This window comes from Salmo trutta, chromosome 28, assembly GCF_901001165.1.
Source record: "Salmo trutta chromosome 28, fSalTru1.1, whole genome shotgun sequence".
Lineage (NCBI taxonomy): Eukaryota > Metazoa > Chordata > Actinopteri > Salmoniformes > Salmonidae > Salmo > Salmo trutta.
In genome coordinates, this window is record NC_042984.1 from 15,579,458 (window position 1) to 15,641,970 (window position 62,513).

The 62,513-nt window shown below is 40.9% G+C and overlaps 2 protein-coding genes across 2 annotated transcripts; one reads left to right on the forward strand and one right to left on the reverse strand.

Moving 5' to 3' along the window:
- Positions 1 to 6,251: 6,251 nt before the first annotated feature.
- On the reverse strand, positions 6,252 to 49,537 carry LOC115165600 (protein diaphanous homolog 1). Its single transcript, XM_029718811.1, has 17 exons — positions 49,148 to 49,537; positions 47,079 to 47,204; positions 46,550 to 46,624; positions 45,471 to 45,644; positions 44,814 to 44,977; positions 43,859 to 44,050; positions 42,730 to 43,273; positions 42,260 to 42,425; positions 28,699 to 28,810; positions 27,096 to 27,186; positions 25,218 to 25,304; positions 18,731 to 18,883; positions 11,698 to 11,827; positions 11,558 to 11,590; positions 11,057 to 11,154; positions 10,632 to 10,715; positions 6,252 to 7,324 (listed from the first exon to the last, which is right to left on the reverse strand). Exons 1-17 carry the CDS (start codon positions 49,220 to 49,222, stop codon positions 7,223 to 7,225), a joined length of 2,406 nt encoding a protein of 801 aa, XP_029574671.1. The 5' UTR covers positions 49,223 to 49,537; the 3' UTR covers positions 6,252 to 7,222.
- A 2,918-nt stretch (positions 49,538 to 52,455) lies between these two features.
- Positions 52,456 to 58,862, forward strand: LOC115165602 (tumor necrosis factor receptor superfamily member 5). The gene is made up of 9 exons (XM_029718812.1): positions 52,456 to 52,604; positions 53,135 to 53,213; positions 53,373 to 53,498; positions 53,598 to 53,744; positions 53,955 to 54,048; positions 57,324 to 57,382; positions 57,785 to 57,883; positions 57,968 to 57,999; positions 58,108 to 58,862. The coding sequence occupies exons 1-9, from the start codon at positions 52,545 to 52,547 to the stop codon at positions 58,474 to 58,476; spliced, it is 1,065 nt and encodes a 354-aa protein (XP_029574672.1). The 5' UTR covers positions 52,456 to 52,544; the 3' UTR covers positions 58,477 to 58,862.
- The last annotated feature ends 3,651 nt before the right edge of the window (positions 58,863 to 62,513 follow it).

Sequence of the window (62,513 nt, forward strand, 5' to 3'; positions counted from 1 at the left end):
GGAAAGTATTCAAACCCCTGGAATTTTTCCACATTTTGTTACATTACAGCCTTATTCTAAAATTGATTAAATGTTTTTTTCATCAGCAACCTACACACAATACCCCATAATGACAAAGCGAAAATAGGTTTTTAGAAATAACTTATTTACAAAAGAATTAAAATGCTTTGTTATGAGACTCGAAATTGAGCTCAGGTCCATCCTGTTTCCATTGATCATCCTTGAGATGTTTCTACAACTTAATTGGAGTCCACCTATGGTAAATTCAATTGATTGGACATGATTTGAAAAGGCACACACCTGCATAAGGTCCCACAGTTGACAGTGCATGTCAGAGCAAAAACCAAGCCATGAGGTCGAAGGAATTGTCCGTAGAGCTCCAAGACAGGATTATGTCGAGGCACAGAGCTCGGGAAGGGTACCAAAACATTTCTGCACCATTGAAGGTTCCCAAGAACACAATGGCCTTCATCATTCTTAAATGAAAGAAGTTAGAAACCACTAAGACTCCTAGAGCTGGCCACCTGGCCAAACTGAGCAATCGGGGGAGAAGGGCCTTGGTCAGGGAGGTGACCAAGAACGGTCACTCTGACAGAGCTCTTGAGTTCCTCTGTGGAGATGGGAGAACCTTCCAGAAGGACAATCATCTCTCCAGCACTCCAGCAATCAGGCCTGGATTGGTAGAGTGGCTAGGCGGAAGCCACTGCTCAGTAAAAGGAACATGACAGCCCGCTTGGAGTTTGCCAAAAGGCACCTAACGACTCTCAGCTCCAGAGCGCTCAGGACCTCAGACTGGGGCGAAGGTTCACCTTCCAACAGGACGACCGTAAGTACACAGCCAAGAAAACACAGGAGTGGCTTCGGGAAAAGTTTCTGAATGGCCCAGCCAGAGCCCGGACTTGAAAATAGCTGTGCAGCGACGCTCCCCATCCAACCTGACAGAGCTTGACAGGATCTCCATAGAGGAATGGGAGAAACTCCCCAAATACAGGTGTGCCAAGCTTGTAGCGCCATACCCAAAAAGACTAGAGGCTGTAATCGCTGCCAAAATTGCTTCAACAAAGTACTAAGTAAAGGGTCTAAATACTTATGTAAAAGTAATATTTCAGTTTTTTATGTTTTACAAATTTGCAAAAATGTCTAAATACCTGTTTTTGCTTTGTCATTATGGGGTATTATGTGTAGATTGATGAGGGAATTTATTTTTGTAATCAATTTTAGAATAAGGCTGTAGCGTAACAAAATGTGGACAAGGTCAAGGGGTCTGAATACTTTCCAAATGCATCAAGTATTCCAAAGTTTAGTATTTGGTTCCATCCCTTGCACACAATGACTACCTCAAGCTTGTGACTCAACAAACTGAAAATGCATCCAATGAGTTTGTATTGGTTGTATTTTGTGTTATGGTTTGCCCATCTTAATGCTCAAATCTGAAGTTCTGGAGCATAGAGCCAAATATTTTTGTTTATCTTCACTGTCCAAATGTAACAACGCCTCTCGAGGAGGGGGGTGTGTAGTAAATCAGGAGCAGGAGAGCAGTTAGGTTCCAGGGTAATCAATGTTTATTCAGGCGGTCCCGAAAACACAACACAATAGGAAAACCGCACTAACGTCGTTTCCACCCACAGGGAAGGAACTACGCACACGGAGGAGAAACCTCGACTCCGCAAACTACTGAGCAAAATGCCCACGGTAAACACATACCGTAATAAACAAACCAAATACCGTGGTGCAGGCACGCACCACTTACAAGCACAATACAGCAATAATCACGCACACAGCCTAACCAGCAGCGGAGAAATATAAACCCACCGAAATCAGCTAAACTAAACACAGGAGTGAAAACACAGACAGAACTAAACGAAAAGGAAAATGGGATCGGTGGCAGCTAGTAGGTCGGCGACGACGACCGCCGAGCACCGCCCGAACAGGGAGAGGAGCCACCTTCGGTGGAAGTCGTGACACCAAATACATATGGAGGGGAGTGTCGGTAATGAGCAAAAGTTATTATTGTCCTAATTCAAAGGATTCATAGTTTCCATAGGAAACGGAAATACTATTGATTGGGTGTTGCTCACAGGAGTGGAACCAGACTAGTCTGGAATACTAAAAAGTATAATTTCCTTGTCTAAATAAAAGTTATATTACTTTCCCATATTTATCTGAAAATAGTGATTGTTAACAGACTGTGGACTTGGTAGTTAAATCAGAGCACTACAGCTGTTTGCCAGATACACTCAAATCTAACATATACAGTTGAAGTCGGAAATTGACATACACTTAGGTTGGAGTCATTAAAACTCGTTTTTCAACCACTCCACAAATTACTTATTAACAAACTATAGTTTTGGCAAGTCGGTTAGGACATCTACTTTATGCATGACAAAATACATTTTTCCAACAATTGTTTACAGACAGATTATTTAACTTATAATTCACTGTATCACAATTCCAGGGGGTCAGAAGTTTAAATACACTAAGTTGACTGTGCCTTTAAACAGCTTGGAAAATGTTTGAAAATGTTATGGCTTTAGAAGCTTCTGATAGGCTAATTGACATAATTTGAGTCAATTGGAGGTGTACCTGTGGATGTATTTCAAGGCCTACCTTCAAACTCAGTGCCTCTTTGCTTGATATCATGGGAAAATCAAAAGAAATCAGCCAAGACCTCAGAAAAAAAATTGTAGAACTCCACAAGTCTGGTTCATCCTTGGGAGCAATTTCCAAACGCCTGAAGGTACCACGCTCATCTGTACAAACAATAGTACGCAAGTATAAACCACATGGGACGACGTAGCCGTCATACCGCTCAGGAAGGAGACGCATTCTGTCTCCTAGAGATGAACGTACTTTGGTGCGAAAAGTGATAATCAATCCCAGAACAACAGCAAAGGACCTTGTGAAGGTGCTGGAGGAAACAGGTACAAAATTATCTATATTCACAGTAAAACGAGTATATCGACATAACCTGAAAGGCCGCTCAGCAAGGAAGAAGCCACTACTCCAAAACCGCCATAAAAAAAAGCCAGACAATGGTTTGCAACTGCACATGGGCACAAATAATGTACTTTTTGGAGAAATGTCCTCTGGTCGGATGAAACAAAAATAGAACTGTTTGGCCATAATGACCATCGTTATGTTTGGAGGAAAAAGAGGGATGCTTGCCAGCCAAAGAACACCATCCCAACCATGAAGCACGGGGGTGGCAGCATCATGTTGTGGGGGTGCTTTGCTGCATGAGGGACTGGTGCACTTCACAAAATAGATGGCATCATGAGGTAGGAAAATTATGTGGATATATTGAAGCAACATCTCAAGACATCAGTCAGGAAGTTTTAGCTTGGTCGCAAATGGGTCTTTCAAATGGACAATGACCCCAAGCATACTTCCAAAGTTGTGGTGGCAAAATGGCTTAAGGACAACGAAGTCAAGGTATTGGAGTGGCCATCACAAAACTCTGACCTGAATCCCATAGAAAATTTGTCGGCAGAACTGAAAAAGCATGTGCGAGCAAGGAGGCCTACAAACCTGACTCAGTTACACCAGCTCTGTCAGGAGGAACGGGCCACAATTCACCCAACTTATTGTGGGAACCTTGTGGAAGGCTACCCAAAACATTTGGACCAAGTTAAACAATTTAAAGGCAATGCTACCAAATACTAATTGAGTGTATGTAAACTTCTGACCCACTGGGAGTGTGATGAAAGAAACAGAAGCTGAAATAAATAATTCTCTCTACTATTATTCTGACATTTCACATTCTTAAAATAAAGTGGTGATCCTAACTGACCTAAGACAGGGAATTTTTACTAGGATTAAATGTCAGGAATTGTGAAAAACTGAGTTTAAATGTATTTGACTAAGGTGGATGTTAACTTCCGACTTCAACTGTAGGTTAAACACATCACCTACTATAGCTGTTTATAACATGGAGTGATAGTGTGATCTGATTGTGATCAGATCTGTAAGGCGTCTAGGTGTAGCAAGTAAGGCGGAGTCAGGCGCTGGACACAGAGAGGAGTAATTCACGTAACTTTACTCAAAACAACAAATATTCCAAGAAGGATAATAATCAAGCTCACAAATACAGACCAACTTACAACGAACAAACACGCACAAAACCATGGGGGAAACAGAGCGTTAAATAAGGAACATATAATTAGGGAATGGAAACCAGGTGTGTACAATAAAGACAAAACAAATGGAAAATGAAAAGTGGATTGGTGGCAGCTAGAAAACCAGTGACGTCGACCGTCGACCGCCGCCCGAACAAGGAGAGGGACCAACTTCGGCGGAAGTCGTAACAAGATCTTCCTGACCACCTCCGGAGGTAGTCAGGCACGCATTGTGTCTGGATATCTTACAAGATCTGGACTGAGAAACCATCTAAATCATAAATATTTTGCCCTCTAAAATCATTGACTTATTACATCAATATAAGTGTCTTACAATGAATAAACATTATTTTGAAAGAATAGCTGTGAAATAATCTGTATGAAGGAAGGGACCAGGAAATCTGGCCACAATGCGGACACAGTGGACAGATAACAGACAAATTTTAATACCATGTGTAGACACATTTCTGGAAATGTGGGCTTAAATCAGAATATAGACAGGATCAGGACAAAGGACCAGGTATAAACGGGGCTTTACATAAAAACAATCTGCTTTGAAGTTGCACACTTGACATGGCTAAGTATTTGAAGTCATGGGTATTAAGTGAAAAGTATATATGCCTCAAGAATCAAGCATGTGACAGGAAAAGTGTAGTCAATTAAATAAAATTGTAGCATAGCAAGCACAGATGGGTAGGAGGAATATAGGGCATCATTTAAGAAAAACTATCACACAATATTTTCATTGACTGTAGGTTTCTAGGTCCTCACATGCTGAAACATGGTCAAGCTTTAGTTGCTGTGCATCAACCTCATTCATACTAAAAACATACTGAACAAAAATATAAAGACAATGTAAAGTGTTGGTCCCATTATTCATGAGCTGAAATAAAAGATCCCAGAAATGTTCCATAAGCATTGAAAGCTTATTTCTTTCAAATTCTGTGCACAACTTTGTTTACATCCCTGTTAGTGAGCATTTGTCCTTTGCCAAGATAATCCATCCACCTGACAGTCCACCAGATCTGTTTCCAGATAATGTTACGTTAATTTCTCTACCATAAACTGCCTCCAATGTCGTTTTAGAGAATTTGGCAGTACGTTCAACCGGTCTCACAACCGCAGACCACGTGTAACCATGCCAGCCCAGGACCTCCACATCTGGCCTCCTCACCTGTGGGATCATCTGAGACCAGCCACCGGGACAGCTGCTGAAAATTGAGTATATCTGTCTGTATTAAAGCCCTTTTGTGGGGAAAAACTCATTCCGATTGGCTGGGCCTGGCTCCCAAGTGGGTGGGCCTGGCTCCCATGTGGGTGGGCCTATGCCCTCCCAGGTCCACCTATGGCTGCACCCCTGTGAAATCCATAGATTAGGGCCTAATTTATTTATTTCAATTGACTGATTTCCTTATATGAACTGTAACTCAATAAAATCGTTGAAAATGTTGCATTTATAATTTTGTTTAGTATAGTTTGAATGGCCTTTTTTGGTTTATTTTGACACGGAAGAAATCAGAGGGGTTGCAGGCAGTTGTTAGAAACAGATTAAAGGGTTGGAGCGGGGATGGAACCCAATCATCCAGTGGGGAGAGGAGTATACATGTGTATAAGCCGGGAGCGTTACCGCTGGACAACGGCCTCTGCTCTTCTATCTTTTCTCTTAATCAAATCAGATCAAATTTGTTTCAGAAATGAGAAAAAATAACCCAGTCTTCGTAAATATGTAATATCATTGTCACGTCCTGACCATAGTAAGTTGTTATTTTCCATGGTAGAGTAGGTCAGGGCGTGACAGGGGGTGTTTGTCTATGTTTTGTATTTCTATGTTCAGTTTCTAGTTTTGTATTTCTATGTTGGTTTTGTTTGGTATGATCTCCAATTAGAGGCAGCTGGTTGTTGTTGTCTCTAATTGGAGGTCATATTTAAGCTGATGTTTGTCCCACCTGTTTTTGTGGGTGATTATCTTTTGAGTAGTGTTTATTTCTCTGCTTCACGGTTTGTTGTTTTTGTTATTCTAGTTATTTGTGTATTGCAACGTTTCACGGAATAAATAAATGTGTGGAACTACAACCATGCTGCATTTTGGTCCGATCCTTTTGACAGCCGTGACAATCATAAAAGTAATAAGTCATCTTCTGAAGGAAAGCCACATTTAATCAAATATTTTCTGTAAATTTTCAATCAATCTCGCTCTCTCATAAAATCAATGTAAAGTAGGGGAAAAAATATCAATTTCAGATGGCAAAAAGCACCAGATGCTGTCCAGAATCAGAGAAGGGTCCTGGATCCCTGACTGGAGTACTGAAATAGAAAATCTGTGTGTCCCCGACCAAGGCAAGAATGTCTGCACGTTCAGAGAGGCCACTGTGTGTGTGTTCTTTGTGATTCGGTTCCCTTGTCATCAGACAGACAGCTGTGGACAGAAAGTAGAGAGCTTGGGACTATAAGTTTCTATCAGAATTTTTGTCCAAATTGAGTTATTGACATAGCCTTGTTCCGTTCAATGTTCTCTACCTACAGTATATAGTACACAAAATATCCCAATTCATGTTGTTAAGTTCAAAATAATACAAGATCAACATTGCTGACACCATTCAAACCAGTAGGCATTCCCCCTACTGTCTCTTAGCTTCAATTCAATACATTTTTTCAATCGATTTCAGACAATTTGTCACAATGAATCCCGACCAACTATCAGTCTACCGTCTTCAAACAATAAACAGTACCTGTTATATATCCCATACAGATTTCTTTTAATTATAGCAAAGCATTATACACTCTAATATTTTCCCACTGAAATTGCAATCCCCAAGTCTAGCTGCCTGAACATAGTATTAAACCACAGCTTGTATGGCATCTCAGTGCACACAAATAACAATTATTTATATAGCGCTTTTCAAAGACCCTAATACGCTTTAAGGTTTCAAGGTTGTCATTAATGTATTACTTCACTGATCAGTGCAATTTCTAAGAAGTCTTGGCCTCTTTACAATTTGAAGTAAATAAACTTGTATTTGTATGTGCATAATTACAAAGTATGCAGCACTGAATTGTGTTTGGATTGGCTGAAGATTTATAGATAGTCACGCAAGGACAGCAAATTGTTATCTGATTTCAGCATGTGTCTCCTTGAAGTCGTTGACAAACTGGCACACCAAGCCAAACAGCTCCTGAGAATCTTGATCCATCGGCTCTCCGAATTTAACCTTCAAGAAAAAAGACATGACCCAAGGTATTATTTTTGACATCTCAAGTCCAAAGCACTACAGTTGCTTTCATTCTTTCAGAGGTTATAATGCATTTGTCTAATTCCTGGGGTTAACCGATGTCCCTGGTTCGATTGGGAAGCATAACGTAAGTCCAGTTCATTGCAAACTCCAATTATTATAATGAGCTGATAAACTGCGTGAGCATGGAAGCAATTATTGGACTTAAATATCTTCAATGAGACAGATGGGTGGCCATGGCATGAATCCATGGCTACACTTAACTCACTACAGGGTCAGCTAATACAAAGGGTGTGTCATTAAAAAAGTGGCTCAAGAGTAACATCTAATATCAGTCAAACACGGCTCAACTGCTACAGTATATGACCACACCACTAATCAGAAAACCTAAGCCAACAACACTGCAGCACATATGGAACTCTGAATTTAACCTATTAACTTTATAGTATTTTGATGCATTTCACCCTAAATAAACATGCCCATACAGTAACACTGGGAGAGCAATTTAACCATGCAGTATAGGCTACTACCATTGGTTCCGTGTCTGACTGCAGGAATTTTGTTCCCCTGGGGAGCAGAGAGAAGGTTCTGATAATGTCACAGATATAAGCTGTGTCAGGGTCAGTCTTCTCCCTCTCGCTCTCTCTCTCTCTCTCTCGCTTTCTCTGTCTCTCTCCTCTCTATGCTGCTGCTGGCTCAGGTTGTAGCACATCATTATTGGTGTGTGTGCGTGCGTCCGTGTGTGTGCGAGAGGGTGGGAAGGATAAAGTTTGGAGTGCGCAGGAATTTAATTGTGGAACCTACTATAGCACAATTTCCTGGCAAGGCTCACCCCTCACCCTGTCAAGGCTCACCCGTCACTCTGTCAAGGCTCACAACTCAAACCCAGAACACAACAGAGTCAGATGGACTCTTTGTGATGATGGATTGTCCTTCTGGAAATAGGGGAGGTTGGAAACTGGCCGTTACTTTCTTGAAAAATACATTGTTCTGTAAGAGTTTTACTTTGTTCTGACTGGGCAGAAACAGCACCTAGGCTGATGCCAAACTACACTAAAATAAAGAAGGTGTATTAAGTTGGTAAATATCCCTAAGCATCTTCTTATCTGTATCAATAAGTGACACTCCGTCATCTTGTCTATGTCTGAATCTGAGAGACAAACCACTTCCGTTAGATATCTACGGAGGGAAAAAAAATGTATGAAATGTATGCATTCACTACTGTAAGTCGCTCTGGAGAAGAGCGTCTGCTAAATGACTAAAATGTAAATGTAAATGTAATAACCTCCAGTGTATTATAGTATTAATAGGGATAGCCTCTAATACCCTCTTGTGTATTATATTATTAATAGGGACAGACTCTAATACCCTCCTGCTTATTATAGTATTAATAGGGACACTCTAATACCCTCGTGCATATTATGGTATTAATAGGCACAGACTAATATCCTCCTGCGTATTATAGTATTAATAGGGACAGACTCTAATACCCTCCTGTGTATTACAGTATTAATAGGGACAGACTCTAATACCCTCCTGTGTATTACAGTATTAATAGGGACAGACTCTAATACCCTCCTGTGTATTACAGTATTAATAGGGACAGACTCTAATACCCTCCCATGTATTACAGTATTAATAGGGACAGACTCTTTAACCCTCCCGTGTATTACAGTATTAATAGGGCTTCGTAGTAGCCTAGTGGTTAAGAGGTTGGGCCAGTAACCGAAAGGTTGCTGGTTTGAATCTCCGAGCTGACTAGGTGAAACCTGTTGATGTGCCCTTGAGCAAGGCACTTAAAACTAATTGCTCCTGTAAGTCGCTCTGGACAAGAGTGTCTGCTAAATGACTAAAATGTAAAATAGGGACAGACTCTAATACCCTCCTGTGTATTAATAGGGACAGACTCCAATACCCTCCTGTGTATTACAGTATCAATAGGGACAGTCTGTGGTCTATACTAACTATTATATATCAAGTTTAAACATCTGCTGCAGAAGTAACCTTGAAGATAAAACATTTTGAAATATACACTACCGTTCAAAGGTTTGGGGTCAGTTAGAAATGTCCTTGTTTTTGTCCATTAAAATAACATCAAATTGATCAGAAATACAGTGTATGTGTACTAAGCAAGAGGGCAAGTACATTAGAGTGTTTAGTTTGAGAAATAGACGCCTCACAAGTCCTCAACTGGCAGCTTAATTAAAAAGTACCGGCAAAGCACGAGTCTCAACGTCAACAGTGAAGAGGCAACTCCGGTATTCTGGCCTTCTAGGTAGAGATCCTCTGTCCATTGTCTGTGTTATTTTGCCCATCTTAATCTTTTATTTTTATTGGCCAGTCTGAGAAATGTCTTTTTGTTTGCAACTCTGCCTAGAAGGCCAGCATCCCGGAGTCGCCTCTTCACTGTTGACATTGAGACTGGTGCTTTGCTGGTACTATTTAATGAAGCTGCCAGTTGAGGACTTGTGAAGCGTCTGTTTCTCAAATTAGACACTCTAATGTACTTGTCCTCTTGCTCAGTTGTGCACCGGGGCCTCCCACTCCTCTTTCTATTCTGTTTAGAGCCAGTTTGCGCTGTTCTGTGAAGGGAGTAGTTCACAGCGTTGTACGAGATCTTCAGTTTCTTGGCAATTTCTTGCATGGAATAGCCTTCATTTCTCAGAACAAGAATATACTGACGAGTGTCAAAAGAAAGGACTTTGATTCTGACCATTTTGAGCCTGTAATTGAACACACAAATTCTGATGCTCCAGATACTCAACTAGTCGAAAGAAGGCCAGTTTTATTGCTTCTTTAATCAGAACAGCAGTTTTCAGCTGTGCTAACATAATTGCAAAAGGGGTTTCTAATGATCAATTAGCCTTTTAAAATGATAAACTTGGATTAGCTAATACAACGTGCCATTGGAACACAGGAGTGATGGTTGCTGATAATGAGCCTCTGTATGCCTATGTAGATAATCCATAAAAAAATCTGCCGTTTCCAGCTACAATAGTCATTTACAACATGAACAATGTCTACACTGTATTTCTGATCATTTTGATGTTATTTTAATGGACAAAAAATGAGCTTTTCTTTAAAAAACAAGGACATTTCTAAGTGACCGCAAACATTTGAACGGAAGTGTATATCCTCTTCAATCCCCATTCCACCCTCCACAGTGGAAAGATAGATAAGCTGAAACAATGGAAAAGGGCCATCTCGACATTTCAGGACTAGAGGAACCATTTATCTCTGGAGGGGCAGCACAACAGACATATTAAAATAATAACTCAGGGATTACCAATATGTCAGAGTAGAGTTTCTTCATCTCCTCAGACCTCTTTGTCAGTAGGGAGAGATCGGTGTTGTACTTCTCAATCGCCATCTGGGGTGAGAGGGAGAAAGGAGAACATTATGTGATGTATAATATCAGAATACCTTCTGTTTTTTTGTTGCACCACAAAACTACCACTGCAAACTGACAGCAGACAAAAATAATGCAATATGAAGCAACACTCAGTATACCAGGCAAATAGAAATTAACTTCCCTATGATGTGCTTATCTTGAGACAAGCACTGTGAATTAGTGATATAGTGTGATGGTGAAATGCAACAGACTGATGCTAATTCGGCATGTCAAAGTTTTTCTCGTGTTTCTCTTAATCTTATATCTGTTTGTCTGAATATGAACTGAAAAGAAAGAACAGGTCTATCAGAATAACTTACCTTCAGGTCTTTGGAAAACTTTGGGTGTTGATCGCCTTGGTTTCTTCTCTTGTACGTTTTCTTGTACTGAATGGTCTTCTGTAACTCATTCTTGAGAACTGGAGGGGATGACACATCATGTCCATCATCCATCATACCTGATCACTGAAGCAAATACTCTCTACTTTAAATCACTATTTTCTCCTTTCTGCTGCTGGATCAAGACAAGTGGCTGATCTGCACTCATGTCAACTATTCAACACAATTCTTCAGCCAAAAAGTAATCATAAATGTCTATACATGAAGCTGATATTAGGCCTACATGTCTTCACACTTTACATTTAATTGCGCCATCAAACCAGTCATCTCTTTGAACTAGCTAGATCATCCCATCTTAGATAATATCATTCATAGGTATTTTAAAAAATTCATTCACTATAATTAGATCTCAGCACTGTAAAGAGCAACACCTGTTTTTTACAGAGACATTATTGGACAGGATTGGAAACGTGGTAGACTCACCGTCCACTTCAGCAGTGAGGCCTTTAATGGAAGCTGATCAGAAACACAGAGAGAAATACCTAACTGTTTTACCTAAACTGCTCCAATTGAAACATAAAGTACAGGTTATCGGGGCTTTGAACAAAATCTTGATTACTTACCCCCAGGGACAGTTTCGAATTCCGTCAACTCTTGTGGAAAAGTGGCCAAGCCGGGTTCGTGCAACATGATCTGCTCCACAAGGGCATGCAGCAAGGTGAACTTCCTGTCTATCCCACGGAGCTGGGAGAGCTGTGGGGTTGAAGAGGGACATTGGAAGGTGGGGTGCGACACACACTCCATTATAAAAAGAGTTTACGATAAATCCAATATTAATTTTATTGGTCACATACACATAGTTAGCAGATGTTATTGCGAGCGTAGTGAAATGCTTGTGCTTCTAGTTCTGACAGTGCAGTAATATTTAACAAGTAATCTAACATTAACAACTACCTAATACACACAAATCTAAGTAAAGGGATGGAATAAGAATATATACATATAAATATATGGATGAGTGATGACCGAGCGGCAATAGGCAAGATGCAATAGATGGTATAAAAATACAGTATATACACATATGGGATGAGTAATGCAAGATATGTAAACATTATTAAAGAGGCATTATTAAAGTGACTAGTGATCCATTTATTAAAGTGGCCAATGAATTCAAGTCTGTATGTAGGCAGCAGCCTCTGTGTTAGTGACGGTTGTTTAACAGTCTGATGGCCTTGAGATAGAAGCTATTTTTCAGTCTCTCGGTCCCAGCTTTGATGCACCTGTACTGACCTCACCTTCTGCATGGTAGCGGGGGGATCAGGCAGTGGCTTGGGAGGTTGTTGTCCTTGATGATCTTTTTGACCTTCCTGTGACATCAGGTGCTGTAGGTGTCCTGGAGGGCAGGTAGTTTGCCCCCGGTGATGCATTGTGCAGACCGCACCACCTTCTGGAGAGCCTTGCGGTTGTGGGTGGTGCAGTTGCCATTCAAGGAGGTAATGCAGCCTGATAGGATGCTCTCAATTGTGCATCTGTAAAAGTTTGTGAGGGTTTTAGGTGACAAGCAACATTTTTTCAGCCTCTTGAGGTTGAAGAAGCATTGTTGCGCCTTCTTCACCACACTGTCTGTGTGTGTGGACATTTTCAGTTTGTCCGTGATGTGTATGCCGAGGAACTTAAAACTTTCCACCTTCTTTACTGCTGTCTTGTCGATGTGGATAGGGGGTACTTACTCTGCTATTTCCTGAAGTCCACGATCATCTCCTTTGTTTTGTTGACTTTGAGTGAGAGGGTGTTTTCCTGACACCACATTCCAAGTGCCCTCACCTCCTCCCTATAGACTGTCTCGTCATTGTTGGTGATCAAGCCTACTACTGTTGTGTCGTCTGGAAACTTGGGTGATTGAGTTGGAGGCATGCATGACCATGCAGTCATGGGTGAACAGGGAGTACAGGAGGGGGCTGAGCATGCACCCTTGTCGGGCCCCAGTGTTGAGGATCAGTGAAGTGGAGATGTTGTTTCCTAACTTCACCACCTGGGGGTGGCCCGTCAGGAAGTCCAGGACCGAATGGGGGCCTCAAGCTTAATGATGAGCTTGGAGGGTACTATGGTGTTGAATGCTGAGCTGTAGTAAATTAACAGCATTTCTACATAGGTATTTCTCTAGTCCAGATGGGATAGGGGAGTATGCAGTGTAATGGCGATTGCATTGTATGTGGACCTATTGGGGCGGTATGCAAATTGAAGTGGGTCTAGGGTGGCAGGTAAGGTGGAGGTGATATGATCCTTGACTAGTCTCTCAAAACACTTCATGATGACAGAAGTGAGTGCTACAGGGCGATAGTCATTTAGTTCAGTTACCTTTGCCTTCTTGGGTACAGGAACAATGGTGGTCATCTTGAAGCATTACATTTACATTTTAGTCATTTAGGAGACGCTCTTATCCAGAGCGACTTACAGTAGTGAATACATACATTTCATTTTCATTTCATGCATTTTTTTAAATTATTTTGAATTTTTTTTGTACTGGCCCCCCGTGGTAATCGAACCCACAACCCTGGCGTTGCACACACCATGCTGGCACATCTGCGGCGAGGTTGTTTGGGTCAGACTCTGGAATCAGATCAAATGCCCTGGGTGGTGGTGAGAACAAAGGATCCGCTTCGGGAAAGTCGTATTCCTGGTCGTAATGTTGGTAAGTTGACGTCGCTCTGATATCCAATAGTTCTTCCCGGCTGTATGTAATAACACTTAAGATTTTCTGGGCCAACAATGTAAGAAATAATACATACAAAAGCATGTGGGGACAGCAGACTGGGATAGGGAGAGATTGAATATGTCCATAAACACACCAGCCAGCTGGTCTGCGTATGCTCTGAGGACGTGGCTAGGGATGCCGTCTTGGCCGGCAGCATTGCGATGGTTAACACGTTTAAATGTCTTACTCACGTCGGCCATGGAGAAGTAGAGCTCGCAGTCCTTGGTAGCGGGCCACATCGGTGGCACTGTATTATTCTCAAAGGGGGCAAAGAAGGTTTTTAGTTTGTCTTGGAAGTAAGACATCGGTGTCCATGACGTGGCTGGCTTTCTTTTTGTAGTCCGTGATTGCCTGTAGACCCTGCCACGTACGTCTTATGTCTGAGCCATTGAATTGCGACTCCACTTTGTCCCTTTACCGACATTTCGCTTGTTTGATTGCCTTTCAGAGGGAATAACTACACTGTTTGTATTCAGCCATATTCCCAGTCATCTTTCCATGGTTAAATGCGGTGGTTCGCGCTTTCAGTTTTGCGCGAATGCCGCCATCTATCCACGGTCCCTGGTTAGGGTAGGTTTTAATAGTTACAGTGGGTACAACATCTCCAATGCACTTCCTTATAAACTCACTCATCGATTCAGAGTATAAATTGATATTATTCTTTGAGGCTACCCGGAACATGTGATCAAACAATCTTGAAGCGTGGATTCCGATTGGTCAGACCAGCGTTAAATAGTTCTTGTCACAGGTACATCCTGTTTGAGTTTCTGCCTATAGGACGGGAGGAGCAAAATGGAGTCGTAGTCAGATTTGCTGAAAGGAGGGCGGGGGAGAGCCTTGTATGCATCGCGGAAGTTAGAGTAGCAGTGATCTAGTGTTTTTCCAGCACGAGTGCTAAAATCAATATGCTGATAGAATTTAGGTAGCCTTGTTCTCAAATTTGCTTTGTTAAAATCCCCAGCTACAATAAATGCAGCCTCAGGATATATGGTTTCCAGTTTGCATAGAGTCCAGTGAAGTTCCTTGAGGACCATCATGGTATCGGCAAGAGGGGGGATATATACAGCTTTGACATTAACTGATGAGAATTCTCTTGGGAGATAATATGGTCTGCATTTGATTGTGAGGAATTCTAGGTCAGGTGAACAAAAGGACTTGAGTTCCTGTATGTTGTTACGATTATGCCATAAGTTCTTAATCATGAAGCATACACCCCCCGCCCTTCTTCTTCCCAGAGAGATGTTTATTTCTGTCGGTGTGACGCATAAAGAATCCCGGTGGCTGTACCGACTCCGACAACGTATCCCGAGAGAGCCATGTTTCTGTGAAACAGAGTATATTACAATCCCTGATGTCTCTCTGGAAAGCAACCCTTGCCCTAATTTAATCTACCTTGTTATCTAGAGACTTGACATTGGCGAGTAATATACTCAGAAGCGGTGGGTGGTGTGCACGACTCTGAAGTCTGACCAGAAGGTCAGAAGGTCTTCTGCGGCGAGGTTGTTTGGGTCGGCCTCTGGAATCCGATCAAATGCCCTGGTGCGAACAAAGGATCCGCTTCGGGAAAGTCGTATTCCTGGTCGTAATGTTGGTAAGTTGACGTCACTCTGATATCCAATAGTTCTTCCCGGCTGTATGTAATAACACTTAAGCTTTTCTGGGCCAACAATGTAAGAAATAATACAAAAACAAAATACTGCATAGTTTTCTAAGGACTAGAAGTGAGGTGACGCTGTCTGTCGGCACCATCTTGCTACCAAGTCATACTGTGCTGTTTCGGTCTACACAGAGACCTTCACCAGAAAATGAAATAGGAGAGATCAGCCATGCTGGGTCACCTGCAGCAGTCCTATGCCACAGAGTCCTGGATGAGCCACACAACTACTGTTCCTACCAGGCCTTGAGATGCACAGCAGAGCAAAAGAATGCACACATTTTTGTGTGCTGCATGTACAAATGCAAGTGCCTTGCCCCAAGGCTACTCAAACAATAGGATCTCAAAGCACAGTTAATACTGTGTTAATATTGAGGCATGTTGCTTTGTATTATTGGATGCATGTATCAACAATCCACAAGGTTTTCCTTGACTCTTCCATTTTTGCGTTAACTCGACGAGGTCAACTGATTGTTCAAGGTATTGCAAATGCTTTTGTTACTCAGATATGGCTGTGTTTGTTATCAATTTCATTTGAAAACAAATCAAAACAATAAGCATCACATCGTAACAAAAACATTACATCATAAAAGCATCCATATTACATTCAGAGTTATTATCACCTTTACTAGAGCCGTAATACGCTGTGTCCTTACTTAGACAGTGGGGAGCTTTTTCTGTGAATAAAAAAATACTTCAGGAGTGTTAAGTTTCCTGAAAATGAATGAAAATAAATCAATACAAATGCATCCATATTCAACCTATTTATATAAAATGTTGATGATCTTTCTAAAATGCAAGCCACGGTGGTTTATGCCTTCTGTCTTAATTGAAATGCAAAGGGGACATCTCTCTCTCTCTAATCCTGTGATGGGATTTATTCCATAGTCTTTACTAGGTTACGCTGTTTACCAATTGGAGGTCCAGGGCACTTCCCTGAGGACCAGTCTAGAAGAGATGCATGCAGCATCAACTTGAAGATAAACAACAACAACCTCTATGGCTTTCTCTTACCTCACAGTTACTGTATCAACTTCCAGGTCCAGCCATTTATTTCAAAACACAGAGTCCCCTCACAGTGCAAACAATTTAGCCCTCTCTGTTTCACATTCAAACCTTCTATGTGAGGCTTTGGGAGTAAGAGACTCCAGTCTTATTAGATAGAGAGGAAGCATTTTAAAACCTGTTGGGGCTAGGGGGCAGCATTGAGAATTTTGGAAAAAATATGTGCCCATTTTTAACTGCCTCCTACACCAACTCAGAAGCTAGAATATGCATATTATTGTTCAGGTTTGGATAGAAAACACCCTAAAGTTTCTAAAACTGTTTGAATGGTGTCTGTGAGTATAACAGAACTCCTATGGCAGGCAAAAACCTGACAAGGTTTCATGCAGGAAGTGGCCTGTCTGACAAGGAGTCGTGCGTCTTGCATCTGTTTATTGAAGAGTAAGGATCTTAGCTGTAACGTGACAATTCCTAGGGCTCCAATAGGCTCTCAGAACCCGGGAAAAACCTGAACGATGACGAGGCGGCCTCTGGCTGAAACAGATAATCGCCTTTGCCAAGTGGCCGATCAGAGGGTCATTGAATGAGGCGCGTGCACGATTCGCCCCCGTGGGGAAATTTCATTCGGCTGTTTAGGCTCATTGCAGATTCCCGGTCGGAATATTATCGCTTTTCTACGAGATAAATGGCATAAAAATTGGTTTTAAACAGCGGTTGACATGCTTCGAAGTACGGTAATGGAATATTTAGAATTTTTTTGTCACGTAATGCGCCATGCTCGTGGCCGTGATTTGCCTTTGGGATAGTGTCTAGAACTCACGAACAAAACGTCGTTGATGGAACATAACGATGGATTATTTGGGACCAAACCTACATTTGTTATTGAAGTAGAAGTCCTGGGAGTGCATTCTGACGAAGAACAAGAAAGGTAATAACATTTTTCTTATAGGAAATATGATTTTGGTAAAGGCTAATCTAGCCGGGTGTCTAAATAGCTAGCCCGTGATGGCTGGGCTATGTACTTAGAATATTGCAAAATGTGCTTCATCCGAAAAGCTATTTTAAAATCGGACATATCGAGTGCATAGAGGAGTAATGTATCTATAATTCTTAAAATAATTGTTATGCTTTTTGTGAACGTTTATCGTGAGTAATTTAGCAAACTGTTAGTAAATTCCCCGGAAGTTTGCGGGGGGTATGCTTTTTCTGAACGTCACATGCTAATGTAAAAAGCTGTTTTTTGATATAAATATGAACTTGATTGAACAGACATGCATGTATTGTATAACATAATGTCCTAGGTGTGTCATCTGATGAAGATCATAAAAGGTTAGTGCTGCATTTAGCTGTGGTTTGGGTTTATGTGACATGATATGCTAGCTTGAAAAATGGGTGTCTGATTATTTCTGGCTGGGCACTCTCCTGACATAATCTAATGTTTTGCTTTCGTTGTAAAGCCTTTTTGAAATCGGACAGTGTGGTTAGATTAACGAGATTCTTGTCTTTAAATAGCTGTAAAATAGTCATATGTTTGAGAAATTGAAGTAATAGTATTTCAAACGATTCAAAAATCGCGCCACTGGATTGAAGTGGCTGTTACGTAGGTGGGAGGAATTCGTCCCACATGCGCCAGAGAGGTTAAATCTGGGGCAAAGTGCCATTAAATCTTCCCATAAGGGGACCAGTACAGCAGCGGCTCAGGCGGCAATCTATAGAAACTGCCAAGGAGTCGTCTACTACGCTGAAAGACCTATTCTAATAGTTCACAGAGATCTAAAATGATCCCAGATAAATGTATAAAAAACCCATGTATCTAATAAACAAGGAGTCTAATCCAAAACAAGACTAGTCTAAGACTACCAACAATGAGATTTAAAGAAAAGGACCAGTAAGGTGAAAGAAGTTGTGACTGCCATTGCCCACTGTGAATTGTAGGGTACCTCACAGTCGACTTGTCCAATGTCCACCAGCCCAGAGTCTGCGCCATGGCAAGAAGTTCCATTTGATTTGTGAAGCCAGGCGGTGATACAATTACCTGCGTGTCAGAGTTAGACACACTAGGGGTAATGACCCAACCTGAGTTGGACTCAGCTGACCAGGCAGAGGATGGATAGGAGGAGAAATTGAAAGGAGAGAGAAGGAGGAGGGAGATCCGTCTGTGTATATCAATGAGAAGTTTTATTAGCATAGTGCTAGACACTCCACCAAAGGTCAGGTGACAGCAGAGGAGAGGAGCACCTACTTTAGTTAAGGAGGAGAGGCGGAATCCCTTGGCCTTTCTCTTCCCTGCGTTCTCGTTGAGGTAATTGCCGATGGCCAGCAGGTACTCCAGCACGGAGACAAACGACCTGGAGCTGTACATCTGCGTGCACATCCTGATCTTCTGGTTAATCAGCTGAAAGACAAAGATGGTGGTTCAGGAGAAGTAATTTCACTCTAATCCAACTGCATACTCACTCTCTCTTTTTGTCTGAATCAGACTCTCTTGTTTTGTCTGATTCATGAGCTTATGAGAGTTGAGTAAACCCAGGTGAAATCCTTTTAGGTTTTCAAGTAAATTTGCAGTCAGACTAGAGATGTGACAAAATTTCAATAGCACACATTTATTTTGGATAGTAGGCTTGTATTTTGAAGTAAACAAGTAGATTGACTTGTTCTACATTGCAAAAGTAATTATATTTTCAACATATGCATTTCATTGTGGTTTTCAGATTATATTATTTATTATCATACACAGTTTTTAACCATCCTATCACAAGCGATTGTGTCTTATATCTAAGAAACATGGTGTACACTGCACGATATTCATAGAATGGCAGGTGTATATTCAAAATGGGACAGGTATTAGATTTTGTTTGCAATCTCTCTCAACAACACATAATTTCTAGGTCTGCTAGTAAAGTAAGGAGGAAGGTGAGGAGGGGATGTAGTGGGGAGACAGAGCAGCCCTCTGGAAAAACAAATCCACTTAGCAAAGGTGCGTGTCTGATACAACATCCAACCATATGCTCAAGTTTACAAAGTAACTTCCCATAGCACACCAGTGTGACCTCCTCAAGCCTTAACAGAGCAGAATGCAAATACTGTAACGGGCGTCGTATGAAGTGGACTAAGGCGCAGCGGGTTGAGTGCTCATTTTAACTTTTATTTGAACACTAAACACAACAAAACAAAACAAGAACACGAACGAACGCACAGTAATGCAGGCTACACACTGCTATGCAAAAACAACTTCCCACAAAAGACAGGTGAAAAAAGGGCTACCTAAGTATGACTCCCAATCAGCAACAACGATGTACAGCTGTTCCTGATTGAGAGCCATACCAGGCCAACAAAGAAATACACAACATAGAAAAACCATAGAAATACAAACCATAGAACAATACCCCAAAACCCCGGAACACATAAAACAAACACCCCTCTTACATAAGAACATATTCCAACAAACCCCAAACCACATAAAACAAACACCCCCTGCTACGTCCTGACCAAACTACAATAACAAATAACCCCTTTACTGGTCAGGACGTGACAAATACAAAGAATGCAAATCAGGTTTTGAAGGGGGCAACCTCTCACTGCAGCCTGGTCTCATAGACTAGACATAACATAGTAAATGTAAATCTGGGAATTCTAATTAGTATGATATGTTACATTTGGTATGCACGTATTGGCGTTTACAAAACGACAGACGGTTACTTAAAACCTCTACAGGATCGGTGGGTCCCCTATGGGACGGTTGAGCTAACATAGGCTAATGCGATTAGCTTGAGGTTGTAAGTAACAAGAAAAGTTCCCAGGACATAGACATATCTGATATTGGCAGAAAGCTTCAATTCTTGTTAATCTAACTGCACTGTCCAATTGAATTGATTGTGCAAAGAATAGGTTTGACATACAAATACAAACTGCTGGGCTCATGACAGCAACAAGAATATTAATTGTCACCCTATGCTGCAAAATTGACAATAATAGTTTCTTGCATAGCAGAAGATCGGAGTAAGATCTTATCAAATACAAATATCCTAATTGGATTTAGAGGTACAGACCATGTACCATAGTAATAGAAGTCAACCCGACTGTGTGACTAACCAAAACTCCAACAACAAATGAATGCAAGGCACAGGCAGGTGTTACTATCTCACATAATTATCTTTAGGATAAACCTGCAATATACAGTACACACACAGAATGCAGTACACACACCATTCCATAATCATGTGTGACTAACACTGTGCTACTGTCTATGAATTGCAACTACATTTTGGAAAGTATTTTTAGATGGTAGAGGGGTGAAAAGGGTTTTCATACAATATTTGTAAACAACATTTGGATTTTACAAATTGCTATTTAATATATTAAGGTGTGAGGTGGAACATTTATTTGTTGAATTAAGGCGATAGAAAATGATTTGCATTTCACAAATGTAGAAGGGCATGTAAAAGTGCATCTCATGCCATTCTTTCATGAGTGGAATTTAACTATCCAGCGACAAATGAATGGAACAAAAATACTTCAGTTTCGCACTTTAACTCTAAGAGCTTAGGTACTTTTAAAGAGGAGAAAGCCTTTGTGTTTCTTACTTACTTTTCCAGATGTCCATTTTATTTATGTTATAAACCATGATGAATTAAGATTACATTTTGCATTAGAGAATTGACTTATGTTCTTCTTTTATATATTTTTGTTAGATTTGTTAGATTATCAGCCTACATTGCAGGAACAAAATTCCATACAAAGCAACTTCTTGATGAAACACAATTCACATTAACAAAGTAAATTATTGCAGAGGATACCGTCTTTGAAAGTTAAACATAATATATTCCATGCAATACATTGTAATGTAAATATCTTGTGCACCCATTCAATTGTTATTAGGTATTTCGCTTATGATCAAGTCTAGTCTATCCTGTGTATGTGACAATACAACTTTTTTTGTCTACCAGTTGAATGCACTAGCTATCTGCATCTACAGCAGATAGATAATGGTCACAGTGAGTTGTTAATGCAGAGTGGAGAGAATATGAGCCTAGGCAGAACACAACAGGTGTTTCTGGATGCTGAATTCTACAGAGGTTAAAAGTGTCAATGTGAGTTTAAACAGGACAACAGAAAGATGACAGCAATCGGTAAGTCATTGAGAGAGGACTTCAGTTCAGTATGTGAATCTATGATAACAACGCAGAAGTCAGATTATCTCAAGGGACAATCAAGGCGGAACAACATCATTGTTGACGGAATTGCAGAATCTCCACGAGATGACACCTAATTCAGAATAATTCTCTAAATGTACCGCTTTTATTTTTCTGTGGTTGTTTCCCCAACTTCTTGTAGAGTCAGAAAATGTCAGAAGGGGAGGACAATGTGAACGGAATGGTCACTGAGAAACTGAAGACGGACCACAGGAAGATTGAGGTGGAACGAGCCCACAGTACTGGAAAACTCGCCACCGGCCCAGGTGACAGGCCCAGGCTAATAGTGGTCAAGTTCCTGAGGTTCAAGGACAAGGTGGCTGTTCTGGAAAGAGCCAAGAACTTGAGAGGAACGTACATCTTCCTCAACGAGGACTGTCCTTAAACTGTGCGCCAGAAGAGGAAAAGACTTATCCCAGCCATGAAAGCTGCCAGAGCACATGGGGACATTGCTTACATCTGCTATGGCAGGCTCATTGTCTACCCTCCCTCCCAAAAGCTTGGACAGGATGAGAGAGCCAAGCCACTTGATGGACTTCTGAATTATGCTGTTGTTTTTTTCTCTTGTTTGTTCTTTTCCATATTTTGTCTATCTGATCAGCTACACAGGAAAGGGCTAAAATAGCCCATATTATTATATGTAGTCTTAAAAATTAGGTTAATGAAACCAATAACTTGCTAACATCAGTTAATGTTCATATATTAGCCATCTTTGAGACTCACTTAGATCATTCCTTTGATGATGCAGCAGTAGCAATACAAGAAGGATATAACATCTACAGAAGAGACAGGAATGCGCATGGGGGTGGTGTTGTTGTATATTTTTAGAGCCATATCCCTGTAATGCTTAGAGAAGATTTTATGTCAAGTGTTATTGAAGTGTTGTTTTTGCAGGTTCACCTGCCTCATCTAATGCCTATTGTTTTAGGGTGTTGCTATAGGCCACCAAGTGCTAACAGTCAATATTTAGATTATGTGTGTGAAGAACTTGATAGTGTTTGTGATGTTAACAGAGAGGTATATTTTCTGGGTGACCTGAACTGGTTAGCAAATAGCTGTCCTCTTAAGAGGAAGCATCTAAATGTGACTTATGCCTGTAATATGACTCAGGTCATACCAACAGTGTTGGATCTGTGACATTCACTTGTATTGATCATATCTTCACTAATGCTGCAGAGCTTTGCTCCAAAGCAATATCAGTACCCATTGGCTGTAGTGACCGTAACATTGTGGCAATAACAATGAAAGCCAAAGTGCCAAAGGTTAGGCCTAAAGAAAGTTATAAGAGATCATACAAAATTATTGCTCATGACTCTTTTCTTGAAGATATAAAACATTTATGTTGCTCTGATGTGTATGAGTAAGTGAATCCAGATGCAGCACTGGAAGTATTTGTAAAAGGATTCATGTCAATTGTTGACAAGCATGCACCTGTTTAAGAAAGCAACTGTGAGAACTGTTAGAGCCCTCTGGATTGATGATGAATTGAAAAATGTTATGGTTCAAATAAATTATGCAAAAGAGGTGGCAAACAATTCAGGCTGCTCAGTTGATTGGATGACATACTGTAAATTGAGACATTTTGTGACTTAACTTAACAAAAATAATAAGAATGTACATTACCAAACCAAGATAAATGACACAAACTACAATTAAAAAATTATTTGGAGTACCTCAAATGATATCATGGGCAGAAAACCCAGTTCAGCTCCATCGTTCATTGAAGTTGATGGGTCATTTATAACAAAACCATTTGATATTTTAATAACTATTTCACTGGTAAAGTGGGAGCTAACTCAGAAGTGAAATGACAACATTGAACAATGAACCATTGTTCTATGAAATATCTAATAATGAAAGAGAAGGATTGTTATTTTGAATTTGGTCAAATTCATGTGGGGGAGGTGGAAAAATGATTATTATCCATCAATAATGATAAGCCACCAGGTATAGACAATCTTGATGAAAAACTATTGAGAATGGTAGCAGTCTGTATTGCCACCCCTATTTTCGAAATCCTTAGCCAAAGCCTAAAGGAGTGTGTGTGTACACAAGAGTGGAAGGAAGCTAAAGCAATTCCACTTCCTAAAAATAGTAAAGCTCCTTTTGCTGGCTCTAACAACCACGCAATCAGTTTGCCGCCTGTTCTTAGTAAACTGATGGAGAGAATTGTTTGACCAAATACAATGCTATTTTTCAGAGAACAAGTTAACAACTGACTTTCAGCATGCATATAGAGAAGGGTACTCAACTTGTACTGCACTGACTCAGATGACAGATGATTGGTTAAACTAAATAGATAATAAGATGATAGTTGGAGGTGTATGGTTACATTTCAGTGTAGCCTTTGATGTTATTGATCAGAAATTGTTATTGAAGAAACTCACTTGCTATGGCTTTACATCACATGGTTGGATAGTTATTTATCCAATTTATTTATCCAATAGAACCCAGAGTGTTCTTCAATGGAAGCTTCTATAACACTAGATATTTACCGTGCGGTGTCCCTCAGGGCAGTTCCCTTGGGCCGTTACTCTTCTCAATTTTTACAAATGATTTGCCACTGGACTTACACAAGGCTAGAATGACTTTGACACAAACATCAACTGTACTAATTGTTCAGGCTCTGTTCTTGTCCCATCTTGATTACTGTCCGGTAATATGGTCAAGTGCAGCAAAGAAAGATGTAGCAAAGCTGCAGCTGGCTCAAAACAGAGCAGCACACCATGAAGCCCTTAACTGCAAAATAGAGAACTAACATCAACAACATGCCTGCCAGTCTTTCCTGATTGAGGGTTGAGTAGAGATTAAGTACTTCTCTTCTAGTTTTTATGAGAAGTATTACTGTAATGAAAATTCCAGATAGTCTGCATAATCGAATAACATTCAGCTCAGACACCCATACATACCCCACAAGACATGCCACAAGGGGTCTCATCAAAGTCTCCAAGTCCAAAATGAATTCACGGCAACGCAAAGTATTATACAGAGCTATGATCACATGAAACTCCAAAGCAAACAGCAAAATTACCTTTAAAAAGGGGGACACACACAGACACATTCTAACACACATTTTTTTGTATTGTTTGTATATTGTTTTATTTTACATTTGTGTGACTGTCCTTGACTATCAGTGTATCAGTGTTTTGTTACTTGTCATGTTTTGTATTTTTTGTGGACTCCAGGAAAAGTAGCTGCTGCTTCAGAAAAAGCTAATGAGGATCAGAATAAACCAATAAACATTCCATATGTCCTACCACTCAGAATGCATGTCCAAAACATTGCTTCATACTAAGTTCAGACATAGGATCTTAATTTGATTACTCTGTTACAGGGGAACTTTCCTGCAATGCAGGACATTTTACATTTGTAGTGTATTTGAAGTTTAAAAAGGCTTCTGAAGTGTGTAATTTCCACTTTGAAATTTCAGACTTGATTTTGCTGCTGTAAAAAACTGGCTCAAATTAAGATCCTACAGCTGTAGTATGCTAGTGTTGATATTAAGCTAATGTTCATATCAGGCCAAAGTGAACTCACCGGCTGCAGATCCTCCATGCTTATGGGCAGCTCTCTTAGAGTCAGCAGCAGGTCCAGTCTGGAGTTCAGGTAAGGAATGTTGCACATCTGTAATGGGGAGGCAGTTACATGAGTAATACACAGTCACAGAATGTAGACACAGAACCCACACACACATACCACATGCACACCACACACAAACACGCACACAAACACACACAATATCACACATTCTATTTATATGTGATTATTCAGATTGATTTAAAAAACACTCCATCTACTGGGATCCGCTTAAGATACACTATGGGGTGGCTACTAATTACTTCTTCCTAAAGACTCTCCTCAACCCTTCTTCTCTAACAGGAGCAGCTACATCTAACAGCTAAGATTCCCTGGTGGGTATGTTGTGGGCTGTCTTGTCTTCAGTCTGATTTAGCAGAGAAGCTGAAGGCTTGACATCTTGAAACGATTGGCTGAGCTGCCTAGTCGACCTTTGGGTTGGTTGCTAACCTCTAATAAATCACTCTGGGTTGTCACGCAACAGTGTGTCATTCATGCACAGGTGCATCAGGCCCCAGACACTGTGTTGTTCATGCACAGATGCATTAGGCCCCAGAAGCCAAAGGGCCTTGGTCTGATGGGGATTAGTGAAAGATGTTAGGTTTGGGGTTATTTCTTGATCTTAGTAATTATTCAGCTACTACAGGCAGCAGGTAGCTGAATATTTTGTAATATACATTTTACAAGACCCGTTTATTAACATACTGATACATATGACCTACCTAAATAAAACTTTACTTTGAAAATCGTTACAAGGGACATCCCTTTTTAGTTTATCTCAAAGGTTAAATATGGGACTCACTAAAACCCCTCTTACCCAGAAAACCTTGGAAACACTACAGGATGCATGTGAACTGAGGACACAAACTGTGATGCTAAGCCCTTCCACCATGAGAGGTGTTACTGCCACAATGTCTCCCAACATATCCCTATGCATGGTGTCAGATCATGGTGTGAAGAACATGGCCGGCTGATCTTGCTTCTTGGCGCATCTGCCATCCCTTCTGCCCATCATCAACCACATGGGGTACTTTTACAGTGTATCTAGAGGTGGGAAGCCTCATCATCCAGTATGTGGGAAGGATAATAAAGGTGACTAAGGATACAGCAGGACTCCATAAGGAGAAGAGGAGTCATAGAGGAAGAAATGCATATTATTACCATGCAAATCATTGATGCAGAAATTACATAACATCAGCATCCTGGAAAAAACTTTAAAGGTACACCTCAACAAAATTACATATTGGTTTCCTTACTAACTTTTTAGCATTTGTGGCACAATTCCCATTCTAGTCATGGGTCCGATATTAGCATTTTTCGCACATCATGTTCAAATAATCTCTAAGTGACTTAGTTTCACAATAAATGTAATATACTTTTGGATGATTTGAATGTGATGCATGAAAAATAGTAATATCAGTCCCATGACATGAATGGGATTTGTGCAACAAATGCTAAAACATTAGCATGTGGAAACAGTGCCAGGGTAACTAGACCAAAGCATGGATTGCTGTCATAACTTGTCCATAGACTGCTTGCAGGGTAAGTAAATCAATGTGTCATTATGTAATTTGGGTGAACTAAACCTTTTCAGGAATTGAAAAATGTGGTTTATTTTGTAGATCCATCACATCCGCTCATTAAAATTCACAAGGTGTTTTTAATGACTTTAATTGGTCATCCATTTATGAAGCATGCACAGCACATGGACGGTAAGAGCTTCTTTTAATTTATGTAAACAAAATCAAAATTGGCAAACATTAAGGTTTATCTAGGACATGTGTGATAAGTAGGTATGGTAAGGCATTACCCTAGTCTTGGAAAGCTTGGCATGCTTACCTCCATCATGTACTGGTCCACAACATGCAGCTCTGACACAGACCCCTTGTAAGATTTATACATTTCCACATCGTCTGAGGTTGGTACATATCTATAAAGGAAACATATTTAACATATTTAAATGTATGTCTTTGTTATGTTATTTTTTATGTCTTTGTTAAACATAAATCACAACATAAATCCCAGTTTGACATTTTTCATGTCATAAGACTCTTGATTGTGTCATAAGAGTCAATAAGCAATGTTAGGGTTGAGTGGATCCGCTCTGCTTTGCTGCAGATTCAAACAGTAGCTGACATCTTATCGATACGGTGTGACATTTCATTCCTCCTCAATGTCTAATAATAAGTCAGGCTAAATATAATGCCTCCCTCAGTCAGTCAGTACAGCACTGATCAGTTGTCTACATAGTCTGAATGGCACTGAGGCTTTGGTAATTGAAAAAAAGGAGTCACCTTTTCAGTTACAATGCATAAATTAAGTGAAATACAACAAACACTTTTTCACAAGACACTCAATCCGGGCTTCATCCAAAATGGCACCAAGTAGTGGTAGCCAGGTAGTGCTCTATAAAGGAAATAGGTCAGGGTCCCATTTAGGATCATGCAATGCCATACCCCCTTTCTCTGATAGAGCCATAATGCTAGGCTGATTTCCAGTGACCCAGAGAAAGGGGAGTGATTAAAAGCCAAGTAGCTCTGATGGCCTCCGTCAGCTCCTATGAAGCAGCAGGACCGTTGATGCCAGCCACGGCCTTCCATTCATTCACTTGCACTGAGTTTGAACCTAAATGGAATCTCTTTTTCTCCCGTCCTCTGTCATCTGAGTGTATTTCAACTCCAAACCAGACATTCACTTTTTCATGAGCCCTGGGATGTGGCGCTGGATTGGAGCTATAGAGCTATAGCAGCATGTCATTAATATTGGAGGCCCTGTGGGGAGTGGTATCTATCAGAGATTGTATTCCTGATGCCCACGCGATGCCACATTAAAATATATATTATGTTTTCATAGAATAAATATAATCCTCTATGAGGTACATTAGATCACCGTTCTTTGATCAGGTCAGCACCTCACCGAAAGAAAGCACTGAGTAAACTGTAGAGACGGAGGTAAGCATTTTACCCGGCTTTCAGTGTTATACCCCTGAGAGTAACTCAATAGTGTCTATCTCCTCAAATACCTCACCAATGAAAGTTTTATTAGTAGTCTGCTCTGGTAAAAGGTTCTGGCATCTGCTCTTTAGTATTAGAGCAAACGCTATAGAGACTACTGCTGGTGCCTCTCTTACTCACATGAGCTGGCAGTGACTTCACTTGCCATGTCTCATAGGCTTCATTGGGTTTATTCCTGTATGTATGATCCCTGTATGTACCCTGCACTCGTAACACTTGTTTTACACAACCTAATGTTTTACCAACATGCAACCTTACTGGTCTTGTGTATGTACCATGTAAAATCTTACAAGTTATACTGCTGCCCTGCATCGGACTTGATACAATCCTGCATCAAGTCTGAATCTGTTTTCTTCTCAATGCAGGCAACTGCAGTTGTATCCAAATTCGAGATTAATCTGCAACATGAATGTGTAATCCCTTCTTACCTCCTCAGGGAAGTGATCTGTTCATCAGAGAAGCCTCCCTCACCCTCATTAACCAAGAACAGTTTGTCCTTTAGTTCTCCTGGCTGCACATGGAAACTTTTGAGGAAAATATCTGGGGGAATAATCAGGAAAACAAAATCAACACACTCACTCAACAACGACACATGAATGGTTTTACTCTTGACAAGGAGATACTCTTTTTCCTGTACCTGCAACTTGAAATGAAATAACTGAAGACACAAGGTGCTTGGATTAATTATCTCTCTCGAGTGCCTTTGGGGTGCATTCATTTGTATTCTATCAAATCCAAACTGATGGGAATTTTTGTTTTACCTAACAACCTCTGTGTATGCTGCAGGAGGTGGGAGAAAAACAATTCATTAGTAGTGCACTATCACTCTAAAACACTTTAAAATGAAATATGGTAAGGAATTATTGTGATATGCAGTCAGGGATGGATTCATGCACTGATTGAGTAACACCCAGTTCAAGGTTAAGGTTTTAGAAGTAATATGCAGCTAGATTCTATGCTATTCTCCTCGTCTTAATTTAACAGGTCGACGTCAGTTAATTAAAAAGCCCTAATCTGACAGGGGTGTGCGGGGTGCTCACTGCACTCTGCTTCTATATGTATTGATCATTCTACTCTGCTCTGGGCCAAAGCAAGAGGTCTCATCTAGAAGAAGAAATAATGTTTAAGTATTTCCTACATTACAAGGTCATTTTAAACACCACGCCACAAATATATCAAATCCCCCCCGTCCTTTTTACTTTCCTTTCCTCCATGTTAATTATGTTACCTTGGACCATCATTTTCTTATATTATGTTTAATAGGAAAATGGTGGTCCTCTGTAGCTCAGCTGGTAGAGCATGGTGCTTACAACAGCAGGATAGTGGGTTAAATTCCCAGGACCACCTATACGTTAAAATGTTATGCACGCATGACTGTAAGTCACTTTGAGTCTGCTAAATGGCATAAATGATATACACTGCTCAAAAAATAAAGGGAACACTTAAACAACACAATGTAACGCCAAGTCAATCACACTTCTGTGAAATCAAACTGTCCACTTAGGAAGCAACACTGATTGACAATAAATTTCACATGCTGTCGTGCAAATGGAATAGACAACAGTTGGAAATTATAGGCAATTAGCAAGACACCCCCAATAAAGGAGTGGTTCTGCAGGTGGGGACCACAGACCACTTCTCAGTTCCTATGCTTCCTGGCTGATGTTTTGGTCACTTTTGAATGCTGGCGGTGCTTTCACTCTAGTGGTAGCATGAGACGGAGTCTAGAACCCACACAAGTGGCTCAGGTAGTGCAGCTCATCCAGGATGGCACATCAATGCGAGCTGTGGCAAGAAGGTTTGCTGTCTGTCAGCGTTGTGTCCAGAGCATGGAGGCGCTACCAGGAGACAGGCCAGTACATCAGGAGATGTGGAGGAGGCCGTAGGAGGGCAACAACCCAGCAGCAGGACCCCTACCTCCGCCTTTGTGCAAGGAGGAGCAGGAGGAGCACTGCCAGAGCCCTGCAAAATGACCTCCAGCAGGCCACAAATGTGCATGTGTCTGCTCAAACGGTCAGAAACAGACTCCATGAGGGTGGTATGAGGGCACAACGTCCACAGGTGGGGGTTGTGCTTACAGCCCAACACCGTGCAGGACGTTTGGCATTTGCCAGAGAACACCAAGATTGGCAAATTTGCCACTGGCGCCCTGTGCTCTTCACAGATGAAAGCAGGTTCACACTGAGCACATGTGACAGACGTGACAGAGTCTGGAGACGCCGTGGAGAACGTTCTGCTGCCTGCAACATCCTCCAGCATGACCGGTTTGGCGGTGGGTCAGTCATGGTGTGGGGTGGCATTTCTTTGGGGGGCCGCACAGCCCTCCATGTGCTCGCCAGAGGTAGCCTGACTGCCATTAGGTACCGAGATGAGATCCTCAGACCCCTTGTGAGACCATATGCTGGTGCAGTTGGCCCTGGGTTCCTCCTAATGCAAGACAATGCTAGACCTCATGTGGCTGGAGTGTGTCAGCAGTTCCTGCAAGAGGAAGGCATTGATGCTATGGACTGGCCCGCCCGTTCCCCAGACCTGAATCCAATTGAGCACATCTGGGACATCATGTCTCGCTCCATCCACCAACGTCACGTTGCACCACAGACTGTCCAGGAGTTGGCGGATGCTTTAGTCCAGGTCTGGGAGGAGATCCCTCAGGAGACCATCCGCCACCTCATCAGGAGCATGCCCAGGCACTGTAGGGAGGTCATACAGGCACGTGGAGGCCACACACACTACTGAGCCTCATTTTGACTTGTTTTAAGGACATTACATCAAAGTTGGATCAGCCTGTAGTGTGGTTTTCCACTTTAATTTTGAGTGTGACTCCAAATCCAGACCTCCATGGGTTGATAAATTGGAGTTCCATTGTTTATTTTTGTGTAATTTTGTTGTCAGCACATTCAACTATGTAAAGAAAAATGTACTTAATAAGATTATTTCTTTCATTCAGATCTAGGATGAGTTGTTTAAGTGTTCCCTTTATTTTTTTGAGCAGTATATTATAGAACATTTGTGTTGAGTGAGTGTTGAGAAGTACAGGTATCGTGGGTAGTCAGTCACAACCCTTGATGTTTTTATTTACCTTGGATGTAATGTGACAAGACTGATATTTCTAATCTTGCCACATCAAGACTGAAGTTATTTTCTATTCAAATGTCAGTGTCTGTGTAACAATTAACATGACAAAATGTGTCAAAATCATCCTGATATACGACATCCAGTGATGACAGGGTAACATGGTAAATGTCCCACGGGGGACCAGTATGAAAAAAAGTATGAAAATGTATGCATTTGGAAGACCCATTTGCGACAAAGCTTTAACTTTCTGACTGATGTGTTGAGATGTTGCTTCAATATATCTACATAATTTCCCTGCCTCATGGTGCCATCTATTTTGTGAAGTGCACCAGTCCCTCCTGCAGCAAAGCACCGCCACAACATGATGCTGCCACCGCCATGCTTCACGGTTGGGATGGTGTTCTTCGGCTTGCAAGCCTCCCCCTTTTTCCTCCAAACATTACGGTCATTATGGCCAAAAAGTTATATTTTTGTTTTATCAGACTTGAGGACATTTCTACAAAAAGTACGATCTTTGTCCCCATGTGCAGTTGCAAACCGTAGTCTGGCTTTTTTATGGCAGTTTTGGAGCAGTGGCTTCTTCCTTGCTGAGCGGGCTATCAAGTTATATCGATATAGGATTCGTTTTACTGTGGATATAGATACTTTTGTGCCTGTTTCCTCCAGCATCTTCACAAGGTCCTTTGCTGTTGTTCTGGGATTGATTTGCACTTTTTGCACCAAAGTAAGTTAATCTCTATGAGACAGAACGCGTCTCCTTCCTGAGCGGTATGACGGCTGTGTGGTCCCATGGTGTTTATACTTGCGTACTATTGTTTGTACAGATGAACGTGGTACCTTCAGGCATTTGGAAATTGCTCCCAAGGATGAACCAGACTTGTGGAGGTCTACAATTTTTTTCTGAGGTCTTGGCTGATTTCTTTTGATTTTCCCATGATGTCAAGCAAAAAGGCACTGAGTTTGAAGGTAGGCCTTGAAATACATCCACAGGTACACCTCCAATTGACTCAAATGATGTCAATTAGCCTATCAGAAGCTTCTAAAGCCATGACATCATTTTCTGGAATTTTACAAGCTGTTTAAAGGCACAGTCAACTTAGTGTATGTAAACTTCTGGAATTGTGATACAGTGAATTATAAGTGAAGTAATTTGTCTGTCAACAATTGTTGGATAAATTACTTGTGTCATGCACAAAGTAGATGTCCTAACCGACTTGCCAAAACTATAGTTTGTTAACAAGAAATTTGTGGAGTGGTTGAAAAACGAGTTTTAATGTTTCCAACCTAAGTGTATGTAAACTTCCGACTTCAACTGTATTTGGCTAAGGTGTATGTAAACTCACAATACTCCATATTCAAGTAATTTACAATACTATGAAGGAGCAGACACGGAGATAGACAGGGCATGGGTGCTGAAAGTAGGCTAATTAATGTAAACTGTCTTCATTTTAATTTGACTTTAGGCTGCTAACAACAAGAGGGCTTTGCGTTGGAGCCTATTTTTTCCTATTAAAAAAATAAGAGGTAAGCCTACCTGTTTAACAGATGAAATGATAGTTTACTATCCATTTACTTTGTCAGTCAATTCCTTCAGTCATCATACACTACTTAAATATGTCTGTGTCAGTGAAGGGCTTGTGTGTTAAAACCAGGGCTCGAATTGAGAGCGTATGTGAGGGAATTGTGGCTTTTGTTAAAGAAAATGGCTAAAAGCATATGTCTACCTCTTGTTACCATATAAATGATAGACCTGATTATATAAAGTGATCTATAACAAGGCTTTATTCCGCAATGCTTTATACAAGAAACAAGCTGTTAAATGCAGGGGAAAGACGAGACTCTGATGCATATGGAATATCTTTGGTTTCTCTACATGACATTCAGAGGCTGCGCTACAACCCTCTATAGCCAAGGAGACAAAAATGTACTTTGCTTGGGAAGTAATGTGTGATTCTGTCACTATCAATTGATGTTCATTTAAACAGGCTATTAAAAAACATACTAACACTAAATCAGTCAGGTGCAAGCTAGCTAAGGAACAAAAAAGTATTATTTAGGCTATATTATTATTATTTCAAGCCTATAGCCATTTAAGGAATAAATTGTGAAGCATTTGTGACACATTACAGGCTGGCAGGATCACTCATGATTTCAACAACACATCAACAACATCACTTCAACAATATGCCTATATATTTCGCATTTAGGCTGTATATAATGACATTTTCAAAAATAATCACTTAGAATTATATAATAATGAATTGAAAAATGCCATATTAGGCTGTACAGTCATTCTACACTGCCTTTGAATTCACTTTTAGAAACTTGAGTTTGGCCAGTCTGTAACACTCGTCGTTGAAGGGGGAACAAAACGCAGCGGGTAAAGTGCTCATCCTCTTATTTATTAAAGAAAACCCTTAATCAATACAAAACAAACGACGAAAACAGTCCAGTAAGGTGCATAGACTATACTAGAAACAACCACCCACAAAACCCAGTGAAAACAAACACAACTAAATATGGCCTCCAATTAGAGACAACAACAACCAGCTGACTCTAATTGGAGGTCATTGACAAAACTCACATAGAACTAGAAAAGCTAGATAAACATAGAAATAAGAAAACTAGAACCTAAACCCACAATACCCAACCACACAAAACAAACACCCCTGCCACGCCCTGACCAACTACAATAACAAATAGCCCCTTTTACTGGCCAGGACGTGACACAGTCTTTGGTTTGAGGATCATGCGGTGAGCTATGCATACCTACATTTTTACATTTGACATTTGAGTCATTTAGCAGACGGTCTAATCCAGAGCGACTTAGTTAGTACATTCAGTTAGTACCTAGTATGTTAATTTAGCCTAGCAGATGCTCTTGTACTCCCATGCCCTAATCCAGGCTGTATCACATCCGGTCATGATTGGGAGTCCCATAGGGCGGCGCACAATTTGGCCGGGATAGGCCATCATTATAAATAAGAATTTGTTCTTAACTGACTTGCCTAGTTAAATAATGGTTAAATAAAAAATGAAATACATTAAAAAAATTACAGTCAACGCAAATCTATTTTTTAACAACCATATCATGGAATCAAACATTAGTGTTGCATGGGTTAAAAAAAGCCATATTACAACCTATGTGTTATGATAATTGCGTTGTTTGCTCTATAACCTGTTAGTCCATATGCCTTGCGACCATGATATATAGGCCTAAAGGCCGAGACAATAAGAAGACACAGTAGCAGAATAAATTAAACCAGAGAGCAACCTCTGTCAGGTGATGTCCACAAAGTATATTGCATGTAACAAACAGTTAACCTACAGAATGGTCAAGTAAGTTAATGTTTCTGACATTTTCGGACCACTAAACAACTATTGATATAGAACCACGGAGAGTTCCCGCAAGTCGCAAAGAAAACAAGAGCTGCCTCCACTATTCCAGCACCATTTCAACTTCAACATTTAAACATCACCGATGCTTAGTCTAATACAATGACAACTAAAAGATGCCAAAAACGATTTTGTCCAATCAACATGAGCTAAATATGATGGTGTGTTTGCGTGCATGTTTGTGTAAGTAGAAAAAACATGTTGACTCACCCTACTTGTAGAGAAACACCAATGCCATCCTCCTCTCTTTCATGTTGACGAAACGGTCTATCACTTTGTCTGACAGTACACACTTTTATTTTTTGTTGTCCTAGGCTACCTGGCTAAATGGTTGTTCGCTAGCCTAACTTCCTTTCATGGGCAACTTTAGCTAGTTAACATTAGCCTTCTACATCTAGCCACATATTGAACTTCCATCGTCTCAGGCCAGCGGCACAATGTATGAATTGGCCAGTACGGAGAATTAAGTAAAACCACAAGACCAAATACCTATCTCCATCCATGGCTAATTTAGGAAAAGGCCAATTTTAGCTAGCTAGCCACCGGAAGACAACAACACAATAAGATGCAAGAATTCAAATTGCTTCTGTCAATGACGTATGCTCTCAATACGATTTTCATAGAAGTGACACCATATCCAAACTAGCTTCCCTTGACACTTTTTCTTGGTGCGCCAGGACCATTCACAGTTGAGCTCACTCAGTTTAGCTCAATGCTGATTGGCTATTATTTTGTACTTTTTTTATCAAGGGAGGCCAAATGCTCACTGGCTTCCTTGCATTCAATACTATGGGCGGCAACAATGTCATGCTCTTTTGGACCAGACAGCATCAGATAGATGGCCTACACATACAGACAGAAGGGCGCTGTTTCACTCGCTCAGAAGCTTTCTCCAGTGAGATACATTCAGCCTCTTGTGAATTGAAGGAAAATGATGAAACACAGAAGAGACAAAAGATAAATTATTGTTTCCCAAATGAAAAGAAGTTGATCATTGATGATCAGATACTTCAATTGTAACTGGTTCTGTTGCACAACATTTTTACAATTGATAAACAACTTTAGCACTGTTCTAAACTTAGACTATCCTGTTTTTTACCCATACCCTGTATAGAAATCACAAGCACTCCGGTGGCGGAGCATGCGCTCATTTGTTGTCATGCCCTACTGTGGTATTACAAAATATTCTAGTTGTCTCCAGTCAGGTAAAATGACATAGAATTGCATGAAATGCGTTTATAAAAGGCAATTTTTTTCTTGAACTGCAAATAAGATTATAGATTAATGCAGTGCTTTTTACCCCTACCCTTGTCTGCAGTGGTCTGCAACTCTACAACCTTCTGGCTACTTTGCCATGTAATGCTTACAAAACCAAGAACAGTTTCTAAAACTGCATATCTAATGCACTGGTCTGTTCTAGGAGTGAGGGTAAACGGTAGGCATGTTCTCTGCTATACACTTTATGTTTTCATTATTATTTGGGGTTCAGGAGAGGGTCACTTGTTTTTGTTTTTTTCAAACGTTCAGGGAGGGTCAGGTAAAAAATATATTTTACTGAAGGGAGGACCATTTATTTTCATTTCAGAGAGGTCCGATGTTCTCCAGGTATCACTTATTATAAATAATATATAGTTCCTTAGAAAATAGCCATTTCGGATGTCACCAAGCAGGCCAAAACGCCATCCCACCAAAAAAAGGCGGTCTTTTAAAACGGTTCTTAAACTAAGGGCATTATCATCATTTTCACAATTTCACAGTATTATTGCAACATCATAGTGTAGAAATATATTTATTTATTTTTAACAATAAAATCACATCTTTGACTGCACTAAGCCTTTAAGAGCGGTGATGTTCTATTAAAGATGAAGTGTTCAAGTAATTACCTGATGTTGCTATGCTGCTGCCTAGCCTTAGCTTTGACAGAAAGTTATAGAAACAGACAGTTTTGCTTGTTAATTTGCTCTTGGCCTTTTTTATCCTAACAAATTAGGATACAGAAATGTAGAGTGTATCCCACTGGGGGCAGAGTGAACCACAGGTGTACTTTTAATTGCTAATCCAGTCATTTCTGACTGTGCATCCCAAATGGAACCCTATTCCCTACATAGTGCATTACTTTTGACCAGGGTTCATAGAGCTGTCGGGAATAAGGTGCCATTTGGGGAACACCCTCAGTCCTCAATGAGACACTGGATAATGCTCTCAACACCACCTTGATTAGACACGCTAACATAAGAGCATACTAGGGAGCTCTCGTGTCGAATCAATCACCATATTAATTAAGCACATGTTTAAAAGTACAAGAAGGGCAAGCTCTGGGATGGCACTACACAGTGCACAATAAAATGTTTCCTCTTAAAACTGAGTGGGGTATTTGAATGTGAGGCCTTGCTGATGTTTTCCTCTCTGTGTGAAACAACTAATGTATTAATACTATGAGGTTAACTAGTCTTTTTTGCTCTTCTTAGAAAACGGACCATTGCAGTCTTCTAAGCTATCAAACAGATAAAAGTATTGAGCAAATCCAACTGACGTAATCTTCTTCTGCTACAGATGTAGGATCTTAATTTGAGCCAGTTTGATACAGCAGGAAAATAATCCAGCAGCAACATGACATGTTATTTATTATGTGTATTATAATAAATTGAACATTTTCATAAGGAAAAATCAAGTCTGAAATTTCAAAGTGGAAATTACAAACTCCAGAAGCCTTTTTAAAACTGAAATACACTGCAAGTTTAAAATGTCCTGCATTGCAGGAAAGTTCTCCTGCAACAGGGTGATCAAATTAAGATCCTACATTTGTAACTAGCTATATAGAATGTTCTTCACTCTTTGATATTCAATATTTTTCTAATCAATTTAGTCCAACACAGTGTATTTCGTCGGTAATACCTGGAAAAAGAGTGAGTCATGACCTGAGCAGTGGTTATTGACTACATAGTATTAGACCCACAATAAGTAATTCTGTTCTGTTTATCTCCTCTCAGGGTTCAGATATTTTCTTGAAGGAATGAAGACAAACACAACACCAGAACCACCTGTCCATGACCATCCTGCATGCCTCCCCTGCTCCCCTGCACTTATCTACGTGTTGTCATGCAGCCTGTCTGTGGCATAGAGACAGGCTATAGCCCACAGAGACCACATATAAGCTCACTGCTAGAAGGCAAAATGCTCTTAATCTCATCATAATACCGCCACCTGGATATAGATAGTTCATATCCATCTGTTTGAATGTAAAACTGTAAGCTATATGCATAGCACTTTGTCATTAAGGATAAGAGTGTTATGATTGCAAACGCAGAACATAACCGTTATACTGTAATAACTACGTATAATAATAACCATTAATTATTTATCTAAATGATTTATTGTAATTTACAATACACTAATAGAAGTCATACTGTATGTATCCAGCGACAATATTAGCTATAGCTCCTTGGATAAATAGAGAAAATACTGTCACTGTCCATGTACAACAGGAAAATAATAGATAACAGCTAGTTAGCAGAGATCCTGCTGATGAGCATGCAGAGCTCATCTAAAGCAAGCATAATCTCTCTGTGTGTGTGTGTGTGTGTGTGTGTGTGTGTGTGTGTGTGTGTGTGTGTGTGTGTGTGTGTGTGTGTGTGTGTGTGTGTGTGTGTGTGTGTAGCACCCTTTTCCCTCTCTCATGCTAGCGGCAGAGACGCATCACCTGGAGTTGCCCACAGGCGGTAGTCACCAAGCACAGTGCCTTACATTTACACCATTTTAGCAGACACTCTTATCCAGAGCGACTTACAGTAGTTAATGCGTACATTCTCGTACTGCTCCCCAGTGGACATCAAACCCACAGCCCTGGCATGGCACGCACCATGCTCTACCAACTGAACCACATGGGACTGCCTAGTCAGAGCACAACTTTCCAGGGCACAGAAAGGAGAGGAGCACACTTGGAGTATATCCTATCCTGTTCTATCCTATGACAGACGCACATAGCAACTATCGCACAGGACTCCATCCATAATTCATGGCCATGCATACTCTAATTGTGTTGCCAGCCTGCACACTTGTACTGATGCCATTTAACAACCCTCTCTGCTGCACCACACGTGTATCACTTCAGTCTTTCTGTGCCACTTCGAAGACCTGCAAGAAGAGAACTCTCTAAAATCTTTCTTCCTCATTCTCACACGCCACATGCACACACTTTATCCATTGGTCTTAGGTTGCCTTGAGCTACGCCAAGTCATAGACTTGGTCCCGAGTGGTGCAGCGAGACACTGCATCTCAGTGCTGGAGGCGTCATTACAGACCCTGGTTCGATTCCAGGCTGTATCACAACTGGCCGTGATTGGGAGTCCCATAGGGCGGTGCACAATTAGCCCAGAGTTTTCCGGGTTAGGGTTTGGCCGGGGTAGGTCGTCATTGTAAATAAGAATTTGTTCTTAACTGACTTGCCTAGTTAAATAAAGGTTAAATAAATACAATTGATTCTCCACTGAACAGCAGTCAAAGCCATCAAGTGAAGAAGAAAAAAGATGGAAACTTTACCCATAGAAATAGAATGTATAGAATGGGCATCCCCATTTAAAAGCCAGGGTTAGCGGGTCCAAGCTCGTTCTATTCATTCTATTTTTATGGCTTTACCAAGGTTCTGATAGACTCAGACTGCCCCCTGTAGACATGCAGTGCAGTTCACAAGGGAGGACAACCCATATCTGTATCTACACTGAAACTAGCAGCATTATTCTTCAAGGATGTTTATCCGAAAATGTATGCAGTCACTGCTGTAAATCGCTCTAGATAAGAGCTTCTGCTAAATTAATAAAATGCTAAAAAAAAAAAATCTCCTAATGTCTGAAAGCATTAATTCTATTCCAATGCTTCAATGTTCAACCTAATCCTTCAATGTTGGTTATTTCTTGCGTCTTGTTATGTAGCTACTGTACAACATTTTTTGCATCTTTTCTCAAGCAAATACATGTGGTATGGAGATTAGATGGAGAATGAGTCAATACACCGAAGTAAAGCTCATAGAGTTTCCTATTAAGTACTACCATCTGGTGGTTGCAAAAAGGTGTTACTTATTTTTTACAACTCAACTACAGTAATCAAGCACTGCGTGTAGTTTCAAACAAATCTGTTATCAGCAAGAAAATAATGTTGATGGGTCTGATAAGAGGAATACCTATGTGAGAATGCTGTTCATAGACTACAGCTCAGCGTTCAAAACCGTTGTCCCCTCCAAGCTCAGCATCAAGCTTGGGACCCTGGGATTGAACACCTGCCTCTGCAAGTGGATTCTGGACTTCCTGACGGGCCGACCCCAGGTGGTGAGGATAGGTAACATCACCTCAACCGTGCTGACACGCAACACGGGGGGCCCCACAGGGGTGTGTGCATAGTCCTGTCCTGTACACCCTATTCACCCACGGCTGCGTGTCCACGCAGGACTACAACACCATCATCCAGTGTGATGATGACACGACGGTGGTAGGCTTGATCACGGGCACGATGAGACAGCCTGCAGGGAGGAGGTCAGTGACCTGGCAGTGTGGTGCCAGGAAAACAACCTCTCCCACAACATCATTAAGACCAAGGAGCTGATCGTGGACTACAGGAAACGGTGGGTCAAGTACGCACCATCCACATCGACAGGGCTGTAGGGGAGTGGGTCCAAAGCTTCAAGTTACTTGGTGTCAAATTCACTAAAGAATTAAAATGTTCCACACACACACACGCACACAGTCGTGAATAAGGCATGACAGCGCCTCTTCTGCCTCATGAGATTGAAAAGATTTGGTATGGGCCTTCAAATCCGAAAGTTCTACAGCTGCACCATTGAGAGCATCTTGACTGGCTGCATCACTGCTTGGTATGGCAACTGCACCGCCCTCGATCGCATAACTCTACAGAGGGTGGTGCGGACAGCCCAGTACCGTAATTTCCGGACTATTAAGCGCACCTAAATATAAGCCGCACCCACTGAATTAACAAAAAATATATATATTTTGAACATAAATAAGCTGCACATGTCTATAAGCCGCAGGTGCCTACCGGTACATTGAAACAAATTAACTTTACACAGGCTTTAACGAAACACGGCTTGTAACAAAAATAAATAGGCTTTAACGAAACACGGCTTGTAACAAAAATAAATAGGCTTTAACGAAACACGGCTTGTAACAAAAAATGTAAATTAGCAGTAAGCTTGCACTGAGTCAATTCCTCACGCTGCTGTTTCCAACGTCTTATTATCGACTCATTAAGACCAAGCTCCCGTGCAGCAGCTCTATTTCCTTTTCCAACAGCCAGATCAATCGCCTTCAACTTGAAGCTGCATCATATGCATTTCTCTGTGTCTTTGCCATGATGAGGGTGACAAAATTACTACCGTAATCAGAATGATGGGAAGTTTGAGAGCGCTCGATTTAATCTAAACAGTAAACAAAAAAGTTGTTTTACCTTAACCCGTTCGGCAATTTCATTGGTCTAATGAAAGCTTCATGCTGCCAAAAAACTGAGCACGTCACAGAATGTGTTTTTTTGGAGAAAACAAAATTGAAAGCGGGAAAAATCCATATATTAGCCGCGTCATTGTTTAAGCCGCGAGGCTCAAAGCCTGGGAAAAAAGTTGCGGCTTATAGTCCGGAATTTACGGTACATCGCTGGGGCCAAGCTCCCTGCCATTCAAGACCTCTATATCAGGCGGTGTGAAAAGACCCCGCTGAACCGAGCCACACTGTACTCTCTGCTTCTGTTTGGCAAGCGGTACCGGAGCAACAAGTCTGACACCAACTGGCTCCTAAACAGCTTCAATCCCCAAGCCATAAGACTGCTAAATAGCTAACAAAATGTCTACATGGACTATCAGCATTGACCCTTATATTTTATTTTTGCACTGTCTCTATGCACACTCACACTTTTTACATTTGTCATTTTAGCAGATGCTCTTATCCAGTAGTGAATGCATACATTTCATACATTTTTTTTCTTCTCTGTACTGGTCCCCTGTGGGAATCGAACCCACAACCCTGGCGCTGCAAACACCATGCTCTACCAACTGAGCCACACGGGACCACACTCACATACAATCATCAGATACGCTGCAGCTACTCTGTTTATCATACAGTATATCCTGATGCCTAGTCACCTTACCCCTAAACATATTTACCCCTGCCACTCCACTCCAATATCCCTGCACATTGTAAATATGGTATTGGAACTGACCCTGTATATAGCTTACAGTACTTACGTTCTCGTGTTTTTCTCATTTCCATTTCTCATGTGTTTTTGTTCTACTTTACTTTGTTTTATAGTATTACTGATATTGATTGCTGCATTTTGGGGAAAGAGCTCGCAAGAAAGTCAATTCACTGTGCTTGTGCACATGACAATAAAATTTGAAACTTGATAAATAAGTTGTGCACAACCAGGGGAAAAACTGGCCAGAAAATAGAGGATATAGTTGTGAAAGCATATAGGCCTATCACCTCAAACTGCCATACATGTAATTGTAAAGCTACTTACTAAAGTTGTGAGCAACCTTCGTATTGAGCATGATGTGAAGGTTAGTGCTGGGCTCGGTGATCCCACCAAATGTTCCCAAATCTTGAACTGCAAATTGCTCATACAAGCGTGAAGTGTCAATTTCAATGTTCCCAGCGTTTCCCCGTGTCCAGCATGATTTCTCTATCTGCCGAGAGACCAATCACAATCACCACAAAGACAAACTGGATTCTCTATGAAATGCAATGATCAAAGAAGCTACAGAGACACTGTAGAGAATAATTCCCTACAGTCCTCAAGGAAATGAGGAAGTGGAATTTAGGTAATTCCTTATCATTGCAAACTATCAGACAAAACCTTCTCACGGATTGGACTCTAGTGTAGCGTCATATAAGGCAATATAACATAATATAACATAATTGACAATGTGCACAACTATATTACATGGTTACAAATGTAATAAAGAGGGATAAATAAAAGCATAGTAGTACCTTATCTGAACCAACCTCATCCCAGTGGAAGGCCCTGGTCCGCTCTGTTAGGGGTTTGCTACTGGGCTTAAAGGGCAATGGAGGAGGCATAGGAATGAAGGGGGGAGCTGGCACCATTGAGGGAATGGGTACAGGGACAGTGGCAGGGACAGGATCAAGGACTGGTGCCCGGACAGGGATAGGGACAGGGGAAAGGACAGGACCAGGAAAGGGGACATTCACTAGTAACTTCACAGGGCTGCAGGGTTTTGGGAGAGGCGAGGTTGGAGGTTTACTCTCAATCTTTTCTCCAGCCGATAGATTATCTGCACTGGAGACAAGATCTGTTCCTCGGAGGCCTTGTCCGTCAGTGGACTTGTTCTCTTCCAGAATGTCTTTGACATTGTCACAGATTCTTAAAGCCCTGGTTTCCTCATGGAAGTGCTCAGACTGAGATGTGCGTTTCCAGTCCAGGCATAGTTTATCTATGGCCTGGACCCAGGCATCCCTCTCCTTCTGGATGGCTTCTGTGCTTTTGGAAAGTTCTGTCACAGGTACCTGGAACCTGCAATACATCAACATCAACATAACTCATCTTAACTTCCTCTATTGGCAGTAAACAAACAATGGCAATCACTGGGCAAACAATTGAAATCTAAATGTATGGTATTAGATGTTGTCAAAGGATGAGAACGGTGTGTTGGTAGCAGCAATCCTCAACTGTTCAGATATACATTATTCTGAAACATGATTCTGTTAAAAAGTTACAACATTGTTGCTGTATTTAGATATGTAGATTAACTAACATTTGAAAATGTTTCATTGACAAAACAAATGGCTGCAAGAACACATAACCTAAATTCCTTATACTCGCTTCTCTCATCCTAAACACATACCACCCTAGTCTCAGAACGGGTTTTACATGGTCACTCACTGGTACTCATTCTTCTCTCATCCTAAACACATACCACCCTAGTCTCAGAACGGGTTTTACATGGTCACTCACTGGTACTCATTCTTCTCTCATCCTAAACACATACCACCCTAGTCTCAGAACGGGTTTTACATGGTCACTCACTGGTACTCATTCTTCTCTCATCCTAAACACATACCACCCTAGTCTCAGAACGGGTTTTACATGGTCACTCACTGGTACTCATTCTTGTGAGTCAAAAGAGTGAAGGTGTCACAGCTGCGCCGTTTCTCTACACTCGCGTCCCCGTCTGAGAAATGAATGACAACTGGCAAGGATGACGAGGTGACCATGTCCCCATCTGCACCTACCCCGCGCCAGCTGATGGGGAGCAGGGTCAGCTGGCCAGGGTGAAGGCGAGCCTCGTACCTAACAACACAAGTGTAGATCACATCATGATGTAGATAGTAAACAACTTATAGTCAATGCAGGACTCTTCCAAACTTTGTAAAAACACTGTGCAGTAGTAGTAGTTGTAATAGTAGTAGTAATAGTAGTAGTAATAGTAGTAGTAATTGTAGTAGTAGTAGTAGTAGTAGTAGTAATTGTTGTTGTTGTTGTTGTAATAGTGGTAGTAGTAATAGTAGTAGTGGTAGTAGTAGTTGATGTTCTTGTTGTTGTTGTAGTAGTAGTAGTAGTAGTAGTTGTAGTAGTAGTTGATGTTCTTGTTGTTGTTGTAGTAGTAGTAGTAGTAGTAGTTGTAGTAGTAGTTGATGTTCTTGTTGTTGTAGTAGTAGTAGTAGTAGTAGTAGTAGTTGATGTTCTTGTTGTTGTAGTAGTAGTAGTAGTAGTAGTAGTAGTAGTAGTAGTAGTTGATGTTCTTGTTGTTGTAGTAGTAGTAGTAGTAGTAGTAGTAGTAGTTGATGTTCTTGTTGTTGTTGTAGTAGTAGTAGTAGTAGTAGTAGTTGATGTTCTTGTTGTTGTTGTAGTAGTAGTAGTAGTAGTTGTAGTAGTAGTTGATGTTCTTGTTGTTGTAGTAGTAGTAGTAGTAGTAGTAGTAGTTGATGTTCTTGTTGTTGTAGTAGTAGTAGTAGTAGTAGTAGTAGTAGTAGTAGTAATTGTTGTTGTTGTAGTAGTAGTAGTAGTAGTAGTTGTAGAAGTAGTAATAGTCTAGTATAGAACACAAACATACTTCACCCATTTAAACGATGCCAATCCACCTCTGTGCAGGAACAGCAGGCCCTCCCTGAGGCTCTTTGGTGCTGGAAGCAGAGAGGGCACACACGTGTCTTTACTGCCCTCTACTGGATGGCTGTAGATGTTTCTGTAGATTATCTTGTTTACAAGCTGCATTATCTACACAACAAAACACAACATCAGTGTGAAAAAGTCTCAAACAAAAATCGTACATGTCAATTGAAAATATAAAGTCCTCAAAATGTCTTCAAACATTATTTAAAGAATTAATGGCCCGCTGTTAACCAATTAGGAGAAGTGATTGAAATCTCTCACATCTCCTATGCCTATACACAAACCAGGCTGTTGTCAACCTCTATTACAGGTTAGGGATGACTCTTTTACCTTGTGTTTGTCCTCCAGCGAGGCTGCCTCCAGCTCACAGGGTTAGGGTTAGGGACGACTCTCTTACCTTGTGTTTGTCCTCCAGCGAGGCTGCCTCCAGCTCACAGGGTTAGGGTTAGGGACGACTCTCTTACCTTGTGTTTGTCCTCCAGCGAGGCTGCCTCCAGCTCACAGGGTTAGGGTTAGGGACGACTCTCTTACCTTGTTTTTGTCCTCCAGTGAGGTGGCCTCCAGCTCATAGGGTTAGGGGCAGGGACGACTCTCTTACCTTGTGTTTGTCCTCCAGTGAGGTGGCCTCCAGCTCATAGTCATGTCTTCCTCTGAAAGATATAGAGAACTTGGCCCCAACGCCGTCGTCGCAGCTCTTAACACACAGGAATGGCAGCTGCCGCTTTACGATGCCTTTCTCTATGCTGCACACCATTTTAGTGTTGAAGTCAATCTAAACACAGTATAGAGATACACATTATTCTGAGATTATCACTGCTTTTACGCAATGATGCATGACATGGACAGTATGTACCAGCACACTACAGGCTTGCATTGTACAGTATTGTCATCACAACTCAGGAGTTGCTGTTTACTTACAGTAATGGAAGTTGTAATACCTGTTTACAGTTTTTCCCAATTGTTTACACACTAAAACTGGCCCATGAGACACAATGACCCAAACCTGTAACTCATTTACCAGAAGCAACACCAAATCTGCAATACTACTTGCACATGTTTTGCTTTACACTCAGATTGCAATTCTATAACAAACATTTGGCAATTCTCTACCTTTGGCACAACCTTCACAGCTAAAATCCCTTGTGTGCAAATGAAAAGCAACACTGTTCAACAAGCTAAGCACAAACTTAGCAGAGAGAGGTGGAGGGTGAAGACTGCGGGAAATCCAACAGATTATTGAAAACCCTGCCATCTTCCACAACATCAGAGTGAGTTTATCAACCATAGCCCGCATCTTGCATTTGTGTTCCTTTCTTGTTTGAGTACACACAAACAATTTAACAAAATCTTACTGAAATAGGTTCTGAAAGTAGTGTTTTGAATATGTCACATTAGTGTGATCTCGTTTGTCACTAAGTTAGATTCATTTGATGTGTGTTTGTCTCATTTGTATGCAGAGTTTCATTTTGAGCAGGAAGTACATGATTTTGATTACTGTGTTTCATTTTGGAAGATGTCTGTGGGGTTTGGGGAAATTGGCTAACTGTTTTGTGTTCAGAGTTTTGAGTACCTGAGATGTAGTTTCAGCAAACGTGTGTTATCATTTGGGAAAAACTGTAAATACGAGTTGTGATAACAACTAACCCAATGTCAAAAGGGTACCCATATCTGACTCGCCTGAAGAATGCGCTTCTGCCACCTGTAGCGGTTGTACTTGTAAACACTGAAGTTGTACTGGGAGGCTTGCTGTTCCTGCGATGAAGATCAATGCACCAATGACAATGATGCAGGACAAAATGTTATGAACACATCAAAGAGGGATCAGAAACATCCAGTTCTAAGTTGGTGGACAGGACAGTGGAACCGCAAAACTAAAAATGTATAGTGAATGACAGAATAACATGCATGACAAGTACTGTGTCGTGCGTAGATAAAGTCCATTATGCGTGTGCACAGACCGTCCAAAGTAACAGTCAGGCCTTGTTGTTGCCATGGTTTCCTGTGCTGAATCCAAGGCCCAGTAATATAATACCTATAGCCTGGTCCCAGATCTCTTTGTGCTGTCTTGCCAACTCTTGAGGCCAATGCGTGACAATGACCATAGGAGTTGGCAAGACGACACAAACACATTGTTGTGGAGGTATTGTAATACTGGGCCTTGGCAAAATAACACAAATATATCTGGGGCCAGGCTACATAACAATACCTCTGTGGCCAGGCTTTGCTTTAGCTGCTCCTGGTTGCTCCTCCTGGCCTGGTTCAGGGCGTCATCGATGGTCAGCTCCCCACTCTTCACCTTCATCATGATGCTCAGCTGCATCTCGTTGCTCAGCTGGACCAGGAGGACAATGATCACAGATGAGCAATGCATGTAAATGATAGCTAGTGTTCCGAATGCACCGAAATGATAGCTAGTGTTCCGAAGACACATAAATGATAGCTAGTGTTCCGAATGCACCGAAATGATAGCTAGTGTTCCGAAGACACATAAATGATAGCTAGTGTTCCGAAGGCACATAAATGATAGCTAGTGTTCCGAAGGCACATAAATGATAGCTAGTGTTCAGAATGCACATAAATGATAGCTAGTGTTCCGAAGGCACATAAATGATAGCTAGTGTTCCGAATGCACATAAATGATAGCAAGTGTTCCGAAGGCACATAAATGATAGCTAGTGTTCCGAAGGCACATAAATGATAGCTAGTGTTCAGAATGCACATAAATGATAGCTAGTGTTCCGAAGGCACATAAATGATAGCTAGTGTTCCGAAGGCACATAAATGATAGCTAGTGTTCCGAAGGCACATAAATGATAGCTAGTGTTCAGAATGCACATAAATTATAGCTAGTGTTCCGAAGGCACATAAATGATAGCTAGTGTTCCGAAGACACATAAATGATAGCTAGTGTTCCGAAGGCACATAAATTATAGCTAGTGTTCCGAAGGCACATAAATGATAGCTAGTGTTCAGAATGCACATAAATGATAGCTAGTGTTCCGAAGGCACATAAATGATAGCTAGTGTTCCCGAATGCACATAAATGATAGCTAGTGTTCCGAAGGCACATAAATGATAGCTAGTGTTCCGAAGGCATATAAATGATAGCTAGTGTTCAGAATGCACATAAATTATAGCTAGTGTTCCGAAGGCACATAAATGATAGCTAGTGTTCCGAATGCACATAAATGATAGCTAGTGTTCCGAATGCACATAAATGATAGCTAGTGTTCCGAAGGCACATAAAATATATCTAGTGTCCCGAATGCACATAAATGATAGCTAGTGTTCCGAAGGCACATAAAATATATCTAGTGTTCCGAAGGCACATAAAATATATCTAGTGTTCCGAAGGCACATAAATTATATCTAGCGTTCCAAATGCACATAAATGATAGCTAATGTTCCGAATGCCCATAAATTATATCTAGTGTTCTGAATTCCCATAAATGATAGCTAGTGTTCTGAATGCACAGAAAGCTTCACTTTGCATAGAACAACCACTGGCGTAGAACACACGTCACAGCCCCCACAAGGCAGGAGGGCCCACAAGCTTTGTGGGCCCTCATTTCTTTCAATCGTGAATAATGATTAGTGAGAAAGTTACAGACGCACAAATATCATACCCCCGAGACATGTTAACCGCAAAACTGAGCTACGCAACTGAGAACAACTAACAACTAACACAAGCACCTGTCAAACGAATGTGTCACAACAGGAAAAAAACATCTTGATTTGTCTTTTGTATCAAACATTTTATATTTAGATTTGTGAGAATCTTAGTTCCTCTTTAGTGACAGAATAGAAGATCTGCATGTCTGGAATTAAGGAAGTAGAATCCCCAGAGGAAAGTACCCACACAACTTCCTCACAGCTTGTTTCAGTGTTAGTATAGAAGCTTACTGACTATGCTATTACAGTCATACAGATGCCTATTGAATAACAACTATTTCTATGGTCCATTTCTATGGTCCTCTGTAGCTCAGTTGTTAGAGGATGGCACTTGTAACGCCAGGATAGTGGGTTTGATTGACCCAACCACCCCAACATATAAAATGTATGTACGCAAGACTAAGTCGCTTTGGATAAAAGGGTGTGCTAAATGGCATTAAACAGATATACAGTTCTACAAATCATGACAGTCAACAGTTCAAGTGAGAGAATGGAATACCAGAGAATGTGCCTTTTCATTGAAACGAACAGCATTAATCATAATGTCATTGCATGGAATGAGGATGTTGTTCAGTTACAAAGGCTGAAATGTCATAATCTTACCTGTGGCACGGCTACTGAACCTTTTCTGTCCATCAAAGAGGGGTTTTCGTTCCTGGGCCCTGCCCGTGGCAACATAATGTACGGGGTTTAAAAAGAAAATCTCAGCAAAACTTTCCTGTCTAGAATGCATGGAGTTTTTCACCTAATTTACAGTAACACTTCCTTTAAAAGCCATCTAAGAGGAAAGGAGAAGAAAAGGTATTTACCGGGCTCTATACTCCACCCACCTATCAGATTTCGCATTTCTCTGGTCTCTATAGTTTCTACAACGCTCAACAAACGGTGTGTCAGTTCTTGAGTCAGTTCATGTTGTGACTTGCTCCTGCAATTACTTTTTGCCCGGTAGTCTTTATTTCATGATGTTGTGGTTTTGTCTAAAAGACTAGGCCTATTAAGGAGATAAATATGTATAAATTGTTGCATATTGTGTTTATATTTTTGTTCAGAAAAATATAAACGCAACATGCAACAATTTATAACGATTTTACTGACTTACAGTTTATATAAGGAAATCAGGCAATTTAAATAAATTCATTAGGCCCAAATCTATGGATTTCACATGACTGGGCAGGAGCGCAGCCAATCAGAATTAGTTTTTTTTCACAAAAAGGGAATTATTACAGACTGAAATACTCCTCAGTTTCATCCGCTGTCCGGGTGGCTGGTCTCAGACGATCCTGTAAGTGAAGAAGCTGGATGTGGAGGTCCTGGACTGGTGTGGTTACACATGGTCTGCGGTTGTGAGGCTGGTTGGATGTACTGCCAAGTTCTCCAAAATGACATTGGAGGTGGCTTACGGTAGAGAAATTAAGATAAAATTCTCTGGCAACAACTCTGGTGGACATTCCTGCAGTCAGCATGCCAATTGTACACTCCCTCAAAACTTGAGACATGTGTGGCATTGTGTTGTGGGACAAAACTGCATATTTTATTGTCCCCAGCACAAGGTGCACCTGTGTAATGATCATGCTGTTTAATCATCTTCTTGATATGCCACACCTGTCAGGTGGATTGATTTTCTAGACAAAGGAGAAATGCTCACTAACAGGGATGTTGAACATTTGTGCACAAAATCTGAGAGAAATAAGCTTTTTGTGTGTATGGAACATTTCTGGGATCTTTAATTTCATGAAATATGGGACCAACACTTTACATGCTGCGTTTAATAAACTGTAAGTAAAATCTTTGAAGTTGTTGTATGTTGCGTTTATATTTTTGAACAAAAGACTCGGGAAGGAAGTACATTTTCTTAGAATTATAACTTTGCACTTTGTACAACCTATATATAGCCTATAGGCTATTGATTTGATTGAGACAACACTAAATAGCCTATAGGTGCAGTTGATATTGCACGCCCAGTTGAGAATCAGAGATGAGTGGCGGCATCGGGCACACATCAATATATAGCCTAATAAGCAACTTTTTGGGGGGAGAGTGAACAGTTGTTTTTATTGGGTTACAATAGCAATACAATCATCAAAAACAATATACTTTCCCCTCTTTTTTTAACAAACACACCATCCCCACCTACCCATCCCAAACATACCCTTGGCGGTCCCACCCTATCCCCAAACTAATATTGAAATGTCATAAACTACAAATTACATAGCATTCCCCTGGACTAGTTTTAAAAAAAAATACTAAACCCTCCCCCTGACTGAGATTTAAAAAGCATGATCCTCCCCCATTTTCCTCCAGATTCACATTCTGTACATTTTTAACCATCCCTTATCAAAAACTACAGATTTAAAACTTCTTCAGGATTGGTGAGTCCCCTGTGGGACGGTTGAGCTAAAGTAGGCTAATGCGATTAACATGAGGTTGTAAGTAACAAGAACATTTCCCAGGACATAGACATGTCTGATATTGGCAGAAAGCTTAAATTCTTGTTAATCTAACTGCACTGTCCAATTTACAGTAGCTATTACAGTGAAAGAATACCATGCTATTGCTTGAGGAGAGTGCACAATTTGAACATGAAAAATTATTAATGAACAAATTTGTCACATTTGGGCAGTCTTGATACAACATTTTGAACAGAAATGCAATGGTTTATTGGATCAGATTAACACTTTGCACATACACTGCTGTCATCTAGTGGCCAATATCTAAATTGCACCTGGGCTGGAATAATACATTATGGCCTTTCTCTTGCATTTCAAAGATGGTACAAAAAAATACAAAAAACGTATTATCCTTTACCAGATCTAATGTGTTATATTCTCCTACATTCCTTTCACATTTCCACAAACTTCTTAGTGTGTCCTTTCAAATGGTACCAAGAAAATGCATATCCTTGTTTCAGGGCCTGAGCTACAGGCAGTTAGATTTGGGTATGTCATTTTTGGCGAAAATTGGGGGGGAAAAGGGGCCAATCCTTACGAGGTTTTAAGCAAACAAACAAAGGCAAGCAATTACATAGGACAAACATAGGTACAAGTGAAGAGTTTAAGAATTGAAATGTTCACAACTATTGACTGATAGGGAGGCGCAGTACGCCCACACTCATCACAACTCTCATCCATTGAGATGGAGTTGAGTTGAACTCAACTTGATTGAGGACTGGTTATTTTGAGAGCTGTGTTTCCGTTCTTAGTTATCATCCTGTTTGTTGTTTTGCTTTACAGTTTGTCAACTACTCTCAAGTAAACGCCTCATCCTGATTCCTGGGGATTGTACCGCTACAATATTGTCTGCTACTCACTGAAACCTCCATGGAAAGCGGCTCCCTCACTCCGACACACTGGCGGGGGATTTCCTGCACAAGAGGGGGAACTCCCCATCTAGTGGAGAGGACGCAACTCAGAGCGCACTAACACGCACGATCTCGCGCCTCTGGCAGTCAGCAGTGGTAGGCCTACCTCCTGTCCATTATAGAAGAGTTCAATGTTGGAAATCACCAATAATCCAGATTCCACGAAATGTTAAATCTACTCAACTGGGCGGTGGTGTCCTAACTGCACCTACGATGGCCTGGCCTCACGGTCTCCTGCATCCCACTGCTGACACCAGTGTAGCAAATGTGGGGAGCGAATGACACTTCCAAACGTGTGTTCTAAATGCAAGCACAAACGACACTCAAATAAAGAAGCTGCTGCTTACTAAATCTACATATAAATTGTCTGTAGACCGGTATGATAAGTAATCCAAGATAACGATGGCATTGTTCACAAAAATCTTCGTAGGCCTACTTGATTGTTTGGGAATAATCGTGCATTCCACATAATCTTGAGTTCCAACATTTTTGTCATTTTTAGGAAATGGTCACATGTGTTTTGGGAATTTCCCTCTCTCAGTTATTTATGCTCAGAGCCCAGCCCACCGCTCAGCTGTTATCGACTGACTTGCTTGTACAGTAGCTGCGGAGTGAATACCTAGAATCTGAGAAGTTGCAAATATGTTGGGTTGTTTCAAGACGAAAAGGATCGAAATGGTTACGCTTTTATTTATGCTGGCGGTAAGTAGGTTTTTGTCTATTATTATGTGTAAATGAAGACATGCCTTCTGCATGCCCACCAGTTTCTGTAAGCATACAATAGGCTACACTTTAAATGTATTTAATGACCCTATATTGAGGATGAGTGTTAGGTTTATTTTGTAACACAAAGTGAGTGTAACACAAAGTGATTGACTAAATGTGTACATTTTGATGCGTTTCTAACTAAGATTCCTAAATGCACAGAAAGCTCATTCAACACACTTTTACTTTCGATTAAGAACAACATTGTCATAGTTAAAGCTGTAATACCTACAGTTCATGTTATTTTACTAGTTCGCATCTCATTTGAAACGTTCATGCTGCTATGCTCAGTACTAGAAAAGTAAAGTGAATGGTGCTCTAGTCTAGTCCAGACTCTAGCGCGTGAATCTAGGTACTTTCCACCGCTCCTGAGGTTGAGACAGTTGAGCGGTTGTGACTTGCGACAGTTGACCTGAGGTTTCTAAGAGATCATATTAGGGATTTTTTTATATATATTTTGTTTACAGGTTTTCCCCGTAGTCTACTCCTGTGATCCAGCAACACAGTATGAGAATCATGGGGAGTGTTGTAACAAGTGTGGGCCAGGTAAGGAAGAGAACATTCATTATAGCCTATATATACTCCCACTACCTCTTTTTTTTGTCAAACAGAGTCTGGAGTGAACCCTTGTAGGATGTACACTTAATTAGGCTATAAGAGGTATGTACAGTATTTATTATGATAAAAAATACATTATTTTAATAGGCACAAGGATGTCATCCGACCATAGTGGTTGTTTTGATCCACACTGCATGCCCTGCCAAGAGGATGAATACCAGGAAGCATTCACAGAGAAGATCATCTGCGAAGTGCAACCATACTGTGACCAAAGTGAGACTTGTTATAACGTTTACATATTCAAGGACATTACTGTTGATCTGCCACATCTGCTTGTAATAACACTACACTTGTATCTCCTTCCTGCCACAGATAAAAACTTTGAGGGCAGTACCAATAGGAGCAAAACAAGCCTCAGCCAATGCATATGTAAGGCAGGACACCACTGTTCCAGTAAAGAGTGCCTGACATGTGTACCACACACTAAATGCGGACCAGGACAAGAGATACTTTCCACCGGTAGAAAACACGTCTTTATCACACTATCAGCAACGATTGAATTCTAGACTAGTGAGCCTGCTATGTATTCAGACATGGACATTATTGTTCCGTTTCTGTTTCTATTCTATTCTATTGCGTGGTTTGAGCTGCTAGAGAGAGTTAGGCTACCTGAATTGTGTCATTTGTGAGCGTGTGGTCACTATAGCCGTATGCTGTATATTTTCTCAGGTGACCACATCCGGGACACGGTGTGTCAGGCCTGTCCTGCAAACACCTTCTCCAGTGACAGCTCAGCAGAGAGCAAGTGCAAGCAATGGACAGTGTAAGTACTGAGTTCATTCCTTTTACAAACAACTGTGATGTGTTAAATAATAACAATAGATATGTTAGTAATACAGTACCAGTCAAAAGTTTGGACACACCTACTCATTCAAGGGTTTTTCTTTATTTTTTACTATTTTCTACAGTGTAGAATAATAGTGAAGACATCAAAACTATGGAATAACACATATGGAATCATGTAATAACCAAAAAAGTGTTAAACAAATCAAAATATTTTATTATGGAGATTCTTCAAAGTAGCCACCATTTGCCTTGATGACAGCTTTGCACACTCCTGGCATTCTTCATGATGTAGTCACCTGGAATGCATTTCAATTAACAGGTGTGCCTTGTTAAAAGTTAATTTGTGGAATTTCTTTCCTTCTTAATGCATTTGAGCCAATCAGTTGTGTTGTGACAAGGTAGGGTTGGTATACCGAAGATAGCCCTATTTGGTAAAAGACCAAGTCCAAATTATGGCAAAAACAGCTCAAATAAGCAAAGAGAAACAACAGTCCATCATTACTTTAAGACATGAAAGTCAGTCAATCCGGAACATTTCAAGAACTTTGAAAGTGTCTTCAAGTGCAGTCACAAAAACCATCAAGCGCTATGATGAAACTGTCTCTCATGAGGACCGCCACAAGAAAGGAAGACCCAGAGTTACCTCTGCTGCAGAGGATTAGTTCATTAGAGTTAACTGCACCTCAGATTGCAGCCCAAATAAATGCTTCACAGAGTTCAAGTAACAGACATATCAACTTCAATTGTTCAGAGGAGACCGCGTGAATCAGGCCTTCATGGTCGAATTGCTGCAAAGAAACCACTACTAAAGGACACCAATAAGAAGAAGAGACTTGCTTGGGCCAAGAAACACGAGCAATGGACATTAGACCGGTGGAAATCTGTCCTTTGGTCTGATGAGTCCAAATTTGAGATTTTTGGTTCCAATCGCCGTGTCTTTATGAGTCACAGAGTAGGTGAATGGATGATCTCCGCATGTGTGGTTCCCACCGTGAAGCATGGAGGAGGAGGTGTGATGCTGTGGGGGTGCTTTTCTGGTGTGATTTATTTAGAATTCAAGGCACACTTAACCAGCATGGCTACCACAGCATTCTGAAGCGATACACCATCCCATCTGGTTTGCGCTAAGTGGGACTATCATTTGTTTATCAACAGGACAATGACCCAAAACACACCTCCAGGCTGTGTAAGGGCTATTTGACCAAGAAGGAGAGTGATGGGGTGCTCCAACAGATGACCTGGCCTCCACAATCACCCGACTTCAACCCAAATTAGATGGTTGGACCGTAGAGTGAAGGAAAAGCAGCAAATAAGTGCTCAGAATATGTGGGAACTCCTTTAAGACTGTTGGAAAAGCATTCTTCATGAAACTGGTTGAGAGAATGCCTAGAGTGCAAAGCTGTCATCAAGGCAAAGGGTGGCTACTTTGAAGAATCACCCATCTAAAAAACACTTTTTTTGGTTACTACCTGATTCCATATGTGTTATTTCAAAGTTTTGATGTCTTCACTATTATTCTACAATGTAGAAAATAGTAAAAATAAAGAAAAACCCATGAATGAGTAGGTATGTCCAAACCTTTGACTGGTACTGTATCTAACATGTAAACTCAGCAAGAAAAAGAAACATCCCTTTTTCAGGACCCGGTCTTTCAAAGATAATTCGAAAAATCCAAATAACTCCACAGATCTTCATTGTAAAAGGCTTTAAACACTGTTTCCCATGCTTGTTCAATGAACCATAAACAATTAATGAACATGCACATGTGGAATGGTCGTTAAGACGCTAACAGTTTACAGGCAATTAAGGTCACAGTTATGAAAACTTAGGACATTAAAGAGGCCTTTCTACTGACTCTGAAGAACACCAAAAGAAATATGCCCAGGGACCCTGCTCATCTGCGTGAACGTGCCTTAGGCATGCTGCAAGGAGGCATGAGGACTGCAGATGTGGCCATGGCAATAAATTGCAATGTCCATACTGTGAAACACCTAAGACAGCGCTACAGGGAGACAGGACGGATAGCTGTCTGTCCTCGTAGTGGCAGACCACATGTAACAACACCTACACAGGTTCGGTACATCCGAACATCCCATCTGCGGGACTGGTACAGAATGGCAACAACAACTGCTCAAGTTACACCAGGAACGCACAATCCCTCCATCAGTGCTCAGACTGTTCGCAATAGGCTGAGAGAGGCTGGACTGAGGGCTTGTAGTCCTGTTGTAAGGCAGGTCCTCACCAGACATCACCGGCAACAACGTCGCCTATGCGCACAAACCCACCGTCGCTGGACCAGACAGAACTGGCAAAAAGTGCTCTTCAATGACGAGTCGCGGTTTTGTCTCACCAGGGGTGATGGTCGGATTCGCGTTTATCGTTGAAGGAATGAGCGCTACACCGAGGCCTGTAATGAGCGGGATCGATTTGGAGGTGGAGGGTCCGTCATGGTATGGGGCGGTGTGTCACAGCATCATCGAACTGAGCTAGTTGTCATTTCAGGCAATCTCAACGCTGTGCGTTACAGGGAAGACATCCTCCTCCCTCATGTGGTACCCTTCCTGCAGGCTCATCCTGACATGGCCCTCCAGCATGACAATGCCACCAGCCATACTGCTCGTTCTGTGCGTGATTTCCTGCAAGACAGGAATGTCAGTGTTCTGCCATGGCCAGCGAAGAGCCCGGATCTCAATCCCATTGAGCACGTCTGGGACCTGTTGGATCGGAGGGTGAGGGCTAGGGCCATTCCCCCCAGAAATGTCCGGGAACTTGCAAGTGCCTTGGTGGAAGAGGGGGGTAGCATCTCACAGAAAGAACAGGCAAATCTGGTGCAATCCATGAGGAGATGCACTGCAGTGCTTAATGCAGCTGGTGGCTGACTCCCCTTTGTTCAGGGACACATTATTCCATTTCTGTTAGCCACATGTCTGTGAAACTTGTTCAGTTTATGTCTCAGTTGTTGAATCTTGTTATGTTCATACAAATATTTACACATGATAATTTTGCTGAAAATAAACGCAGTTGACTGTGAGAGGACGTTTCTTTCTTTGCTGAGTTCATGTAACATGTATTTTTTTTGCATACTGCAGTTGTAACTGTTAGTCACAATCAATGTAATTATATTTGATTAGTTGGTTGAACAACTTAACAATTTCTTGATTTATTGCTTGATTATTTTTCCACATAATTGACCAATGTTGTTCATAAACTGCACTGTATTCTCAAAAACATTCTCCCCATAAAAAAATTCAGTTGTGACAAAGGATCCAAAGCTGAAGCCAATGGGACATCCACCTCTGACATTGTCTGTGGTAAGTACAGGGTCCACACGATGAACGCAACACAATTTACACAAACATTACAACATTTTCCTTCAACCATAATAAATTGGTGACCAATAAAATGTATTCCGTTATTGTCAGTTGACCATCACTTTTTCACAGTAACTCATTCTCCTGAACTGTGCAACATGGTTGTAGGGGACTGTTTATCTGGGTGTTTAAATCACATCACTGAAACCAAAACTTGTGGTGAGGCTGTGTGGAGGAATTTTCTCAGTATTACAGTATTCTGTAGTAGGGCAGGTTACTGTAATAGCCTGTCCTATATACATCTGTCAAAACTAGTGTAAGTAACACATAGGCCGTAGGCATATTGTTGATTGACAATAGTTGGTTGTATTGTTTGTGATGTTCTTTTGATTTATTTTACAGTGTCAGTACCCACATTCTCTGGAAGAATAGCAGGATATTCCTTTGTGGTTGCTGCATTGGTCACGGGTGTTGTGGGCATTATCCTGTGGAAATATAAAGGTATATAACACTCCTTTTATGATGTTATTTGAGTGAAAACTTTACATTGGATTTTTTTAATAATCATATTTTATTGTGTACTAGGTAAACATGGAGAGTCCTACAAGAAAGGAAAGGTATGTTATTTTTCTGACATTTCGATCAGCCATGACGGTAATACTGCTATACTTTAGTATTTAGACAAACTAATGCACATAATGCTGACATTGTGTCTTTCGCCATAGGAACCCTGTGTGGAGTGTCTAGGGTGTGAGAGGAGACCTACAGAAGACAGAAACAATGAAGGGAGAAACTCAGAAGGACCTGAAGAGGAAAGGGAACAACTCAAACCTTTGATCCAAAATGGAAAGCCACTATCACCACCATCACCAATATCACAACCATTACCAGGTACTCAAACACCAGTGGAGAATGATGTTAACGACTCTCAAGCCGAGTCTTCTGCTAAAGCTGAAGAGATGACAGAAAATGGACATGTGGTGGCGCAGGAGCAGGGTAAACAACACGATACTTCACAAATGGTATCACATAACCACTCGGCTTCACCCAGTGCCGAACACAATATACAACTGTCAGGTTGTGCATTACCATGAAATATTCATTAAATATTGCTGAATATTCTGAACATTGTAAACTGTTGTAAAAAGTATTGGTTGTTACTGTATTATGTTATAGAAAGTTTTCATAAGCATACTAGAGTATGCCTTTATTATGTTTTTCTGTTGTAATTACTCTCCTTTGCACTAAACTATCGAAAATAAATGCCACTTCCCACTGGGCGCACACTGGTTAAATCAACGTTGTTTCCACATCATTTCAATGAAATTACATTGAACCAACATGGAATAGATGTTCAATTGATGTCTGTGCCCAGTGGGTGTGTTGGTGAAATTACCAAATCACCCTCTAGTGGCCTCATGGGTGGAATGTTATTAATATTTTTCATAATTAACATTAAAAAAGAAATTTCTGACGAAAATCCAGTGTTTCTATGTTAAATGGTTTTGTTATATTTCAGTCTTCTGTGAATACATTTGAACTCTATTTCCAACCTCATCTCATAGTTTCAAGTCGGGATTTGACGTAATGTGGATGAACGTCTAATTTTGACCCATTAATTCCACAGAGTTAATTACAGAGTTTAATCCACATGGTTACAGGGTTTAAACAGAAACAACTAAAAGGGTTAAGCTTAGGTATTAATTACGAGTGGTTAAGGATAGGGCTATGGTTTGGGGAAATGCGCTGTTTACGTTTGGTATGTACAGTGGCTTGCGAAAGTATTCACCCCCTTGGCATTTTTCTTATTTTGTTGCCTTACAACCAAAAATAGATTTTTGGGGGGTTTGTATCATTTGATTTACACAACATGCCTACCACTTTGAAGATGCAAAATATTTTTTATTGTGAAACAAACAAGAAATAAGACAAAAAATATTTAAAACTTGAGCGTGCATAACTATCCCTCCCCCCAAAAAAAGTCAATACTTTGTAGAGCCACCTTTTGCAGCACTAACAGCTGCAAGTCTCTTGGGGTATGTCTCTATAAGCTTGGCACATCTAGCCACTGGGATTTTTGCCCATTCTTCATGGCAAAACTGCTCCAGCTCCTTCAAGTTGGATGGGTTCCACTGGTGTACAGCAATCTTTAAGTCATACCACAGATTCTCAATTGGATTGAGGTCTGGGCTTTGACTATGCCAAGACATTTAAATGTTTCCCCTTAAACCACTTGAGTGTTACTTTAGCAGTATGCTTAGGGTTACTGTCCTGCTGGAAGGTGAACCTCTGTCCCAGTCTCAAATCTCTGGAAGACTGAAACAGGTTTCCCTCAAGAATTTCCCTGTATATTGCTCCATCCATCATTCCTTCAATTCTGACCAGTTTCACAGTCCCTGCCGGTGAAAAACATGGGGATGGGGTTCTCGGGGTGATGAGAGGTGTTGGGTTTGTGCCAGACATAGCGTTTTCCTTAATGGCCAAAAAGCTCAGTTTTAGTCTCATCTGACCAGAGTAACTTCTTCCATATGTTTGGGGAGTCTCCAACATGCCTTTTGGCGAACACCAAATGTGTTTGCTTATTTTTTTCTTTAAGCAATGGCTTTTTTCTGGACAGTCTTCCATAAAGCCCAGCTCTGTGGAGTGTACGGCTTAAAGTGGTCCAATGGACAGATACTCCAATCTCCACTGTGGAGCTTTGCAACTCCTTCAGGGTTATCTTTGGTCTCTTTGTTGCCTCTCTGTTGAATGCCCCCCTTGCCTGGTCCATGAGTTTTGGTGGGCAGCCCTCTCTTGGCAGGTCTCCTATGGCTTCCATATTCTTTCCATTTTTTAATAATGGATTTAATGGTGCTCCGTGGGATGTTCAACGTTTCTGATATTTTTTTATTAACCCAACCCTGATCTGTACTTCTCCAGAACTTTGTCCCTGACCTGTTTGGAGAGCTCCTTCGTCTTCATGGTGTCGCTTGCTTGGTGGTTCCCCTTGCTTAGTGGTGTTGCAGACTCTGGGGCCTTTCAGAACAGGTGTATATATACTGAGATTATGTTACAGATCATGTGACACTTAGATTGCACACAGGTGGACTTTATTTAACTAATTGTGACTTCTGAAGGTATTTCGTTGCACCAGATCTTTTTTAGGGACTTCATAGCAAAGGGGGTGAATACATATGCACGCACAACTTTTCTGTTTTTTATTTTTAATACTTTTTTTAAGCAAGTTATTTTATTTTTTTCACTTCACCAATTTGGACTATTTTGTGTATGTCCATTACATGAAATCCAAATAAAAATCAATTTAAATAGCAGGCTGTATGGCAACAAAATAGGAAAAACACCAAGGGGGGTGAATACATTTGCAAGGCACTGTACATGGGACAATATGTACAAATTCTAATAGCTCCAAATTTCAAGGAATTAAAAACCTCAATCCAACTATACATTTTGAAGTTCATATACAAATATTGAAAGCATTTATTGAAATCTAAAAAACGTGCAACATGAAAATATTGTCTCATTTCCATTGTGTAATTTATTGACAGTCCCTCACTAGCCCCAGAGATAGGCTATCCAAAGTCAAACCAATTTTGTCAAGGTGGCACACCAGTCAGCTGAAGGTAATTGGCGGAATAATTTGGCTCTCTCTTCCCATCTGCAAACACACACACAAGAGACACTCACATCAAACCACATCACAAAATAAACTCAGGTTTGAATTCAGTCATGGCCGCTAGCATTTCTTAATTAACCAAATCTAAAGTGAGGCCAAATCAGAAAGTGTAGTCACCCTTTAAAGACGATGCAAACTGACATTTATTTTATTTATTTAACTAGGCAAGTCAGTTAAGAACAAACTCTTATTTACAATGACTGCCTCCCCAGCCAAACCCTCCGCTAACCCAGACGATGCTGGGCCAATTGTGCATCGCCCAATGGGACTCTCGATCACAGCCGGTTATGATACTGCACGGGATTGAACCAGGGTCTGTAGGTATGCCTCTAGCACTGAGATGCAGTGCCTAAGACCGTTTGCGCCACTCGGGAGCCAAATGCAAACTGCCTGCTTTGTTTTTGCATTAAACATTTTATCATTCAAAAATCAAGAAACATTTTGGGGGTCAATTTTCAAGTTAAATTTATAAAGTACAGATCTAATATTGTAGGAGCATACAGTACCCAACCTTTTATCTTACAGTTTTATATTTTGGTGTCAGAGGCATATACTCAGATTTTCCACAAGGAGGAGGTAGTACTTCACTAGAACAGAGCCCTATAAATGGCTCTGACTAGAACCTTGAGGTTTCAGCATCAATCAGGGGGTGGACTTCAGCCTCTGTCATACTTTTGTGAGAATGTCATGATCTTGGGAGGTCATAATGGTAGGCTACTCATAGACAGTAGCTTGACCTTTTAGATGCTGTAAAAAGTATATTCATGTCACAATTAAAACTAGAAATGAAAATGTCCCATTATTTTGAAGTGTGTGCTTGGATAGAGTATGCTTGGATTAAGGTAATGAGATCAAATTAAATATGTCCACTAGTTTGTGGCAGATTGGGTCCTGTTCTGTCTGGGATTACACCTCATTTGGGCCACTTGTGAAAAGGGCACTACTCAACCCTCTGTGTGTGTCTGGATGTGTGTGTCTCGGGGTGGTGTGAAGGGGCTTCTTTCCTCTCAGGGGTTTTCTCATTATCCCTGGATTAGTGGAGATACAGCCCTTTGAATTGGCATGGAAAACTGGGTGATTCTATGTGATTAGCAAGGGACAGGATCTCCAGTCTTTCACCTCCAACTCATCTGAATCTCCTTTACCCATCAGACACTGTAGATACTGTATGCTCTCCTGTTGTCTGTGTATGTTAGTTCCTCTCCCACACATAAACACACCACACACACAATCTCTCTCTGCCGGTGGAGGTTTGGAGATGCAGAACACTTAACCGGTTTCCATTTATACTCCCAATAAAGATATAGATTTGTATTACATTATGAATATTTTATACTCATTTAAAGTTCTGCTGTATTATTTTGAACAGACATGCAGTTTCTTTTTTTGGCCAATGTGGTCAGTTGCCTAAGGTAGGCCATTGGTGTAGGCCATTATCATCCTGCATGGACCAACAAT

Coding starts and splice junctions, on each gene's coding strand:
- LOC115165600 (XM_029718811.1), bottom strand. CDS start 49,222: ATGTTGCCACGGGCAGGGCCCAGGAACGAAAACCCCTCTTTGATGGAC. Junction 45,645..46,549: donor GGCAGAAGCGCATTCTTCAG/GCGAGTCAGATA, acceptor TACTGTGTTTAG/ATTGACTTCAACACTAAAAT. Junction 28,811..42,259: donor GAAGGTTGCTCACAACTTTA/GTAAGTAGCTTT, acceptor TTATTCCCCCAG/ATATTTTCCTCAAAAGTTTC.
- LOC115165602 (XM_029718812.1), top strand. CDS start 52,545: ATGTTGGGTTGTTTCAAGACGAAAAGGATCGAAATGGTTACGCTTTTA. Junction 52,605..53,134: donor CGCTTTTATTTATGCTGGCG/GTAAGTAGGTTT, acceptor TTTTGTTTACAG/GTTTTCCCCGTAGTCTACTC. Junction 57,383..57,784: donor CACCTCTGACATTGTCTGTG/GTAAGTACAGGG, acceptor TTTATTTTACAG/TGTCAGTACCCACATTCTCT.